This window comes from Pistacia vera, unplaced genomic scaffold (genome assembly GCF_008641045.1).
Source record: "Pistacia vera cultivar Batoury unplaced genomic scaffold, PisVer_v2 Contig459, whole genome shotgun sequence".
NCBI lineage: Eukaryota > Viridiplantae > Streptophyta > Magnoliopsida > Sapindales > Anacardiaceae > Pistacia > Pistacia vera.
Window position 1 is genome coordinate 1,414,373 of NW_022196289.1, and position 72,089 is coordinate 1,486,461.

At 34.8% G+C, this 72,089-nt stretch overlaps 4 protein-coding genes and 1 pseudogene across 4 annotated transcripts; 3 read left to right on the plus strand and 2 right to left on the minus strand.

The window, feature by feature from the left end:
- Nucleotides 1–15,809: 15,809 nt before the first annotated feature.
- On the plus strand, nt 15,810–21,857 carry LOC116144840 (copper methylamine oxidase-like). The gene is made up of 12 exons (XM_031430265.1): nt 15,810–16,127; nt 16,541–16,650; nt 16,742–17,047; nt 17,447–17,559; nt 17,667–17,997; nt 18,146–18,361; nt 18,463–18,699; nt 18,983–19,168; nt 19,955–20,095; nt 20,783–21,051; nt 21,364–21,445; nt 21,573–21,857. Exons 1-12 carry the CDS (start codon nt 15,911–15,913, stop codon nt 21,696–21,698), a joined length of 2,334 nt encoding a protein of 777 aa, XP_031286125.1. The 5' UTR covers nt 15,810–15,910; the 3' UTR covers nt 21,699–21,857.
- A 624-nt stretch (nt 21,858–22,481) lies between these two features.
- Nucleotides 22,482–24,617, plus strand: LOC116144902. Its single transcript, XM_031430321.1, has one exon. The coding sequence runs from the start codon at nt 22,700–22,702 to the stop codon at nt 24,530–24,532; it is 1,833 nt and encodes a 610-aa protein (XP_031286181.1). The 5' UTR covers nt 22,482–22,699; the 3' UTR covers nt 24,533–24,617.
- A 2,613-nt stretch (nt 24,618–27,230) lies between these two features.
- On the minus strand, nt 27,231–30,011 carry LOC116144888 (F-box protein At1g70590-like). The gene is made up of 4 exons (XM_031430304.1): nt 29,459–30,011; nt 29,007–29,128; nt 28,497–28,679; nt 27,231–27,737 (listed from the first exon to the last, which is right to left on the minus strand). Exons 1-4 carry the CDS (start codon nt 30,009–30,011, stop codon nt 27,570–27,572), a joined length of 1,026 nt encoding a protein of 341 aa, XP_031286164.1. The 3' UTR covers nt 27,231–27,569.
- Nucleotides 30,012–51,161: 21,150 nt separating this feature from the next.
- On the plus strand, nt 51,162–53,523 carry LOC116144913 (peptide deformylase 1A, chloroplastic-like). The gene is made up of 4 exons (XM_031430346.1): nt 51,162–51,572; nt 52,213–52,302; nt 52,391–52,458; nt 53,219–53,523. Exons 1-4 carry the CDS (start codon nt 51,180–51,182, stop codon nt 53,457–53,459), a joined length of 792 nt encoding a protein of 263 aa, XP_031286206.1. The 5' UTR covers nt 51,162–51,179; the 3' UTR covers nt 53,460–53,523.
- Nucleotides 53,524–55,338: 1,815 nt separating this feature from the next.
- LOC116144882 lies at nt 55,339–65,821 on the minus strand (annotated as a pseudogene).
- Nucleotides 65,822–72,089: the final 6,268 nt, after the last annotated feature.

Here is a 72,089-nt window from a genome sequence, read left to right on the forward strand (position 1 = left end):
TTGGACCCGTTAGGTGTGAAAGTTGGTATTCCTACAAAAATCACAATTTAAACAAAAACCAATAAAGAAGATTTAAGTAACAAAACTAAACATTGACAAACCTTAAAAAAACAAAAAAAAATCCCATATGTAATATTGTCAAAACTAAACTTAAACTAAATAATTTGCACAAGAAAATAAAACGAACAACAAACGAAGCAAAAGTATGAAGATATTCCAATTACAAGATGACCCAACCTAAGCATAAACCAAACAACTAAACCCACAAAATAGCAAAATATTTTATTAGAAAAAGAAAAACATAAAAATAAAAAACATAATGATACAACATAATGAAATAAATGAAAAGAAAGAAAGACTTGCCTTGAAGAGAAAAGCATAAAAAAAAGAGAGAAGTAATGATTGGCAAGAATTAAGAATGAAGAGAGAAGACAATTTTTAAAGGTGAATATGGCTGCAGTGGCGGGGATGCACTAGTGATGAAAAGAAAGAAAACAAAATTAGTTCACATGGCCCACCTTTTAACACCTTTTGTTTGGCTATAGTTGTTCCTTGTTCCGATGATAATAAAACAAAAACAAAAGCAAAATTAAAATGCATCAAAGAAATGAAAAATATGCAAAAATTTAAGCAAACAAAAATAAAATAGTTGTACAAGAGAGAAAAAAAAATATAGTTCTAATTTAAAGTCGTTAGCTTGACTTTCTCTGCTTTGTTCATTCAAGGAACTAGACAGACGCAGTGTTTGGATCGAACTGTCCTCCAACATAGTGTTTCAAATAGTGTCTATTAACTTTAAACGTCTCACCTGTCTTCCCATGATAGATCTCAATTGCTCCAAAAGGTGTTACTTGAATTACCTCATATGGACCCGTCCATCTTGACTTTAGCTTTCCCAGGAAAAGATGACGATGACTATTGTAAAAAAAACTTGTTGTCCTGGCTCGAACTCCTTTTTCACAATGTGTTTGTCATACCATTTCTTTGTCTTCTTATTGTACAAACTAGCACTCTCATATGCCCAATGACAAAATTCATCTAACTCACTCACCTGCAAAAGATGTTTAGCACCTGCACTTTGCACATCAAAATTCAAAATTTTAGTAGCTCAATAAGCTTTATGCACTAATTCTACCAACAGGTGACAAGCTTTTCCAAATACTAACCTATAGAGTGACATACCTATAGGTGTTTTAAAGGCTGTTTAATATACCCATAAAGCATCGTCTAATTTTGTCACCCAATCTTTTCTAGAGGCATTAACAGTCTTTTCTAAAATTTGTTTTAGATCTCTATTAGAAACCTCTACTTGACCACTGGTTTGGGCATGGTAAGGAGTGGCTATCTTATGTGTGAGTTCATATTTCTTTAAGAGTGGAAGAAATTGGTGGTTGCCAAAATGCTTCCCACCATCACTAGTGATAGCCCTAGGAGTTTCATATCTAGTGAAAATATTTCACCCAAGGAATTTGAGTACTATTCTAGAATCATTGGTTTTGGTGGTAATTGCCTCAACCTATTTAAAAACGTAATCTACTGTCACAAGTATAAAAGAATTCTCATACGAGGATGGAAACGGTCCCATGAAATCTATAAGTATTTTGGTTTTGTCAACTTATTCATTCAGATTGGTGCACAATCTATTTAGTTTCACTTTAAAGGTGTTCACAACTAAATCGCAGTGATCACAACACGTCTGGCAGAATTTATTTTAATATTCATGCATATCGCACCTGCCTTAATCAAATGTGATTATATTTCCAGTTGAGGAAAAAAATTTTGTGGACATTATATATTATGTGAGCTGAAAAAGATTTTATTTAATTATGATTTCAAGAATCCTTTTCCTAAAGGAAGATTATGATTTTAAGAATTCTTTTTTTTATAAGGAGATTATAGATTAAAGAATTCTTTCCATAAAGGAGTCTAGGATCTCAAGAATCCTTTCCAAAACAAGTTTGGTTTCTTGTTTATCCTTTCAAAGTCACTCAAGTATAAATAATCTTTTTATTATTGTCACTTTTTTGAAGGAAGCCATATTATTTACCTCCATTATTCTCTGAACATTTTCTTTGAGGTTGTTTAGTTTTTGTAGGTTTCCGATATGCTTTGGTAGGCTTTGAATTACCGTGTTTTATCTCTTACTGCATGAGTTGATTTTGGAACGTTGTTCCATGTTGAGATCTGGACGTGTTCGAGCTGCGACTGCCGAAGTAATTCGTCATTGTTGAAACTTGAGAGGAGCTCAAGTGCGACCTGGTGATCTCATGGAGAAGAAGCTAGACTGTGAAGATTTGAGGTTCAACCAAAGAGCGAAGATTGAAGTGTTGTCCAAATAGGAGTTTTTACAACTGATATTTATTCTTGTCTTTGTAATTGAACACATAATTATTTCATAGTGGATTAGCTTCTTCTGGACTTTGTGCCATGGATGTAGGCATGTTGCCGAACCATGTAAAATTGAGTTGCGTGCTTTACTTTTTGTCGTGGATGGTTTATATGTTTAATCATTAGTTTAGCAAGTCATTAAGCACAGCGTGAATAAGTAATCTTAATTCTGCATCAGTTTTAATCAACATGATAAGGGTTTAAAACTTTCAAAATCAATACCCCAAATATAAAAAATTTCACATACCAATATATTGTTTAAAGGCATCTTATATTTCCTAGAAATATGACCCGTTCTTTGGCAGTAATCACAAGAGTATGCATACCTTTGAGCATCCCTAAACAAGGTGGGCCAATAAAAACCTGATTCTAAAACCTTTGTTGTTGTGCGATTCGCCCCAAAATGCATTATGGCTTCTCTATCATGGATATGACTCAAGATAGCTTCAATCTCTTCTTTTGACACACATCTTCAGACAACTTGATCTGCACATAGTTTGTACAAGTAAGGGCCTTCCCACAAATAATACTTGACGTCAACCAAGAATTTCTTTCTTTGTTGGAATGTGAAATCTATTGGGATCCAGCCTCCTGCAAGAAAATTAGCCAAATCAGCAAACCATGGAGATTTAGAAGAAGAAGAGTTAAGAGATATAATCTGCTCATTAGGAAATTTTGCATAATATCTCCCTCTTCAAGGATTGAATTATCTAGTCAGAATAAATGATCAGCAACTTGATTTTCTGTCCCCTTTTGATCTCTTTAATCTCCAAATCAAACTCTTGAAGTATAAGGACCCATCTGATAAAGCGTGGTTTGGCGTCCTTCTTAGAAAAGAGACGTCATAGAGCTAAGTGATCTATGTAGACTATGGATTTCGTGCCTATGAGGTATGATCTAAACTTCTCGAATGTGAAAACCACTGCTAGTAATTCCTTCTCGATTGTTGTATAGTTCAGTTGCAGACCATTTAAGGTCTGACTGGTAAAGGATATGATCTGAAACATTTTGTCTTTCTTTGACCAAGAGCGTCACTGATGGCATAGTCACTCGCGTCACACATAATTTCAAATGAGATGTTCCAATCTGGTGCAACCATTATCAATGATGTCACTAGCTTCTCTTTAAGCAAATAAAAAGCCCACAAACATTCAAAATCAAAGTTAAATTTTACATCCTTGACAAGAAGATTAGATAAAGGTTTTGCAATTTTTGGGAAATCCTTAATAAATCTTCTATAAATCTAGCATGGCAAGGAAACTTCTGACTACTCTAATTGTCATTGGGGGAGGTAATTTTTGAATCACTTCCACTGCTTTATCAACCTCAATCCCTTGCTCAGAGATCTTGTGTCCAAGCACGATACCTTCTCGTACCATAAAATGACACTTCTCCCAATTCAGCACAAGATTTGATTCCTCACAACGCTACAAAACTAACGAAAGATTATGCAAACAAGATCCAAAGGTTAGTTCACACAAAGTAAAATCATCCACGAAAATTTCAAGAAATTTTTCAATCATGTCAGAGAAAATCGCCATCATGCAACGTTGAAACGTAGCCAGCACATTACATAAACCAAATGGCGACGTCGATAAGCGAACGTGCCATAAGGACAAGTAAAGGTTGTTTATTCTTGGTCCTCTGGAGCAATATGAATTTGATAATAACCATAATAACCATCAAGAAAACAATAGAATTTATTATCCATTAATCTCTCTAACATCTAATCAATAAATGGCAAGGGGAAGTAGTCTTTTTTTGTGGTAGAATTTAATTTTTTATAGTATATACACACACGCCATCTAGTTATCATCCTAGTGGGGATAAGCTCATTATTTTCATTCTCCACTACAGTCATTCCCCTTTTCTTAGGCACTACTTGCATAAGACTAACCCAATTACTATCAAAGATAGGATAAATAATACTTGCGTCGAGTAGTTTTACCACTTCCTTTCGTAACACTTCTTACATGGCAGGATTTAATCTCCTTTGTGGTTGTATCGTTGGCTTGAAATTATCTTCCATGAGGATCTTATACATGCAGATGGAAGGGCTTATTCCCTTGATATCAGCAATTGTCCATCCCATAGCCTTCTTGTGCTTTCTCAGAATGTTTAGCAGTGTCTTCTCCAAATATGTCAAAGATGTAGAAATAATCACTTGGTAAGCATCTTTATCTAGAAAATCATATTTTAAATGTAAAGGAAAAAGTTTAAGTTCAAGTTTAGGAGCCTCATCAGGAGTTTTATGCAAATCCTCCTTCAACTCCATATTACTCTCAATCAGAGATTCCTTCTCTAATGGTGTAGATTCTTCTCTCAAGCGCGGGTCTTCATCTTCTATTGTGCTTGACTCTATTAGACATCTCTCCAAAGAATCCTTCTGCAGAACTTCTTCTTTGTGATCACCTACAATCTTACCAAAACTGTCAGATTGAAAACAAGATTCAACATAAAACACAGTAGGATTTTTAATCACTTTATGGACATCAAACACTATTTGCTCGTCATTTAGTCTGAAGATTAATTTTCCTTGTTACACTTCTATTAGAGTACGAGCTGTTGCCAAAATTGGATGTCCTAAAATTAGAGGCACCTCCCGGCCCTCCTCCATATCAAGAACTACGAAGTCCATCGGAAAGATAAACTTGTCGGCCTTTAACAAAATATCTTCAACAAGGCCCTCAAGTCGCTTGATTGATCTATCAGTAAGCTAGAGTGACATGTTTGTCTTTTTCACTTCTCCAAGTCCTAGCTTCCTGAAAATTGATAAAGGCATTAAATTAATACTAGCACCTAAATCACACAATGCTTTATCAAATAATGAACCTCCTAATGCATAAAGTATAGTAAAACTCCTTGGATCTCTCAGTTTAGGAGGTAATTTGTTTTGCAATTCAGCACTGCATTCTTCAGTGAACATAATTGTCCCATCCTCCTCGATCTTCCGCTTGTTAGAAATGATGTATTTTAAGAACTTCACATAGCTAGGCATATGTGCTAAGGCTTTAGCAAATGGAATATTTATATGCAGTTTCTTAAATACCTCTAAAAACTTTGAAAATTGTTTACCAATTTATCTTTTTTATCTCTATCGGGATAAAGAAATTTAGATATATCATTTTCAACAACAACAGAATCAAAATTTGACGTATCTTTTCCTTTACCTCTTGCAATTTCCTTTACCTTAGTCTCTGTCTCTTTTTCTTAATTCACTTTCTTTTCTTCAATAGAAACCGGTAACTAGGCTTCACTTTTCACCTTCTTTTGTGATTCTTCTTCACCAATTACCTTTACATCCCTCAAGGTTATGGCCTTACATTGCTCCTTTGGGTTCTTCCTTGTGTCACTTGGTAAATGTCCTTGCTGTCTACCTAATGGACGATTTGGTTTGTGTTGCGTTGTTGATGGTTGATAAGTAGTTTGTCGGTGTGTTTCTTTAGTTTTGCGTAGAGGTGGAAAAGTAACCCGCTCGGCCCGCGGCGGGTTACGCATTTTGGCGGGTCAGTCCTGACCCGCCCGCCAACATTGGCAGGCCGGGTTAGGCAACCCGGCCTGCCAATTTTGGGGGATTGGTTGGCCCAACCCTGCCCGCCAACCCTAACCCGCCGGGTTAGGCTGCGGGTCGGGTCGGGCCGGGTTAACCCCCTTTTTGGTTTTTTTTTTTTTTTGTTTAAGTTTAAATGTTTAATTAACTTTTCAAATGAATAATTAACAATTTATAAATGACTAAATGTATTTGTTTTTAGTTAACTTCTTTTCAAATATCAATAATTCAATTAAATTAATTTTTTTTTGTTAACATTTCAAATATTAATTCAATTTTAATACAATAAAATTGTAATATAAGAAAAATTAAATTTATTCATTTATCAAAAAATAAAATAAGAAATTACAATAATTATTGCCTCGTTAAAAACCTCACCAAGAAAAACCTAATGGGACAAAAACTTGGTAAGGAAAAAAGAGTGCAATAGTTGACAATTAATTTACAAGTTACAATTTACAAAACAACTAATTTTGGGGTTGACTAGGACCTCCCTCATCCGTATCATCTATATTACAAAATTGAAATGATTCTATTAAAGTTTTGTCGAGAACCTCGTATTGATTTTGATGGCGCGATCGTTCCCAATCTAGAAGACATGTGAGGACTTCAATCATTTTTTGTGAAAGTTTAGTCCTCCTTTCATTTAAAATTCTTCCACTTGCACTAAATGTTTGTTCGGATGAGACAGTTGAGACTGGAACAGCAAAAACATCCAAGGCAAGTCTTCATAATACCGGAAAAATACATTTTCTAGTTTTCCAATATTCCAAGACATCAAAGTTGGCTCTTTGTTGTGGATCTGTTGGTAACATTTCAGGAGTTCCCAAATATTGTTGAAGCTCGTTACTCTGTGACTGCATGGCGGACAGTAGATTCATTGTTGCCGTTGGTGCTTCTAAAGAGGAGGTTGCGCCTGTGCTTCGGGTTTGGTTCCTCTTCGACCTATTAAATGCACTCCAGGTGTAGAAGTCTTCATTTGTTTCTTCTGATGAAACTTCCCTTTGTATTTCGTGTCTTTGTGGGTTCCCATACCACTTTTCACAATTAAATTAATAACATGACATGCACAACGTTGGTAAAAAAACTTCAAATTGTTATATAAAGGATAATTACTTTGAAAATAATCTATAGCTCTACTATTAGAACTTGCATTATCTAAAGTTAAACTTATCACTTTAGTAACAATATCATAATCTTCTAAATCTTCAATAATTTTATTATAAATTTGTTGACCACTATGATCAACATCCATTAATCTAAATCCTAATAAAGATTTATTTAATTTACATTCATTATCAAAATAATGACTAGCCACACAAATATAATCTTGTTTAGCTCTACCACTCCAAATATCGGTAGTTAGAGCCACACTAATATGACAAGTATGTATTTTATTTTTTAATTCTAATTTCATTTTCTTAAACAATTTTATTAAATCATTTCTAGTTGCAGTTTTAGAATAACTTTTAAATCCTGGAATAAATAAATTTTTAATAAATCTTTCAAAATATTTATCTTCAACCATATTAATAGGTTGATCAGTTGCAACAATATATAAAGCTAATTGTTCCCTATATACATCAGAATTATAACGTCAAGTAGTACCCATATTAGTTATTTGAGTTTGATTGGTTTCTCTATTTTCATGTTGAGTAATATGTTTATTAGCATGTCTTTTTCAAGTACTAATACCATTACCTGAATCAGCTTTATAAACATTTCCACAATACTTGCATCTTGCTTTCTTCACTTGAACTCAATTTTCTACTTCGTAAAACTTATCGAAATGCGTCTAAACGTCTGATGTGTGTCTATCGTCGCTTTCAACAACAGTTGATGAACCCGCTTCAGCTTGATATGAAGTTGGACGAGGACGACTTTTAGAACCACCAGGAGCTGTATGAGGAGGAATCGGGGGCATATTTTGAGGTGTACCGGATTCTGAGACTGGGAAAACTGCGGGACTATTTGAATCTCCTGCATTTATGTTAGTAAAATCAGCGGGACTAGGACTAAGATAGTAGTTTTCTTCATCATTGAAATTGATGGGAGAGAAATATCTATCCATTGTAGTTGAAAAAAAAATTGATATAGAAGAAATAAAAAATTAAAGAAAGAGAATTGGAATATGGAAATTGGAAATATGAATTGAAAACTGCAAAAACTAATAAAAATTAAAATAAGAGCAAATTGATAACAAAGAGATTAAGAGAATAAATGAATAATTGAGAGATTAGAGATTAGAGAAAATGAGAGAATTTGAGTTGTGAGAAAAGATGAGAGTTTAGGGCCAATTTATAGAAAAAAATGGGAAAAGAAAATGACAAAAAAGACCCCTCCAATGGCTATAAAACGGCTATATTTCAATGGTAAAAGGGTAATTGGAAAAAACAAATTAATTTTTTTTTTTATTTATTTTTCGACGGGTTGGCTGTTGCCAACCCACGGGTCAACCCAGCGGGTTGGCGGTCTTTTCTCTAGAAAGGACAAAACAGCAACCCGCTGGTCGCCAGGTTGCCATTTCTCAACCCGGCCCGCCTAGCGGTTGCTGGCAGGTTCGGTTCAACCCAGCCCGCCTTATTGGTGGTCTGGGTTGAACCCTCTTGAATGCTGGCCGGGTTAGGGTTGACCCGCCTAACCCGGCCCATTTGTTCCACCTCTAGTTTTGCGTGTTTGTTCTATGAAAATGTTTATATTATTTTCGTGTTTTTGGTTTTTTTTGTTTTTTTTGTTTTTTGCATGATGGTTATTATGCTTGTGCTTTTGATATGATCCCGAGCAAAACTTTGTGATATCCCTAATTTTTTTTTTTTTTTTGTGATTAACTTTGTAATCATTTGGTTGTATCAAGTCATTGAAAGGATTTGGACATGCTCATATCTTTTGCAATGCTAAAGAGTATGTGATTCTGGATAGTTGTGCGATTTCTGGTTTATTACATGACTTTGTTGTGTACTAGCTAAGACTTGTCTTCACTTCTTGGAAAAAAAAAAACTGAATATATAGTTTCTGAAATAAATTAATTATGTTTATTTGTTTGTGTTTGAATAAACTACTCCACTGTTTCAAGCTGCTCAATAACCAGGAGTATTCATGAGCCTCATGTTTACTTTTGCATCAAACCGTAATTATGAGTATTCAAAACACTTTAGGTGTTGTGACATTACTAAGTAATCGGGGGCACCCATCACACACGCGTAAAAAGGTGATGTGACAATCTAAAGAAGCCTATTAAAAAAAGGGGTTGGCCCCGCGAGGGGGGGGGGGGGGGGGGGGTTTTGTATGTTTGGATGCATGAATCTTATTCAAAGCATGTTTTAAAGGATTAAGTTTGGGGAGTTGATAAGTTGCATAATTTGAGTGTTTCTAGGGTTGTTTTTATAGTAGTTTAGTTAATTTTTTATTCGTTTTCTTTGTTTTTTATGGTAATTTTTTGTTAAGTTTGAGATGTGAATGGTCAGTTATTGACTTGGATAGTTTTCATGTTTTTCAAGCTTTGATTAAGTAGATTGGAGCATGGTTGTCAAATCGCTTATCGTATCGTGTATCGAAAACCTAATTTTTCAAATTGTGTATCGTGTATCGCGTATCGTATCGTATCATAGGATACTTTTTTTTTAAAATAAAAATATTTTTTTTCTAAAAACTAATATCATCCCGAAGATTAATCAACAAATTTTGTGATATTATTGGTTTTAAGTTATGATATTACATAATCAAAATTAATCACAGAATTAAGAATCAATATCATTTCCTCTCAACCATTCATATCATTTCCAAGATCAATGTTAATATCTATCTTTCTACTTGTATTATTATTATCATGTAAAATAGGCAACACATCTTCCTCTTCACTTTTTCCAAGCAAAACGGGTAAATTTGGCGGGTTTTAGTGAACCGGGTTGGGTGACGCGAATCCGACCCACAAATAAAGTCGTATCGATTTGTATTAATATTTTTAAGGATACAAACGGATACATATCGTATGTAGAATACATATCAATGTATCGAAAGGTTTAGGATACACTCTCTGATACGTCTCGTTGGCAACCCGTATTGAATCATATTCTAGGATACTAATAACCATGGATTGGAGTACTAGAATAAAATTAGACTTAAAGTTTGAAGAAATTAAGATTAGCTGATTAAAACTGGAAGTAATCGAATAGAGATTCTAGGATTAATTTGTGGTCCACCTAATTCATAATTGAATAGAGCGAATTAGTTGTAAGGGATTAATGAATTTATGATTCTTAATTTTAAAGTAACCGAATAGGGTTATGTATTAAGTTGAATATTATGCCTGAATAAGGATAATTAGCCTTAGAAGAATCCTACCAATTCATAGCATAAATGTGTGTTAAGAGTTGTTGTCGAGCATGATTAGTGGGAAATCTGTACCCTAGCTTCATTAATATTGCAAAGTTCTTCACATTGTTTTATTGTTTAATTTAATTATTTTTAATTCGTTAGTTTTACAATTTAAAATTTTGTTTTCTCAAATAACGTGTAGGTAGTTTTATGTAATTACGAATAATTGATTTGATCTCTGTGGGACAATACTCAAACTCATCATTTTATTACTTGAATATGACTAGTGCACTTGCTAGGGTTGATTTAGTCGCATCAGATGGACTTGCATAGTAGGTGAGGGGCCAACGGCAAACGAAAACGAGGGTTGGGATGATTTTACAAATTTTCTGGACGTGGTTGAGACTGTTGAGCCAAGTAAGTCCAAGTTGTACTGTAATTTGGGAGAGAGATGTCATAAGTGTGTGGGGAAACGTGATGCATTCGATGCTTTACAGTGGTGCAAGGCAAATTCAACGAAGTATCTTATGTTGTCTACAATGGCTCTTGAGATACTAGTCATCTCTATCACTAGAGTTGCTTCATAATCTGCTTTCAGTGCCGGGAGTAGGGTTATTGACATTTATCGATATTCGTTGTCTCCCGACATAGTGCAAATGCTTTTATGTGAATGTGATTAGTGTTGCTCTCTAAATGGGGTGAAGAAAGGGTGCAACGTAGGTTCTATTGATTATAGTTTTGGTTCAATTCAATAGTTACACTTACTTTATTCTAACCTAAACTTTTTTTTTGTTTTTCTCCTTTTTTCATTTCAAAAAGAGCAGGAACTGTTTGAGATTAAGCTTTCTATCTTATCAGTTGATGGGATTTAGTAGATTGTTTGATTTCCCCATCATTCATTGGCTGGGGCAACAGGCATGCACAGGTCCGTCTTAAAAAAAATTTTGTTTTGGTTTAAGTGGTGCTTGATTTATTTATGTTTTAGATTTATTTCCGTTAGCTTTTATCATTAATAAACTTTAGTATTTTCATCTTTATGTATTATATACAATACATTTGTACATCATAGCACTGCGGTATAGCAATTTGGTGCCTTCAACATCATACTTATGTGCTTGAATTGAATTTGTTTGCGGGAAAAGAGTGGTTTCGATAGAAAACAACCCAACATACAACTAGCTATATTTTGATGAATGAACAATTGAAACTTTCAGCCTCAAAATCAGAGCCTTTAACTATATTTTTATGTTTTGGGATGTAATTTGATGTATAGTTATTAGTTACTGCTAAGTCCACATTTTATTTTGCTTAAAGATTAATTAAGTCAAGTGAAAATTTTTAGGCCCATGGGACCGGTCCCTGGTCCTATGGGCCTATGATTGATCTTAGGGACCGGTTCGGGTCCTAAAAGTTTTCATGGGCCTAGGACCATTTGAAACTAGTCCCAACCGGGCCCATACGACAGTCCGTGCCCACCTCTAGCTTTGCCTAATATATATGCAGTCAACGCTGGTCAATCAGGCGGAACCAAGGCCAAGGCATGAATTTAGATGCGGGAAACCAAAGAGACAACGTATGGGCCGAACCCAAATGGAAGTTAAAAAGAAACAGCACAGTATCCATAAGTGTCGAATCTCGACAATCCGCGAATGAAAGTTGGAGGATAAAAAAGGCAATCAATTGCCTAGTTAACTCACCACATTTAGTGGGTGTTTTGGTTGGACGGAATTGATATGGGAATGGGTTTAGTTTTAATTTAAAGATTTTATAAAATATTTTTAAATTAAAGAGTAATTTTTGTCTAAATAATTTTATTGTTTGTTACAATAAACATAGAAAATAACTTAATTTAAAGGTATTTTTGTCCACACAATATCATTCCTTATTAAAAGCAATTTTATTCCACTCTCTTCATAATTCTCAATCCCGTCGATACTGTTTCACAAACCAAACAGAGCCAAAATTTAGATTGACACCAATTTTAAATATAACATATAGGAGGGGGAAAACAAAGTACATACAAAGTTATTATATATTTTATGAGTAGTTCAAATGCGTTGCATGATTTAGTGTGATAATATTCTTATATCTTGACAGTAAATATGATAATGACACCAACACATATAATAATAAAAATCAGGGTGATTTCTAGGGCATAAAAACATTAGATCATAAAGTAAATTTATATTTAATTTGAATACCTACCTACTTGATGCCCTTAATAAAACGAAATTGCTATGGGAATTTAGTTGTCACGGGGGTGGGTGGGACTGGGAAGCAAATTTAATTAGATTCATGCGGATGTCTACATGCATTCTCATCCTATTGTTTTTGTAGTTGGCTTGACAGTGACATTGGAGTATAATAATTTTACACATTTTACTTAAACAGGATTTGGTGAAATAACACAAAGCTCCCTATTTTGAAAAGTGACACTTGGTGGACATTCTTAATAAACAATCTCAATGTATAATGGCATTAAAATTGTGCATTAATTGGGCAGCTGTGAGATCTTCTGCTTTATTTTCAGTGGAGTTTCTAATATAACGGCATGTGGCTGAACAAAATCTTGTTATTTTCTTCAACTTTATAAGTACGTCAGGTTAACGGAGGAATTGACCTAGATGATCTTAAGTAGTCAATCAATCGTTGAAAATAATCTAGACTATATTTTATATAGTTTGATCCACATAAAATTAAATGACCACATTAAATAATTTCTTTATTGGGAGAGATTTTCACATATCACTTTACAGTTGTACTTGACAAGGATGCAACTAATATGTATTTTTAAGTTTTCTAATTGTTTATTAATATAATACTGCATCACTTACACCACTTAATTAATTTAATACACCATATATAATACCATTATCTTTTCCTCTAACTCTAGTATAACAACATCTTATGACACGATATTGATGATAAATAATTAAAAATATATTTATATTTCCAAAAAAAAAGAAAGTAATTCTTAATTTACAGGATCCAACCACAAATTTACTTTCGATTATCTTCAGATTAATTCTGTCTACTTTTGGAAATGCAATTAACAAATATAGTGATAAACTTGCATAGCTGTCAAACACAATGTAGCCAAATTAGATACGTATTTACTATGAGTTTTAAATATTTAAATGAGATTTCCCTTTTTTTAATTCAAAATTAACATATTAGTTTATTTTAAGGGTTTTTTTTGTAATGAACCCCATGTGTTTGAACTTTTTATAGTGACTACCCTCTTCTCCCAATTGAAAAGAGCAAAATAAAGAGGGCTGAAATGAGAAATCTTTTATTAACTCTTCTCCCAGTTGAATTGTTTATAATGAAAGAAAACATGCTGAACTCTTCACCGACAACCTGCCCACAACACCCAATAAAAATTCTCCATCAAGGCATAAGACGCCTTTATGCATGAAGCCTATGGATTACTCGGGGCTCTAGGGGAAAGCCCACCACTTATGACACTCCTCTGGACTTTTGCCATTTATGTGTAATTGAATTTAACATTTACGGATAATTGCATTTAGTCTGTTATTCAGGAAAAATTGAGCAAGACAAAAACCTAAATATTGATTTAATCCTTACTAGTTAAACTTCAGTGTTTAGAACTTCGTTATAAATCCATATATTGAAATCATAACTCAAGATTTCAGGTTTTAACATTTAAAATTTCGGGTTCCAACATAAAAATTAAAATTTTAAATTCAGAACTTCAGGTTCATGAGTGGAGACTAATTCTTAGATATAATAGTTAGTAGAGAGATGAGTGGCGAGTCACACCTTTTTTACTTTATATATATATATATATATATATACATACCTCCCCTTGAAGTATCAGCCTTTTACAGGCACATAGAAAATATCATGAGGTTAATACAAACACCCTAGTTCTTAACTTCCGTTCGGGTTATTTTTTGCACTCCCACTAACACAAAAAAACTAACAAGCTGCCCCCCATTACTAGCCACTTACACTATTTGTTGTCAATTTTTGGTGTAAAATATAACTTTTGTATTAAAATATTAAATATTTGAAAATAATAATAAAAATATTTAGAAAAGCTTAAAAAACATAAAATTTAATATTATTTTTGAAAGAATTTACATTTTTTTTCTTTTAAAAAATTTTCCTAGGACGATCAAAATTTCCAAAACCATAATTCTTAAACCGTCAGAATTTTCTTAACAAACAAATCTCATTGAATTTTGTACAAACAAATATACTTTTACAAGTGAATTTTAATTTTTAATTTTTAGTTTTTATATTTTTACTTTACTAAATTTTATAATTTCTAATTTTGCCCTGCTCTCAATTAATTTAACACCAAAACTTGATAGGAAGACGTGGAATTGGCTCATTAAAGGGAGTAATTTATCAATTTTTTTTGCGAGTTAACGACTGTTTTCCACCCAAATAATAGTTTAATGACAATTTCCCACCCATAGACTTTTGAAATACTATTTCACTACACAAATTTATATTTTGATAACAAACAAAGAACAAACTCGATCCAGAGGAGACTGATGAGTCTTTTACTAGTAAAAGATTAGATCTTGATGGTTGTGATTGATTGGAATTTGACTTGGAGAGACGGTTATGCAAACCCTAATCGTTTGATTGTTAGAGATTGGTGGGGTCGATGAGAGTGGAGTTTGATGGGTTTTAGTGAGTGATAATCAGGGAAGAAATGAGGATGGTATGAGATCACAACGATACCAGAATCAGAAACGGAATATAAATTTTAGTAATAAAATGATATTTTAAAAGTTTATGGGTTAGAAAGTATCGTTAAATCATTATTTGGGTAGAGAAAGACGTTTACTCTCTTTTATGTTAAAGGGGGTGTACCCTTGTCACCCTAATTGAGTCTTAACCAAAATTAAAAGAAGGTCGAACGACTTACACATACCTAAGGTTTGTTATAACGATAAAATGGTACTCAAAAGGTTTTAAAATGATAAATAGGTATCTTCTAGTCTTTTTACTATTACCAAACGAAAATCACTAATAACACATGATGGAAAGTATCTATTTATCATTTTAAAATCTTTTGGATATCAATTTATCGTTATGACAAGTCTTGGGTATATGTAAGTCGTTTGGCCTTAAAAGGATAGGATGTTTGGTTTGAATTAACCTAATAATCTTTTCTATATACGCTTGTCAATTTTTGAAATCTGAGGTGGGTTTGTATAATTAAATATATATAGAGAAAGGCATTCTTACAAAAATAGCGTTATAGCGATCACTTGTATGACGTTTCTGACAAGCGGATGCTCATATCACTAGACGCGGCCTTAACCTCCATCCCTTGTTTGTCTTTTACAACTTCACTCGATAAGCCTTTTCTCTGTCCTATTTAAACTACGAAAACCACTTTTTCATTTTCATTTTCTCTCTCTTTCACGCCAAATCCATTTATCTGACTTCTCCTTTTTATGTAAAGCCAACTCCTGATCTTGTTGTTTTTTCAATTTCTATTGCTGTCCTTCTCAACAAAGTCAAAAGAAATAACAAGATAGTGTGTGTGTTTGGTGGTGGTGGTGGTGGAGGAAGTGAAAGGTTTGGACACAGAGAGAATTTGCTCTGTATGTCAGTGGAATACTACTGTGATAAATACTACGGTGGATACGGTGAGCTTGCTAACCCTTTACAATGGCCACAACTCAGGAAAAGACGACGCCTAATTGTTGCATTGATACCACCAGAAGCATCAAGAACAAACCTACTGAAATCGTGCATGATTGGAAAGCTTCAGGATCCGATCCATCTCGGGATTCGATCCGTAAACAAGAGTCTATGGCGACCTTGATCCGACCTGTTGAATCTCTCCCTGATCGTCCTCCTACTAACACTACTTCCTCGACCAAAGGTTTAATAATGAATTCTTTTATATGTATTTAAGATTTTTATTTTTAATTATTGTTTTTGCAAATATTATATGGCTTCAATGATATTGATTCTTCATAAAGATTTTCTTTATTTTTTATAGATGTTGATTGTTTGGTTTTTGAGAAAATGAAAAGCTCAACGTTTTTGAGATAAATATTTGTGTCAAGAAAGTCAATTTGTAGAAGTCTTTATCCGCTTGGGCCCCAATGATTCTTACCGTCTCTCTCTTTGATTATTTTTTTTTGACACTTTCATTTTCTCTACAGCCAAACAGGAATTTTTTTTATTTCTTATCTTTGTCCGGTTATTGTTTTTTTATCAGTTGCTGACTGAAGGAAACTAGTATCATTTATGTCTATTACAAGTGTACGTTTTCTTGATTTTCTTGCGAAGGTATTCTAACCATGGTGAGAGCTCAAACCAGCCATCCTTTGGACCCTTTATCTGCTGCTGAGATCTCCGTGGCAGTTGCAACTGTTAGGGCAGCTGGAGCCACCCCTGAGGTGAATTTCACTAGTTATGATTTTTAGCTTGAATTGTTGTTTACGTCATTATTTGTCAATTGATTAAGTAAAAAGGGCAATCCATTTTCAGGTCAGAGATAGCATGCGCTTTGTGGAAGTAGTGCTGATGGAGCCAGATAAACATGTTGTGGCATTGGCAGATGCATATTTCTTCCCTCCTTTCCAGCCATCATTACTTCCCAGAACAAAAGGTGGGCCTGTAATTCCTACTAAACTTCCTCCAAGGCGTGCAAGACTTGTTGTTTACAATAAAAGCTCAAATGAGACAAGCATATGGATCGTTGAGCTATCAGAAGTTCATGCTGCAACTAGAGGTGGCCACCATAGGGGCAAAGTCATTTCATCAAAAGTTGTTCCAAACGTCCAACCTCCGATGGTAATTAATAAACACTTGTACTTCATGATGCTAATATTAATTTAGGCTCAATGAGAGTATATAGGTAGTCTTTGAAGTAACCTGATTATTTCACTTGGATTGTATGTGAGAGTTGTTGTCTGATATAAGTAACTTTTACTAGCTGGACTGAGGGTGTTTTATGTGCTTTTGACATGAGTGGGAATTTCAAATGAATAAGTTAAAAAAAGTTTAGACACAACACAAAATTTTCCTCTCCTATTAAATGCTTTTGATTGATTTTTATTTGGAGAGATGATTACTTGATTATTGATCTATTATCGTTTACTTTAATCTTTTAGTGATGTGTCCTGGTGAGTGCCTTCTAACATAGTTCTCTTATGTTTATCCAATGTTTGTGCCCTTGCTTTTGAATTATAGGATGCTGAGGAATATGCTGAATGTGAAGCTGTTGTCAAGGACTTTCCTCCGTTTCGGGAGGCAATGAAGAGGAGGGGTATTGAGGACATGGATCTTGTTATGGTGGATCCCTGGTTGGTTACTGTGTTGAGATTCTCTCATATTGATGTTCTGTAAGAATGTGCTTTCAGTGGTTGTCTTACTCTCTTTTTATTGTTGTGTGCGAACCCATTACTTACAGGTGTGCAGGATATCACAGTGGAGCTGATGCTCCAAGTCGCAGACTTGCTAAACCACTCATTTTCTGCAGAACTGAGAGTGATTGTCCCATGGAAAACGGTTATGCTCGTCCAGTTGAAGGAATCCATGTCCTTGTTGATATGCAAAATATGGTAGTAATTGAGTTTGAAGACCGTAAACTTGTTCATCTACCACCAGCCGATCCATTAAGAAACTACACTGCTGGTGAAACACGAGGAGGTGTTGATCGAAGTGATGTGAAACCCCTTCAGATTATTCAGTCTGAAGGTCCAAGCTTTCGTGTTAATGGACATTTTGTTGAATGGCAGAAGGTGCTTGCTTATTTGTAAAACTACACTGCTGATTCACTGATGTTCAATATAATTTTATAGCTTATAAATCCTTTTTTATTATTTTATTTTTATTATTTTATTATTATTATTATTTTTTTGTAAATTAAAACATAATTTTGGTTGGCAGTGGAACTTTCGTATTGGTTTTACTCCTAGGGAGGGTTTAGTAATCCATTCTGTTGCGTATGTTGATGGTAGTCGAGGCCGGAGGCCTGTCGCCCATAGGTTAAGCTTTGTTGAGATGGTGGTCCCTTACGGAGATCCAAATGATCCACATTATAGAAAAAATGCATTTGATGCAGGGGAAGATGGGCTGGGTAAAAACGCACATTCTCTTAAGAAGGTTAAGTATCTCTTGTTTTGCTTTTCTTTTTGGTTGAAATATTTAGCATATCACTGATTCGAATAAAAATTTCTCTACCTGACATGTTTTTGGTTCTTCAGGGGTGCGATTGTTTGGGTTACATCAAGTACTTTGATGCACACTTTACAAATTTCACTGGAGGTGTTGAAACAATTGAAAACTGTGTTTGTTTGCATGAAGAGGACCATGGTATCTTATGGAAGCATCAAGACTGGAGAACAGGTTTAGCAGAAGTTCGCAGGTCTAGAAGGCTAACAGTGTCATTTATATGTACTGTGGCGAACTACGAGTATGGATTTTTCTGGCATTTTTATCAGGCAAGTGAGTTTCTGCCTTTATTTTGTCTAGCTTCTCATGTTTGTTGCAAGTATTTTTTCCTATCTTAGGTGTACTAAATCCGCTGAGTGCAGTAATGAGGCTCAGCTGAATCCCATGTCTTCTTTGAGTATTAGGAACAATTTTGCTTCTTTTAAACAGTAGGTTGTTTCAAGTATGAGTATCTAAGTGCTCAGTATTTTTTTTAGTCTCTCAATATTAGTTTACTGCTATTTGTTTAAATGGTGCCACTTAAATCCTAATGATGCAATACTTATGTTGTAGGATGGGAAAATTGAAGCTGAGGTCAAACTCACAGGAATTCTCAGCTTAGGAGCACTTCAACCTGGGGAAGTACGGAAATATGGTACAACTATTGCACCCGGGTTATACGCACCCGTTCATCAACATTTTTTTGTGGCTCGCATGGACATGGCAGTTGACTGTAAGCCTGGGGAAGCATTTAATCAAGTAAGTTGATGTGAATACTGGGGATATTTTTTCTTCTTCATATATCTCCTTTGTTATACATGTATCAGTTTTAGGGTAATACATCCGATAAGATCTGATTATTTTTTCAGTGAGCTTTCAGGTCGTCAATAGGCTTGTTAGATGCATATTAGTTGTGTAGAGTTATTGTATAGTGACATTCTAAGATCATGAGAGCGTTGCATATTTCTTCATTTAATAAGACTGTGTTGGGTTCATTTCTCTGTGTGTGAATTTGATTTATATCAGAAGTTTGCTGTGCAACTTGCATTTGTGGTATTGTGGTTCTTTTAAGTATTTTATGTTACTTTAGCAGTACATTCCCAAGTTCTTGAGGTGGTCTAATATTTATCCAGAAACTGTCAATAAAGAGGTTGCTTTTCCATGGTTTAATCGAGGAGAAAATCTTCTTGGATTTTATAGGTGAACTAAAGTTGAATTACTTGGCCCGTAAGAGATAGGCTACAACTATATTGACATATTGTTCACATCTATTCTTGGGTCTGCTGAAAAGGTTGCATATTCTCTGACGGAACTTGGATGTACTCTGAGGAATTTATGTGATGATGTTTTTAGGAACTTAAATCTCTGATTGTTGATTTACTTATGAGTATATCATCCAATTAAGATTTCTTATTCCTTGAATGCATTTTATGGCATTGCACTCTTCTTTAGCTTTATAGAACCGTTTTTTAAACTAGAAAACAAGAATAATTGCCGTATGTATACTCATACTATTAAGATCTGTATGCTTTCTTGTTGGTGTAGGTTGCTGAGGTGAATGTTAAAGTTGAAGAGCCAGGAAAAAATAATGTTCATAATAATGCATTCTATGCTGAAGAGGAACTACTAAGATCAGAATTGCAAGCGATGCGTGATTGTAATCCTTTAACTGCCCGCCATTGGATTGTAAGATTTCTTACCCATGTAGTTCTTATTTTTAATATTTGCTCAGAAAAATTGTGGTGTCTGGTACAAGGATGATTATGATAATTTGGGCAGTGAAAACTCTTGTAGTTATTGGGGTAGATGATGGCTTGCTGTGGATGCAATTTTGATTGGTTTCTGATAATTTAGCCACTCAAATCATAAGTTGTATAAATAAACTGCATTGATACTACAATTGCAATCAACATGGGAATATGAAGACATCTTTTTGAGAGTGCTAATCATGAGGAAAAGTAAATGCTTCTATATTAATATGATATAAATATCTTAGATAGTTCATTAATTTGTAGTTCATTATAGTTTAGCATTTATAATTCAAGAATTAGACTATGGATGCCTTTATTTGTGCTTCCATCTATAAATTCAGCTTTTTTTCAAATGTCTTTGTATCATTGGTTGAGATATAAAAAGAGGTAAATATATCTTCCACATGTTCTCCATCTTTACCGGTGTTGGTATGTAATAATGTTATAACAAGTGCTTGATGCCTTGCTTGAAAATGTAATGGGTTTCCTATCATCTTTCTTTCCATATTCTTTAAAAAAAATATATATATCAGTTTTGGATTTATTGACATGATAGTTTTCTATACTGTCTAATAAAACAGTAAACTAATTGTGTAGCTGACAATTGACATATTCTCTTCAGATAAGAAATACAAGAAATGTTAATCGGACTGGGCAGTTAACTGGATATAAGCTGGTACCTGGTTCAAACTGTTTACCATTAGCTGGTTCTGAGGCCAAATTTTTGAGAAGAGCTGCTTTCTTGAAGCATAATCTTTGGGTCACTCCTTATGCACATGATGAAATGTATCCTGGGGGAGAGTTTCCCAATCAAAATCCACGAGTTGGGGAAGGATTGGCTACTTGGGTTAAGCAAAATCGATCTCTGGAAGAAAGTGATATAGTTCTATGGTTAGTTTACCTTCCGTTTCCCTAAGAACTACAATAAACATTTTTGTGTCCATGCCTGTGTGCCAAGAATGATTTTCCTTCATCAAAAAAGTAGGGACTCTGATACATGCTGGTTTTCTGTTACCACTCATAATTTATTACTGAACTAAAGTAAACTAGCTGCAAAAACAAGTTTTATTGGATCCACTTCCCATCTTCTGAATATGGATTATAAATAATCCTGCTTGTAAACGGGTGTGCTGATTTTGTTATTTAATATTGTGAATATACTTTTAGTTGTGTGTTTTGGGATAATGTCTTGGCACTGTACAGGTATGTATTTGGAGTGACTCACATTCCTCGACTGGAAGACTGGCCTGTAATGCCAGTGGATCGCATTGGTTTTATGCTCATGGTATTTCAATCATCCTAGTAGAGAAAGTTGTTTTATTATGCTGCATAGCATAGTGAGCCACATCTTTGAACAATGTTACAAGTAACCTTGTATGTTATTGAATGAAACGTCTTTGTCTGTGATGCAGCCACATGGGTTCTTCAATTGCTCACCAGCGGTGGATGTCCCTCCCAGTTCCAGCGATTTGGATATCAAAGACAGCAATGGAATAGCTGAGAAGCCTATTCAGAACGCTCTGCTTGCTAAGCTCTGAATGGATCATTGTTAAGTGGGGCCGGTTGTGTTCAGGTGCCCCTTTATTGGTGTGTGTTAAATAATTGAGCCAATGGCCAACTTCAGACACATAATATAATATTTCGCTTTTGTTTGTAACGATTTAAACGGAAGCATGGTTTAGCCGTTTGTTATAAAAGCACTGTAGTAATTCTTTGAATCAAAGTAAAATTTGTAGACAAGGGCACATGAAATTGAGTGTTTGGTTGGCTTCCAGAAAATCCCATAAATACCCGAATCCAGTCAGCATCATAATCTGTTTAGTGGTCCGTAACTAATTTTGATTGTCACTCTTCAAACGCTGCCTGTATGTTATGATATACGAAGAAAGACGTGCCCGCGACTCAGAGTTTATCAGAATCATACTTGGAAAAGGTTCAAACCAAATTTGCGTTTGTGGTGATCATGTTGTCTTCCTCGATGCGCATTTGTGACACGTCATTATAATTGAATTTGAATGGTCTAATTTAAACAACAATATAATTAATTGGGTGGGTTAAAATAAAATAAAATATTGATAGTACCCTGTGGACCTGTGGTCTTGTACTTGAAGCAAACAATTTCTTTCTTTCTATTTTATTAGCATTAGATGGAAATGACATCAATGACCGGATTCTTAATCTACGCTCTTTCTTAGCAAGTGCACAAGACTTTCCTCTTCTTTAGTCATCAAGTCTTCATCCCATAACGTAAACGACCGTTACGCACACAAAAGGCATTGACTCGTCACTTTGACGCTTTGCAGCCCACGCTCCACGCGCCGTTGAAAGTTCTTAAAACCCAAAAAAAAAAACACAAAACAATTTCCCAGAAAGAACGAAACACACGAACATGCGAGGAAGAATGAACAGCAGTTATACACTTCTATTACAAACCCTGCCCCTGCCCGCAATCTGACCCGCCGTAGACGTACACAAACTGAAAATTGAATATCGGAGACATCGGCAGAAATCGGACAAAGTGAGTGGCCGATACTACCTTATGGCTGCGTCAATAGAAGAGAAGAAAATCCAGGATGAGTTATCGGCTATAATAATTTGGGCGGAGCGAGTTCGCGTAGCGGTTGATGAGGCAGAGTACTTCAAAGCCGACTGTCAAGAAGTAGGTAAGCAAGTGGATCGGCTCTTACAAATGCTCCGGAACGTTGCTCGGTTCGCCGGCTCATCTCAGTCACTCTACGACCGGCCGATTCGCCGCGTAATTTCCGAGGTGTCAAGACACATAGAGCGTGCCCTAACCCTAGTCCGGAAGTGCAAGCGTCGGAGCGTGCTACGACGTGTCGTCACCATTGTAACTGCCGCCGACTTTCGGAAGCTGATAAACCTGCTGGAAGCCTCCGTCGGCGACATGAGATGGCTTTTGAGTATCTTCGACACTGAAAACGGCGGCGCTTCGGGCGGTATAGTTCTTTCTTTGCCACCTATAGCTAGTAATGACCCGATTTTATCTTGGGTTTGGTCTTATATTGCTGCTATACATATGGGCCAATTAAGTGATCGTATTGAAGCCGCTAACGAATTGGCTTCGCTGGCTAAAGATAACGATCGTAACAAGAAAATTATTGTTGAAGAGGGTGGAGTCCCTCCTTTACTTAGACTTTTAAAAGAAACCTCCTCGTGGGAGGCGCAAATAGCGGCTGCCACGGCTCTGTTTAATTTAGCAAATGAACAAGAAAGAGTGAGGGTTATAGTGAATGAGCTTGGGGTTCCAATTATAGTGAATGTTTTAAGTGAGTCTTTGATGAAAGTTCAGATTCAGGTGGCGAGTTTGGTGGCCAGAATGGCGGAGCATGATAATGTGGCACAGGATGATTTTGCGAGGGAGAATGTGATTAGGCCACTCGTGACGATTTTATCTTTCGAGACATTTGTTGATGATCAAAGGACTAATTTGGGTAAGCCGAGTATTCATTCACTTGTGCAGATTAATAAAGAATTGGAGAAGAACACAATGGTTGGTTCCAAGAGTTCTCGTCCTTACATGCATTTGTATAGTGAAGGTAGTAGTAGTAGATCAGGGCAGAATAGGAAAGAGAGGGAGAATGAGAAGCCTGAGGTGAAGATAAAGTTGAAAATTGCTTGTGCTGAGGCTTTGTGGATGCTTGCAAGAGGGAGTGTGCCGAATAGTAAGAGAATAACAGAAACAAAGGGGTTGCTTTGTTTGGCAAAATTGGTTGAAAAGGAACAAGGTGAATTGCAGTCGAATTGTTTGATGACAATAATGGAGATAACTGCTGCTGCTGAACGAAATGCTGATCTTAGACGTGCTGCTTTTAAGACTAATTCTCCTGCTGCTAAAGCTGTTGTGGATCAGCTTTTGAGGGTGATTAAAGATTTAGACCCAACATTGCAAATTCCTGCTATAAAATCAATTGGCTCATTGGCCAGGACTTTCCCAGCTAGAGAAACTAGAGTACTTGGTCCTTTAGTGGATCAACTTAGTAATAAGAACCCTGAAGTGGCAACTGAAGCTGCGATTGCGTTGCAGAAGTTTGCTAGTCTTGAGAATTTTCTCTGTATGGAGCATTCAAAGGCAATTATTGAGTTCAATGGTGTTCCACCTCTGATGAAACTGCTAAGGGGTAATGATCGGACGCAGTTGCATGGATTGGTTCTGCTCTGCTACCTTGCATTACATGCTGGCAATAGCGAGGCTTTGGAACAAGCTAGGGTGTTGACCACCCTTGAGGGGGCTGACCGCACTGTGGTTTCACAGCATCCTGAGTTGAAAGATCTGCTGTCGAAGGCGATAAACCACCTAAATCTGTATCATCCTGGAGTTCATTCTCAAAGGCTGGCATATGGGCCTTTATAATTCAAATATTTCGTTTTGGTAAATTATTGTGTTGATACATTTTTATCAGATGGAAATAGGGGTACAAAAAAAACACATTGTTGGCTTACTGAGGCATAAATACTAGTTTATCAAAGTAAAGAGTTCTGTGGTAAAGGGGTGATACATTAGTTTAAAGTGAATTCAAATGGATTAAAACATTGTAATAGCTCAAGTTTAGTGGATTTCTGGGTTATATAAACAGATTTTACTTGTGATTTGCCTGTCATCGAATTTACTCTGTGTGTGTTCAATTTAACTGTAATTTTTTTTTTTTTTATATATACATGCAACTGGTCACCACTGACTGAATTTGAGATTATGTTTCTATAGACCAAGATAAGTTATGTTTAATGGCATCATGGTTAAAAGAATAAAAATTCAAAATTTGCAGTTCCCCATCCCCTATTGGTCCAGGAGTCTTGTCAAAGCAAATTCTATTGAGAATGTTTTTAATCAGCAAAAACAGTAAGAACAGATTCAATCAGAAAGGATCTAAGGAATTAAGAGGTAAAAGTGGTGACTTTAAGGGCGTCTTTGGTTAGGGGCTATGAAAAGATAACTTTCGTGATCTCTATCTTTAATTTTGGACATTTATTTGTTTAATTGTTAAGTAATAAAAGATTTCACCCAATCTTCTAATAATAGTGATTACTATACCTTAAATAAAATGTATAGGTAAAATGGCTATAAATAGTAGTTCTTGCTTTTTGATATCTCTTGGTTTGATGCCCGCCAATAATAAAAGAAGAACAAAGATTGAAAGGACTTTTGCAATTTAATTCTTCTGACTAATGTTGTATCGTTGACGGGACATGATGGATAAGGAGAAACTTCTCTGATAGGTGTTGGAACTTTCTGGGGTAGTGGGGTTCATAACTTCATAAATAGGCAGTTGAATTCCACTAAAGCATAATAAAAAAGATTGCAAATATGATGAATTAGCTAAGGTAGGTTCATTATTCTATAATAACTTGACTAGGCTTCTGATTCTCAAATAAAACTTTGTTAACGGCCTCTTATTCAATCAATCATTCGATTTTCAACAATTACCTAAAAAATTTCGTTGTCCTTCTTCAGCTAATCAGCTTTATGCTCTTATTCATCAACTGCTTTTCTTCTTCTTCTTATTATTATTATTATTTTCATTTTTATGATAAAATGAAATAACCCACTTACTTATTGATAAAAAAATAAAAAAATAAATAAATTTCTTTATTGAACTTAAAAGGAAAACAGTTCTGCATAAATATTATATCAAATAAATTGACTAAATATCTAAAAAATTTACAGGTTAAAATCTGGAACTTTAAAAGGAAAATTATGTTGCTTTTCCAGAAAGCTTTTCAATTTTTAGCTTTCCTAATTATTCCTTGTGTCCAACTCTGTTGCATTTAAGATAGAACATTTGAGGCAATGCATAAATGACAAATCTCTCTAGTGCATGAATTTATGGAAGATTGAACATAGATGTAACAACTTCAATTTGCTGGGGAATTTTTCCACTTACACCAGAATAAAACATGATACATTACAACCAAGTAACAAACCATGACCATGTAATCAACTTTCTGGTGTGATATTAAAAACTCATGGTTCCCACAGTTTATCAAGATTGCATAAATTTCCAGAGTAGTGCAGCAAAATTTTGAATGCGTCAAAGGCTATCTCCACCACAGCACAAAAAAATCCAATTCATTCAATTATCTGCCATTTCTTGTGGTCATACAAGAGAATTTCAAAAACAAACAGGGAACTACAACTCTAACCTAAGAATGGTACAAAATCAGATATCTTCTGACAGTCATAATAACTACACCTACAAATGACCTATATCCATAACCTGGAGAAATTGCAGGCAGTTATTAACATCTACTATTAGAAGTCATGGTAAACATTAGCCGGCGGGGGGAGGGGGGGTGTGGTGTTAACATAGAACTGAATGGTCCGGTAAAGGAAAATAAAGCAACAAAGCAATTAATTCTCATTGCATGGCAACTATACAAAATTTCAAGTCTTATAAGAATTGTCCTGCAATTTGATTCCCACTTAAGCAAACAAAAAATTAATCAATTGCTGAGTTCCATGGTATGGACATGTCTAGAAGAAATTTCATTAACAATCAACTTCGTTGTTTGAGGTAGATTCTGTGCAGGAAAGATTGACACATATTTTACATACCTTTGGAGCTATTTAGTGGTAATGGGCTTCACCTATGTTTACTGCAAAGTATTTCCCTATCTTATGCATGCATTTTCGCATTGCACAAGCACTGAATCCATCAGATATCTCTCCTCAAATCTGTTGATATAACATATTTGACCATTAACAGATACATGCAGTTAAATATTCTCATGTTTTCTGAGACCTTGAAGCAAAATTTTATACTTATTTACACTTTATCTGATTTCTTTTTTTTTTTTTTTTTTTTTAATTTCTTTATGTTTTAAATATCTTCTGCATTGTCCCCACTACAAACATGTCATCAACAAAAACAATAGAATCTTTGCCTGTATTCATCATCTTAGTAAAAAGTGAACAGTCTAATGCATCATACTTGAAACCAGCTCCTTTGACAGCCTCACGAACTTTTGCGGAAAAATGAAAGCCCTAAAAAACCAAATAACATAATAGGAAAACAAAACATCTTCATTTCAGCTAGTTAAGGCTAAAATCAACAAAGCACGTCATATTTGAAGGTCCTCTCAACATGTGCCCCAAGCCATAAACAAACAAATTTTTTTATAATATTTATACACATTATTTACAAAAAGAAATGCTTTGAGACAATCAAAATTTTGTTTGCTTCTATTCTTTATCATGTGCACTCAAGACAAATGTTAATATTTCCCTATTTATAATTCATCAAGACATGAGCATAAACCACAAAAGCAGCCAAGGTATCTATGCGATTTGTATTATCACCCCCACAATATATAGATTACAACCAAAGAAAATACATCCCAAAGGATTTTAGACTAGTCAGTGTCAAGATCTACAAACCCTTGTTAGGTATAACTCAGCAGGATGAAGGCAAAGCTCGCCAATTATCAGCAAGTAACATGACGTGATTACGTGAAGTTACTGAAAGTTGTTCGAGAATAACATTCTTGATATGAGCTGCTGCCATTTCACCAGCACGTGTAGCAAGTTCAAGGTAAACTACAGCTTTCATCATCTCCCCTTCCTGCCCAAGTATTGTCAAAAAGATGTCAATAAGACTTGAAAGTAAACAGTAACAAATCAAAATAAAATTAGAAAGCTCCAGCCTTATCAAATTAGATTTTTTGAAGCTCTTTGGAGGCCTATTACAAAATATATCCAAGATACGTCATTTTTTCTTCATTTACCATAACTGGATAGGGGTTTTGAGTTGATGTGTTCTGATCTTTATGGATTTGCGGGCTGTTGTAATCTCTCTCTTTTTGGTGTTCCTATTGCTCAGTTTACAAAAGATTTTTGTGATTTTTGTAAAGATCTGACTCTCTTTACAGTGGACACCGGGTCCAACTTTGTATCTTTCCTCTCTTTCAATGTCTTGGTGTTTCCTATTATTTAGAGAGAAAAAAAAAGGGACAAATCCACCCCACATCTATAGATGCATTAGATCTTTCAGTGTCAGCATTCTATTAGCATGCATGTAACTGCAAGAAAAAGGTGAACGTAGAGACATATCATGCCTGTCCAATAGGCTCCCCTAATCTCATTCACTGTGTCCAATAATCATGAATTTCCCACATTGATTTTAGGGTTGATAGTATCTCCCACGTTCACTATGCTTCAAGAAAAAAACCGTATTACTCTGCTTAACTAAAATAATTACTTTGGGTTGTCTAAGTGTACTAACAAGTAACAATCTCAAATCAAGTTACAGTGACGCATTTGTTCCTATACAAGGAAAAGAGCCACAAGTAATTTGTCAAGGTTAGTTGACAGAGTTGTTTACCGAAAATAGGGCAAGTCCATGCTCAAATTGAGCTTTTCTGTGACCACGATCAGCTGCCCTTTTCATCCATTTTCTTGCTTGTCTATGGCTTAAGGGCAACCCTTTCCCAGCCGAGTAGCAAAGTGAAGTGTTGTACATAGCACGTAGATACCCACCTTCAGCAGCTTTTAAGTACCATCTAGCCTGATTCAAGATAAATTTATCAAAATAGAAGATCTACATATCCTATGATGTACCACTCTTCAGGCACAAAAGGCCTAATCATCTCAAATCTCTGCGAACTTTAGGAATATAAATTAAGGGAAAGGTCGAAAGGACATAAATAAACAATGGCCAAGAAAACAAATAAAATAAAAATTAGGTAGGTTATGTGTTTTATCATTAAAAATCTACTAACACAACTACTCATAATTCACCAACAAAAATCAGCATAAAACTCTCATGAAAGTTTGATCCAACTAAAATTCTATCCATCCAGCACTAAAAAAGGAAAAGGAGAAAGTTGCTTACCGCCTGTTGTAGTCCACAACCTTTATGCAGGCAAAGGGCAAGTTGATACTGTGCCCGTGCATGACCCGCCAAGGCAGCTTGATACAACCACTTTTCAGCTTCCTCTGGCTTTGGAGGTTGTGCTGCACGTGATAATAATCAAAGAGGTTTGACATTGTCAACTGCCATCAAGAAACCTAAATTCTAGCGTTCAATACAGGTATAAAAAAAAAAAATTAAAGCAAATCAATTGACCAAAATAACATTACAATGCACACGGTTTAGCAAACTACTAATGCTCCTCCAAGGTATTTTAACTATCTATCACTATCAGCAAACGCTAGGATTCCATTGCTGTTTCTGGTGATGTAAATTTCGACATCATATGAATTCAAACTATTTGAGAATTTTCCCTGTTCCTTAAACACTAACAATCAAAAGCTGTAAAAAATTGAGAGAAATGATGAATTTACCTTGTAAGTAAGAAATTGCCAAATTGCACTGGCCAGCAGGATCACCAAGCTCAGCCGCTTTCTTATAAAAGCCAATAGCCGTCTCCTTCTTGCCTAATTCCCAATATATTAGACCGGCATCGACCATAGCCAAAGTGGAGCCCCGTTCCGCGCCTTTTAGGAAGGAGTCGAGAGCCTTATCCAAGTTTTTGCGAACACCGCCGCGCCCGTGCTTGAACCGCTTTCCCCACATCAGTAACACCATCGCCTCTCTCAAAGGCCGAAGCGCGTCACTCCATGATTTACACACCAGTGAAGCCGCCCGAAGTTGAGGATGCGTGAAAGAGGCCGCGATTTTTGTCAAGATATCGAACGGTAAGGTTGCAAAATCATGACCGTCCGTTGATTGTGATGATCTTGAGTAGAAGTGGTGGCTATGCCGCTTGATTTTACTCTTGTGCGTGCAGGAACTCGAATAGAATTCTCGTCGGCGGTTGTCACCGTTGCTTTTTGTTAACGGAAGCGCTGTGAAACGTGAGCGCTCCGATCGATCCGGCCATGTTCTTTGCTTCATCGTGTCATTTCGTAACAGTTATGTAAGTGAGAAGCATTTACAAATAATAATTACAATTTTCTTTAACTAATTAATTGGCCTCTGAAAAATATATAATAATAATAAAAATAAAAAAATTGGTTTTATTATGTCGGCGTAGTTCAAGATTCGAACATACATTTAAGGATCTGATAAACATAGCATGTTATATAATTTTTTTTTGCCGAAAATTATGTTAAATAGCACTATTTCTACGAATGAGTTGAAAAAAAACTCGTTAGCCCCAATATAGTATTCTGATTCGGACAAAAGTTGTTTAATTATGTGGGCGTAGCTCAAGATTTTTTTTTTTTTTTATTGAAATATTTGGACAACTTGTTTCCACTTCAACTAATCTTCGAAACCCTAAAATTAACAGCCAAATAAATTTCAAGTGACCATCCATATTAATAATCGAGGTGAATCAAATTTAAGACCTCTTAGATAATATCTCAAGAGTCCTTATTTAACCATTAGTGTTTCAAGATTCAAACATATATTTTATAATATTTTTTATTTTATAGTACTTTTATCTAAATTTAAACTTGTCAAAAAAATAAAAAATGGGGGTTATAGATAAAAAATGTGGGAACTAAAGATCACCGCCCTAAAATGAGCCTAGCTCAAACAATAAAGCCTATCACCGAAATCCATGATAAATAGGCTGGAAAAACCTCATCAACTTGTCTTTCACTCCACAAGTTAACTTTCACTACCTACAAAATAAGAGATTTACTTCTTGAAGAATCAAAATGGACCATTAAGGACCATAGTACATAACCAAATTGCAGAAGAATATCTTGTAGTATCCATATGACGCTCATAAGGTATTGATACAAAAATCTGTACCAACCAGAGAATTTTGATTGACCCTTTCGAAACCATAATGGATGTGCGTGTGATTTAATAAAAATTGAATAAAAAAGAAAGTCATAAATCAGAACATAAGACAATTTTTAAAGTGGTTCGACAAGTTAGAACTTGAGCCTACATCCACTGTTATCTTATTGCTTTTGAGAGCTTACAAAGAACAATATAATTCTTAGGAAAATTTGCTTAGAACAATTGTCCAACCCCCTGAAAATAAGTTGTGATGGGTTTATATAGCACCCATTTACATGATAGAGTTGAGATAAGATTCAAATACGTAAAATTAGGAAGTTACATGATCTTTGGCTACCTTAGTTGGAGTCTAAGTCAATTTGAATATCTTCCTTTCAAATTGAGCAAATCTAAATATCTTCCTTCCAAATTGAGCAAATCTAAATATCTTCTCTCCTAATAGGGAATTATCCTCTCTAGATTGACCACACAACAGTAGCCCCCCAGTTTTTGGAGTGCGTAATCGCTCTTAAAAAACTCATGCCTTTGTTCTGGATGGTTGTCGCACTATAGGCTGTAGTCTCGAACTAAAGAACTTGAATTATGCTTGCCACGATCTAAGAGATCTGAAAGATCTTGAACACGTGATCTCAAGCGAATAAGCGAGCTTATGAGATTAATTAGAAAGTATAAAGAGCTTGATATAAGAGAATAGGGAGCTCGATCAGAGAGCATAAGGAGCTTGATCTGAGAGTACGAGGAGTTCGATTAGAAAGCACGGGGAGCTTGATCTGAGAGCATAGCTCGATCAGAAAGCACGGAGAGCTTGATCTGCGAGCATAGTTTGATCAGAAAGCATGAAGAGCTTGATCTGAGAGCATAGTTCGATCAGAAAGCATGGAGAGCTTGATCTGAGAGCATTGCTCGATCAGAAAGCATGGAGAGCTTGATCTGAGAGCATTGCTCGATCAGAAAGCATGGAGACCTTGATTTGAGAGCATAGCTCGATCAGAAAGCATGGAGACCTTGATCTAAGAGCATAGCTCGATCAGAAAGCATGGAGAGCTTGATCTGAAAGCATAGCTCCATCAGAAAACATGGAAAGCTTGATCTGAGAGCATTATTCGATCAGAAAGCATGGAAAGCTTGATCTGAAAGCATAGCTTGATTAGAAAGTATGGAGAGCTTGATCTGAGAGCATAGCTCAATCATAAAGCATGGAGAGCTTGATCTGAGAGCATAGCTCGATTAGAAAGCATTGAGAGTTTGATTTGAGAGCATTGCTCGATCAGAAAACATTGAGAGCTTGATCTGAGAGCATAGCTCGATCAAAAAGCATGGAGAGCTTGATATGAGAGCATTGCTCGATCAGAAAGCTTGGAGAGCTAGATTTGAGAGTATTGCTAGATCAGAAAGCATTAAGAATTTGATTTGAGAGCATAGCTCGATCAGAAAGCTTAGAGAGCTTGATCTGAGAGCATAAATTGTTCAAAAAGCATGGAGAGCTTGAGAGCTAGATAGCTTGATAGCTTGGGAGCTCGAGAGCTTGAGAGTTAGAGAACTTGGGAGCTCGAGAGCTTGAGAGCTAGAGAGCTAGCTTGAGAGCTCGATAGCTTGGGAGATTGAGAGCTTGAGAGCTAAAGAACTAGCTTGAGAGCTCAACAGCTTAGGAGCTTGAGAGCTAAAGAGCTACCTTGAGAGCTCGATAGCTTAGGAGCTAGAGAGCTAGCTTGAGAATTCTATATCTTGGGAGCTAGCTTGAGAGCTTGATAGCTTGGGAGCTAGAGAGCTCGATAGCTTGGGAGCTTGAGAGCTAGCTTGAGAGTTCGATAAGCTTGGGAGCTCGATATGTTGGGAGCTTGAGAGCTAGAGAGCTAGCGAGCTCTTTCTAACCTGAGAGATTTGAGCAAGCGATCTGAGCGATCTGGCCACGCTATCTGAAACTGAAGATCAGAGTGATCTAAGCGCACAATCTGAGCGATCTGGACATGTGATTTGAGAACTCTGCTTTGAAATAGGCTTTAGTATTTTGATGATAAGTTGAGTTGCAGACCTCATATTTGGATGATTCTTGGACTGTTAGAAAGCTAACTCAAAGGGCTCCAATTCTTTTGTTTACTGCTTAGCCAGATTTAGACTTTATCCTTCTCAGATTTTCATATTTGATAACGTGATTCTAGAAAAAAAAGTTGGGATTTGCTGAAGAAGTTGAGACTTGCTGGAAAAACATGGAAAGCTGATGTGAATTAGGCCCTCATTCTAACGCCAAAATGTTGATATATAAATCTACACCAACCAGAGAATTTCGATTGACCCTATCAGAATAGGAATGGATGTGCGCGTTATTTAATGAAAATCAGCGATATATAAAAAGGAAAGTCATAAATAAAAACACAAGACAATTTTTAAAGTCGTTCGACAAGTAAGAACTTGACCCTACATCCACTGTTATCTTATTGTTTTTGAGAGCTTACAAAGAACAATATAATTCCTAGGAAAATTTGCTTAGAACAATTGCCCAGCTCCTCGAAAACAAGTTGTGATGGGTTTATATAGCACCCATTTACATGGCAGAGTTGAGATAAGATTCAAATATGTAGAATTAGGAAGTTGCATGATCTTCGGCTAACTTAGTTGGAGTCTAAGTCAATCTGAATATCTTCCTTCCAAATTGAGCCAATCTAAATATCTTCTTTCCTAATAGGGAATTATCCTTTCTAGATTGACCGCACAACACAAGGTATATGTGTCCTTCTCTCCATGGAATGATCTCAAGAGGGGAGCAATCTCAAGAGGGGAGCAATCATAGCACACCTCACAAGGACATGTGGAGTAATCACGACATTAACCTTAATTCTATATGGGACGTTTGGGTTATATAATATTTTTTTATCTTAGTAATAAGATTACTGGAAAGAAAGATCACATTGTAGATTACCGGGTTTAAATTATTATTGTATTTGGTTCAATTGGGATGTATTAATAATTAATGTGTTTGGTTGACAGTAATAACAGATGTCCTGAAATACCTTTTTACTAGAATGCCCTTAGGATGATTAGTTGAATTACTAATTAATCTGTTTGGTTGGCTATAAGAGCAGATGCCTTGATTACATTTACTAAATGCCCTTTAGATGATTACTAGATATAAATAATTAACGTGTTTGGTTAATAAAAGAAATAATCAATTAACAAAATTCTTTTTCTTATATTTTAGCCAATTATTTTATTGTTAAGTCATTGTCGGGAGCAAACAGATGGAGACGAAGACCCGAGGTTGCTGCGATGGAGATGGTCGACCAACGGTAGAGGGAAAAGGGAGAAGTTAGGCTAACGAACGCAAACAAAATAGAAAACGAAAAATACAATGGAAAGAGGATGAGGGACTTATAGAAAATGGCAAATGGAGTGCTGTCCGGATCAAACAAATGGAGATGAAGACTCAAGGCACTGCGGCAAAGATGGTGAACCAACAACAAAGGCAAGAGCAAGATCTTAGACTAACGAACGCAAAACAACCCTAGAATGAAAAATACAATGGAAATAGGGTATTTGACTTATCGAAAAATGGTGATCGGAGTGATGAAGTCGCGAACGAGATCAAGAAGAAGAAGATCAGCGGCGTGATGGAGGTTTAGGGCTGAGTCTCAGTCGAAATGTGTATTAGGGCATATTGGTCACAATATGCAAATATGTGAGGATAATATGGGCACACCAATATTTCATGGCATTTATGAAAATATTGATAATAAGCAGGGCAATTTTGTCCGAAAAATAAAAAAACTAAGGACAAATCCGTCTTCTTGTGCAAATTGAGTGTTTTGTAATTATTAACAAAGCCAAGGATATTTTCGTCCACATTGTCCACTGTTTTGGGGCAAATTGGACAGAAATTTGGATTACTGAAGTAATATTTTAATAACACCCTCCCCCTAGGTAATATTGTTCCCAGTGATTTACCCCTAATTTGGCACTGTTTGACATTTTTTTTTCTGAGAATGTTTTTTTACAAAACAACCAAATATGGTTATCTACCCAATTTAAAATATATTGCCCTCGTTATATAATATCAACCTGATCCAAACGGCCCCTATAAGGTATACTACAACTCATTTGGAGGTAATTTCATCTGTTTTATCTTCTTTGCCAAGGAAGTGACCAAGTTTCTTACAATAATGATAGGTCAACTGTTTAGGTCATAAAGTGCTGTAATTAACTGCGTGAAATGAAGTAGATGAGATAGCCATAACAACATCGGTCTAAGGTGTCTTTAGGGTGTTGAACTGGGATTCCTCTGAAATCATATAAGCAAAAGTTGTACCAAAGGTAGGTGGTGCTGACAGATGCAATAAATTAGCACGAGTACTCTCATGGTCAGGATGGAGACCCATGAGGAACTAAATCAGGCCATTTTTTCATGTGTGTAAGTACAAGCTGAGCATCGTTTTGATTCAAAAGTACATGTTCAGATTGAGCCAACTGATCCCAATAGCTAGACATTTTAACATAATAGTCACGAACCAATTGTGTAGATTCTTGCTTCATACTAACAAGCGCGTTCCAAACCTAATGCTGGTGAACAAGTACACTGATAACATAACGACTGTATAACAAGTCCAAAACATCTTTAGCTAAGTCATAGTTACCAAATTCCTAATAAAGACTTGGAACAGAGGTATTACGGAACCAAGTAATTATATGATGAATTTTGTTGTCCCAGTCCTCAAGGCGATCCTAAAAATTTGAAAATTTATGTTAGTTTCATGCTCCTTTTGTTTGAGTTCTTTGATATCACCGGTAATATAATGCCACAATTTGTTTCAAGAAACTCCTCATGTCCAAAGACAACATCAATCGGTCTAACAACCTCAAAAAGAGGCACATCAGAACCTATTAACATAGGTGAATGAAACCAACACCACCAGCAAATAACACCCAATAAACACAAATACAAATACTTCCAAAATGCAAATAACTGCACTAGCCAAATAGCAACGAAACAGCAAATAACAACACCAACAAGCCACTCAAATTTTTAAAAAGCCCTGAAAGTTTATAATCCTACAAAAACACCCCCAATAAAACCTTGTAGGTTTGAAAATTTTCAAACAAGCCCCTAAAATCTAAATTGATTTAAGAAAATCAAAAAGATCGGTGGCAGATCTGAGGAGATCGACGGCAAAAAGTGATCGAAACTGGCAATCTAACAGCATAAGAGATGACTCTAATACCAAGTTATTTTTTGGTGAAAAAAGTATACTTTATATCTCTGAAATAGTATACATAGATACCGTTCAATAGGAAAGATGATCCTATTAACTTGGTGATGTGGAACAGAAAAACGACTAGGAAACCGTGAACTATATTATGCGCTTAAACCCAAATATAATAATATAATTAACATGGCTGAAGCTTAAATAGAATAATACAATTAATATGTGACTTTCGGANCGAGAAAAAGAGAAGAAAATGTAAATGAAAGGGAGGAGAAAGTAACCTAGAAAGAGAAGAAGAGGAGAAGTGATGGGACTTGGGAGAAAACGAAAAAAAAAAATTAGGATTTTCTTCATATTTTATATTATTTTATTTGAAGATTTTTTAATCAATATTAAATTATTAAGTTATCCCTTACTCTAACTTTAATAGATACTTAAATGATGCAAATGGTAAAAGGAATGTTGTATCACTTAGAAGATGGATTATCTTGAATTACTGTAATATTTAGAAAAATATGTTTAGTTAGGTAGGAATAAATTGGTAGATATGTTATATTGATATATTTAATTAAAAAAATAAATTGATAAATATGTTATATAAATTACTAAATTATCTTTATTTTTAAATATTAATATAGTATTATTTTTTGTATCATTTTTTTAACCTCTACATTTAAGATTTAGCTAAAATACCCAAACCCCATAAAAGTTTATTTTTTAACAAAAACACTCTCACTCACACAAGCCATTGCTGGTCGCCTAAACCATCGTCAACCGTTGATCGGGAAGTGCAACAAAGATGTTCTTTGAGGGGTTTTGAAGAGGAGGTGAAGGGGAGTCGATCGATGCAAGTGGAGGTGATTGTCGATGGAAAACGTGACTGAAAAAACATTGAAAAAAAGGAAAATAATGCAGAAAAGCAATGGGCTTCACCTGCAATTGGGGGGCAGCTCTAGTGATGAGGTTTGGTGAGATTTGAAGAGGAAAACGAGAAGAGTAAGATGGTGGTGGTTGGGACCAACGTTGATGTCGGAATCAACCTAGATTGGGCTTAATACTGACGGTTGTGTAGAGGAAAAAGTCCAAATCCACAACCACCTGGCTGGAAATGGCCAGATTGACACACGGCCGGCCAGATCTGGCCGACCATATGTCGTTCCAGTAACGTTGGCCAACGGTGGTGGCCGACTACTAGCAGTCCTCTTGGGTGACTTGTAAACAGTGTTTTAAAACTCGACCCGCCCTAGTCGGTTAAACCGGGACCCAAAGGCTTCAACGAGCCAGGTTTAACTTTTTCGATTCACCCCAAAACCCTAAGATTTGGGAGGATGATCAGCAAACAATCGATGGCCGAAAGGTTGGAGCTTTTGAAGAGCATGTGCAGGTGAATGCAATGGTGGTGACGGCGTTGATTTCTGGTGAGTAAATCGATTGGAAATCGAACAAATCTGGCAGCGGCAACAATGGGATTTTGCCGGCGATTGGCAAGGCTAACGGGGGTGTGGTGAGGTGGGTTTTGGTCGGGAGGAAGAGGAGAGTGATTCCTGGATGATAGGGAGGGTTTTCGACGCCGGTGTCGATGAGATCTGGCCTAGAATGCTAACGCCGGCGTCGGTGAGATCTGGTCGAAATCGAACCTATTTCGGCCAGATCTTGAGTAGATTTTAATGGAAATGGGCTTAAGGGATGATTGGGGTTCCATCCAGGGTGTTGCCGCCTCCAATCAGTGGCTGGTCGATTTGCATTTGGGGTGTGTTTGATAAAGTTCAAACCTATAGGGACCTACACGTGATTTTTAGGGGTGTATTTGCTAAGTTTTAAAAGTTTTTGTCGACCGGTCCACCCGGGACCCGGAAACTTTGCCAGGTTTCACCCTGGGTTGGGTTTTAAAACATTGCTTGTAAATTGTTTCAAAACTAAAGGCATTACTGTCCAAAAATTTAATTATTTAGGAGTATAATTGTAATAGCAAAGTTCATGTAAATTAATTTCAAAATAAGGCAATTATTGTCCAAAAATTTTAATATTTAAAGGTAAAATTGTAACAAAATTAAAATTACCAAGTAATTTTAAAATTCCTAAGAAAATAAAGGTAATCAAATTATCATCTATGTAACCAATAGTATCTACTATCTACTATTGGTTTTTTATTTGCAATGTTTTAAAAACCAACCTGAGACAAAACTCAGCAAGCTAACCGAGTCTCGGGTTGACCGGTTTAACCGGTTGAACCAACTGGTTCAATTGGTGACATCATCATGCTGAATTGAAGAACAAAATTTTTTGTTGCTTTCAGGCTTTGTTTATGGGTTTGTCTTAACTCTTACGACCTCCCTGTTCAGTCTTCAGGTCATATATTAATAAGTCTAATATCTTCATTCTTCAATGCTTAAATCAAGTGTTCATACATCATTCACCAAAATAAAATTAAAGGTTTGCCGCTGGAATAGTGGAATGTACATCAGTAAGGTGACACCGTGACAGTTACCTAGTGCTGGTGAAGATGAGCTGCCGTTGACAGTTGAGTTGACCGTCGGAGAGGTGGAGCTTGGCTGTGAATAGTGCAAATATGAAGAGCTGAGATTCAAGCAATGTGAGGGGAAGAGGCGACAGTTCCTAGGCAAGAAGAAGACGAGATTGACTGTGTAGCTCCGAGAAGATTGACGACGACGGATGAACAGCGTAGATCGACGGTGAAGAAGAGTGTGAGAGGACAGAGAAGATCACGAAATGGGAGGAGATTCGCGGTACCCCAGCTGACGACAAAGTAAGCAATTGACCGTGAAGGTTGAAGCAACGAGATTTGACGGTGAAGGGACTCCGGTGGAAGATTTCAGTTTCAGACTTTCAAACCAAAAGTGTGAATTTCATGAAAATAGGGAATGTTGATATTTGCTTGGGATAGGGGGGTTTTACTGTTCAATTTATTAATATAATGTATGGGTTTTACTGTTTTAGAGTTTAATTTAAATTTTAATTTTATAAATTAGTGACCTGGTTTTTTTTAAAATAACAGTTGGACCAACGGTACTACATGCACCGGTCCACCCACGGGTGTAAGTGGGCAGACTGATATAGCGGTTTTGAGCCTCACCTAGCCTGACTCACCAGCTAGGTCCCAGTTCAACCGGTCAAGCCGAGCCGAGTTTTAAAACAATGTTTACAACTACACCCCTAAAGTTTAAGAAAAGCATTATAATTTTCGATTTTCATTACTTATTCATTTGTGTCCTATCACAGTCACATATCCTTGGAAATAAATATATTAAATTTACATCAAAGTAGTTGTGGAATTAATGGGGAATAATTAGGAACTTATTCCAAAAAAAAATTAATATATATAATTAGAGAGTGAAAATGAAGTTTGAAGCCCAAGTTAATAAATATAATCATAATAAGTAATGTACTAATGTTCATCAATATCAATACAATTACAATTACTATAGATAGGCTAGATTTGTCAGGAGTAAATATCAATCAAAATACTATTTTTCAAAAAAAAAAAATAATAACATAAAACATTTAAAGACCATAATCCAAAACTTAATTAAAATAATATCTAATATATTTGAGTTCTCTTAAACACCACAAGCCCTCAAAACCACGTTAAATATTTTTTTTTAAATAGAGAAATAAAAATTACATAAACTAATATTTTAGGAAATATTTCATACACAATTAGTAGGTGGTTCTGATTTTTGTATTATAATAATTAACAACTAATCACTTCTTTAATACTCTTGACTTGGATTCATACAATCATACTTATGAGTTAATTAAAATAATTTATATAATATAATTGTTAGAGTGAAAATGAAGTTTTTGAATTTACCCATAAATAAATTAACATAAATGGTGACAAAGAATCAAATTAAATATTAATATTAATTGATTTATGAATTTTTAATTAAATAATTAGTATGATTCAAATTTGTTTTATGTCATTAATTTAAGTTTGATTACAAACATTTACCTTTCTTAATATCAGATGAGTTGTCATACTATAATGTTTAATTAATTAAATATCTAATCATTTGATTAAGTAATGTACTCATTTTCATCTTTTATCATATATAATACTTTCTAATATATTAATTTTATCATGTACTAATGTCACTTTTTAGTTTGATTACAAAACACTTACCTTTCTAATATACCATGAGTTGTCATACTTAATGTTATAATTAATTAAATTTTAATCATTAATTAAGTAATGTATTAATGTTTCATCAATTTATCTTATATAATTACTAATTTACTATAGATATATTTAGAACTTGATATTTGAAGTAAATATTATTCAATCAAATCATTATTTTTATTCAAAAATAATTATTTTAATAAAGTTAAAACTCTTTACTTGGATCCTAATTCTAATTATGCACTTAATTAATCAAATTTTAAGTTTGACATTATATTATATAATATTATTTCTCATTAATACTACCCTTCCCCTCCCAATTTAATCATAAAGAATTTTATTCAAAATTTATTAATGACATATTAATAAATTAGTGATTTTATTTTATTGGCATTCCAAAGTTTATCCCTCCACATTCAACTCTTAGATACAAACGTTTCATGATATGTGAAATATACATGTAGGATTTCAGTTGCAGTTTCTGAATTGTTATTTATTAGTATTAATACACATATTGGGCATCCAAATGTCTAATTAAAAATATATAGTTCATGTTAGTCCATTCACATTAACCTAAAATAAAACAATTAAATAATGGTATCTCAAAGGTCTCAAGAAAACTTTGTATGTATGTATAATATATATATATATATCATGTTTTGTCCCCTCGCATTCACTTAAATTCAAACGATTGATATTGTCATTATATGTTGTTATTCAAGATTTAATATATTATTGGAATTTGTTTGTCTTTTTATTTGTTGATATGTTCCTTTCTAGTGCTTTCTCTCTATCTTAATTTATAGACTATGCATAGCTCTATATAGCAAAGCAAATATCTTGGTTTCAGGTAACATAGCCTCATCTAAAAGGGTTTTATATGTTATATTGGCTGAATCAATATGCAGTTTTATGAGTCTCAAAGTTCACTATGATACTTCATAAATTCAAGAACTTAAGATTTTTACTGAAAGTATTTTTTTCTTTTTTTTTTCAGTTAAGTAATGAGGAAGTAGCTTTATGGTACAAGGGGTTCAATTGTTTTCTCCAGTCGGGTTAAATGCTCTCAAAGTTGGTTGATTTCGAAATGCTACAACAAGGTGAGTGGGAGAAAGCGAAGCAATCAATTGAAAACACTTCTAGCACTGAAGACATAAGGCAAAGGTATAATAATAATTAGCCAAGAATGTAGATACAACAGACGAACTTAGAATCTGGCCATGTTTTTGGAAGAACCGAAACCGGAACTAGAACCGGAATCGGAATCAGAACCGGAACTGATCGGTTCTGATTCTTAGGTTCCTTACTCGGGTACCCTATAAAATTTAATTATCCCCTATTAATTTAAAAAATATCAAATAAACCTTAAAAAATTTACAACCAATGTTTTAAAAACCGACCCGAGACAAAAACCGACCCGGGACAAAACCCGACAAGCTGACCGAGTCCTGGGTCGATCGGTTGAACCAGCTGGTTCAACTGGTGACATCATCATGTTGACGTCAGCAATGTTACTGTTCACAGAATGCAAAATTGTAGAATTTGAATCCAAATCATAAACTCCTGCACAAAAAGACCTTAGCAAAGCATCATCAAACATCATTACATCAATAATACAACAAATTACAAATCAAAATAACCAAATAAAGGAAGAAATCACATAAACAAAATTAACAACTCAAATCAAGTGTTCATTCATCATTCACCAAAACAAAATTAAAGGTTTGCTGCTAGAATAGTGGAATGTACAACAGTAAGGTGACAACGTGACAGTTACCTGGTACTGGTGAAGATGAGTTGTCGTTGACCGTTGGAGAGGTGGAGCTCGGCTGTGAACAATGCAACTATGAAAAGCTGAGATTCAAGCAATGTGAGGGGAAGAGGCGACAATTCCTAGGCAAGAAGAAGACGAGATTGATTATGTAGCTCTGAGAAGATTGACGACGACGGGTGATTGAAGCTTCCCCACCCTAGGGTTTTTCGAGGTTTGATTGATTAATTGGGTTTGATTCGTTCAGTTTTTGTGTTTGCTGGGTTGAAAGACGATTGAAGAAAGTTTATTTGCAAAATTTGTGATTTATTTGTTGATTTTCTGGTTGGCGGCATTCCCCAACGTCGAGGGCAATTGCCAACAATGGAAGAGGCTAAGAAAAGAAGAAAAAAGAGGGGTTTTTTTTTTTTTTTTCATAAATCACTATATTTCCCACCTAGATCAGAGGAAAACATAATATTTGAGTAGTAAAATGATATTTTAGGAAAAGTGTCAATGGGCAATTTTTTGAGTGGGAAAAAGTCTTAACTCATTGATGAAACACCATCTTTATTCCTGAACTTGTTACATTAGCAACAAGATGAGTACATGAGGGTGAAATGACACTATTTCTTGAATGTCCTTTTCTTTTTTTAATTAATTCGTTAACTGTAGTCTACTCGTATCATCAATTCCCTGGTGGGTTATACTCCAACTTCAATACAGGCATCAATCTAACCAATTCAAGTCACTCAACCCATAATTTAGCCTCAAGAAAAACCAATAAACTCATAAAATAGCAATTCTGCACATGTCGTTCTTCAACGGAATTTCCTCGAAAACTTTCTAGGTGTCACTAATGAATGTTAATTAACCATACAGACATATCAAAGCACTACCAATAAAAACCCCTAGACTACCGATTTTAACAAAACAACTTCATACATTCAACAATGGAAATAATCAATAGATGAGTTGCATAGAAGATATCAATAGAAACTTTCTCCGATCGACACTAAGTCGTTGCAGTAAAAAACGACTATGTTGTAGTCGTTATCAGTTCTAAGTCTTGCTACCGTTGGTTTGCCCCACCATCATTAAACAACCACGATGTCTATAAACCTTGCACTAAAAGAATGAAAAAATAAAAATAAATCAGATTCTATATAAAAAATAAATAAAACAAAAAATTAAAAATTTATTACTCTAGGTTAATAAGTCATAGGTCCATTTGGCATATATTGCATCCTCAAAGGAAGATGATTAGGCATTGCATGTTGGCAATTATTATTGGCACACCACACCCGCACCGATCGAGTATGTAACCCCTATGAATGTAGGAGTGGGTTCAATGTCAACCAGGTTGAATTCTATACTAACAAGAAGGGTATAGGCTCTACTCACCATAGTTTAAACTTGAAGTATAATAAATTGAGACAAAATGAAATGAAAGTTTCTTGAACACACATATATATCTATATAATCTATTTATTTAATCATGATATATAAATAATTCACACAATTGTGATTTCACTCAACCATTCTTTTCTAACAAAAATGTATCTCTCATGATTTCACTTCCTTAATTTTAATGGATCATGACCCTTTGTCCCGACCACTGTAGCAGGTGTGTAGCACGTGTGTTGCCCAGGACATTTAGTTGGAAACAAAAAATTAATGATGGTGCCATACCCTCTACAATATCCTCTTGAACCTCTTGAAATACAACTGAAAGTTCTGGAGCGATATACGTCTAGGGTTATCCTCTGCCAAATTATTAGTGTAATTCACAATAGGTATGTCCGTTATGACATGACGATGGAACAAATCATTTGGATTCTGGTGTTGGACCCTTGCTTTCCATGTAGTGTCGAACCTACATCGAACCTACATCTGATGGGCACCAGGTCATTGCAGTAAAAAACGACTATTCTATAGTGGTTACCGATCCTAAGCCTTGTTGTATTTGGGTTGCATTTGGTTGGTCCACTATCATTAAACAACCACGATGTCCACAAGCATTGCACTAAAAGAATGAAAAAACTAAATAAATCAAATTTTATATAAAATAAATAAATAAATAAAACGATATATATATAGTAAAACTTCTCTATAGTGATACTCTACATAAGAATAAACTCTACATAATCATAAAAAATTCTAGTCCTAGTTTGAGATAGTTATAAATAAGAATAAACTTCATATTGTAATAAGTTATCATTTTTCTAATTCCCGTCTTAAGGAAAGTTGTCTCCACATAGTAATAATTATATGTATATTGCAAAAAAGTATATGCTACGTTACATTAAAGGTTTAAAATGAAATAAAATATTTATTTAAAGTTGTTTGGGACAATAATTTATGTTTTAGAGTTGTTACGACACTTTTTAACTTGCAGGTATGTAATAATTCGCTAGCTTGGACATCTTCTTGTTGAAACCAAAATATTTCTAGCTTTTCAAGCATGTTTAGAGCTTCATGACACGAAACTTTTTGTATTTCTATACTATCATCCTTAGGACTATTTCCTTTCTCTTCTTGTCTAATTGCAGCAATGATTTCTTCTTCAATTAAAGCATATACGACTTGTTACTCATTTGGCTGATCGAGGAAGACATTAATATGCATTCGATTAGTGTAGTAAAGTTGTCGAATCTGATCACTCAATTCTGCAATGAGTCTTTTATTCCCCATATCCACTTCATTTGTAACTTGCAATTCATCGACACCGAGAGTCCTAATTTTGCAGTGCTTAAACAATTGACAGTTGTCTGTGGGTCATATCAATTGACCATGCAGCAATGCATTTACTATTTTATTAAGGATGCTTTTCTTTTCTAGTTCCAATACATGATCTTCTATCCGTTTCAAAAATAGGCGATTAAAACGTTGACTATATAACCTTTGGAATTTCTAATGATGCCTGCATCACACAGCTGGATTTGGAAGTGCTAGCTGGTGGTAGGAACGGAACAGTTGTGTGATACTGATACATACTAATACCAATACTACTAAAACAATTAATAAATTCTAATACACACTATTAAAACATGAATTATAAAATAAGAAATCAAATATTAATTTTGTAACTATACTTCTATTAAGTTATAACCTCTTTATAGTAATAAATTAGTTTGATCCCATCATTATGACTAGGAAAGGTTTTCCTTATATAATATACTTTACAGAAAAAATTAATTAGGAAAAGCAACCTTCTTGGATTTGCTCAGCCTTCTATGTTCAAAAAAATGCTAAACTTGAAAAGGAGTCCAAGACTGTCATGAATTATAAACCTCTAAATACAACCTAAGATGGACAAGATACCCAATCCTAAACAAAAAAGATTTATTACAAAAACTATCAAAACCTCTAAATACAACTTAAGATGGACAAGATACCCAATCCTAAACAAAAAAGATTTATTACAAAAACTATCAAATTCAAGAATCTTATATATATATATATATATATATATATAATATATAATTATATATATATTAAGAAGGGACCGGTCCCTTGCGGGCAGGCCTAGGCCCGTTTGGGACTGGTTCCAAATGGGACCAGTCACTCATGGGCCTGGGTGGTCCCAGGCCCAGAGAAAAACAGGACCGGACCAGGCCTTAGGCCTGGTCGGGGTCCCATGGGGCTTGGATAATTTATTTCCCCCCTCAATTTTTTTTATATTGGGGGCAAAATAAATTATAGGGGGTTTTTAGTATTTTTTTTTAGGGGTTGATTAGTAAGTTTCTAAAAATTTAATTAATTTTAAAAATAATAAATTAATAGTTAATTTTAATTTTAAATAATGTAATATTCACATTTCACACATTCACGCTTCACAAATAAACAATTAAATAATTATTTTTTATTAAATTATCATCTTCAATTTCATCGTCAACACTAGTTACATTATTCAAATCTGTATTCCTAAGAGTTCGAGTAGTTCGAGATCTTCAAGGTGCTGTTGTAGTCTTCTTTCTGCATGAGTCCAACTCGTAAACACGTTATCACTTCAATCATCTCATTGGTTAAAGAACATCTTCTGTCTAACAATCCGACCACTCGTTGAAAATGTTTCGGATGCAATTGTAGAAACCGACACAGATAAAATGTCACGTGCCATTTGGGAATAGGAGAATAGACTTTCATGTTGGTTCCACCATTGAAGAATATCCATGTCAAGTTGCTCCTTCATCGTCATAAAGGTCAGGTCCATCTGTGGGTAGCGAGTCATCTCATTTGGTCCATGTATGTACGAGCTGGAGCTTCCGCCACGTTCCACATACGCCCACTGCTCGATCCTTGAGGGGGAGCTGCATCAAGGCCCTGATCGCCTCTCTAGACGTTCCACTTCCACTTCCACTTCCACTTTCGTTGTACCTGTTCTCATATAAAGAAAAAAGTCTATCCTTTGTGTTTAAAGTCAGTCAAATAAGACGTATAATCATGTCCTAAATATGGCCTAACTCAGTAATTACACCATTAAGTACGAATATTTAAACCTAGGATCTAGAAAAAGGCCTAATCCATATAAGAATGGAATATCTAACAATATCTCTTATATTTTCTTCCATACTTGAAACAATTTCACTTAAATGTTATCATATCTATATTGAGCAAAAGTTTTAGCAATTTGAACTAAAATATCTAACACTAAATTAGTAGTTGGATAATAAATACCACTTAATGTATTAGTAGCATCTTAAAAAATTAAGAAATGAATAAAAAGTTCACAAACCGCCCAATCATCACAGTTAACAACTTCCTCTGGATAGTTCTTCCGGTTGACGAAATCTGTATTTGTTTCGTGGTTGGCAAAGCTTTTTCCAACATCAAGTAGGTAGAGTTCCAACGGATAGGCAGTATGTACATAACTTCAAAGGTCGAACCGGTGGCTCCTCTTGCTTACAATATTTGACGTACTCCTGTCATCTTTTATTGCTACCGTCGACGATAAATCCGATAGCTCTACGCACCCTCTCCATCTTTGAATGTATAGCATCTAAACCTGCTTTAACTATCAAATTGATGATATGACAAGCACATCCTGGTGATAAAATTTGCCTTCACCAAGCGGATCCAATTTTTTTCAATAAAGAGATTGTCGCGGTGTTAGCAGCTGCATTATCAAGCGTTAACGCTACAATCTATCAGTTAATAAATATTCTTGCAAAACTTCAAGATTGTAAAATAAATAGTTTCAGCACATGTTTTTCATATAATGGTTTAAAACCTATTAATTTTATGTAAACCCCAATTATGATCTAAGAAATGTACTGTGACAGTTAAAAAATCGGCTTTTGATCTACAAGCCCATATGTCTGATGTAAGTGCAATAGATATATTCCTAAAATTTTGAAACTCGCTTTTAAGTTTATTATTTATTTTGTTATAAAGTTTTAGTATATCTTTCTACTTGTACTTTTACTAACAGGGGGATATGTTGGACAAAATGCAGTTTTAACCATATTAACAAAAAAAGGATTTTCAGATAAACAAATGGGAGAGTCCGTAGCAACTATATATCTTGCTATTTCCTCTCGTGAACATGTGATTGTATTGCCATGTTGAGAGAGTTGAGGATTGTGGATTAAAATTAGTTGAGTTTGAATTTGTCTACCTGATCCGCTTGAAGATGCATTTTATTGGGGATGCTTCTTCTCTACGTGTCGTCGCATCGTCGAAGTCCCCTTCTCAACGCCAATAATGGTTCCAATAAATTACATATCCCACACGATTCTTCCCCCTCCCCATTTTTCTTTGGCCATTTTGATTTGGTGAAGTATCGCCAGACATCGAACACGACCCTCTTTGACGGTCGGGGGGGTTGGGCTATGTCCGTGCCTATTGACTCGCAGCTCGCATGTGTTGGCTACACCTCGTCCCGCACGAATGGGTTGTGGAATTACAGCTGCTTCCTCTGGAGGAAATGGTGAAAATGGATTGAAGGCTTCAATTTCTTCGGTGGATGGACGTAAAACTCATTTGGGGAAGACTTATAAATTTATGATAAAATAATACATAATTAAAATGAAAAGAAATAAATATAATATGAATTAGATGATATTGAAAAATAGAAAAAAATTGAAATATAAATAAATAATATGAATAATTATAAATATAAATTGAATGAGAAATTGATTGGAGATTTGAAGTAGAGAGATTGAGAGATTGATTGGTGTGAAAAAATGAAGGTTTTAGGGTTATTATAGTGTAGTTGTGGGGGGGAAAATGAAAAAAAAAAAAAAACTTATAATTAATAAATAATTATAAGTTTATAACCGTTGGCTGCTCTTGTGACCGTTGGCAGCCAACGTTATAAAAGTTAAATTTTTTTTTTTTTTTTAACAAATTTTATAAAATTTCATTTAACCTTAAATTTATACTTATTGAGGGGTTTAATGTAATTTTATAAAAGACTAAAATGATAAAATGCAAAAAAGAAATTGGGCCCAGGCCCGGGCCTTGGAGGAGGGCCCTCCTCCAGGCTCCTAGGACCGGTCCTAGGACTAGGTTTTGATGCTGGGCTTTTGGGCTCGGTCCCAAATGCCCAGCTCTATATATATATATATATATATATATATATATATAATATATATATATATAATATATATAAGGAAATCAATGATCTTCCACAGAAAAAATTAATAGGAAAAGCAACTCTCCTGGAGTTGCTCGACCTTCTATGTTCAAAAAAAAGTGAACTTGAAAGAGGAGTTCCAAGACTTATCATAAATTATAAACTCTAAATACAGCCTTAAGATGGATAAGATATCCAATCCCAAACAAAAAAAAAATATTACAAAAACTATCCAATTAAAGAATCTTTTCATATATATATATATTTGTTTGTTTACCATATTTTTATTTTGTTTTGGTTTTTTTTTTATTATTTTTTTTTAAGACTTTTCAATGCTTGTAAATGTTATTTGATTCAATTATCCTTTTAAAAGGTGAACATTTCTAAGTGCATATCATATTTACGTGCATGAATTTAAGAGAGGACACCAATTGAAAAATTATGCATAACATTATTTTTTTTCTTCAATTCATGAACATATCCCCTTATTAATCTATTCAAAGTAAAAAATAAAATAAAATAACTCAACCCAGAAAATAATCTTAAGATATCTAAATCAAACATTTTACTTTGAATAGTTGACCAAGTGCTTCAAGAGGACTAAGACTGAAAATCTTGCCTCCCTTTGTTGATTAGGGTCTTGAGGTTGTTTTAATTGGTTTCAAATTTCAATGAAAGGTGGACGAGACCCACTTTGCTTTTCTGATTGAATTTGTATAGAATTCTTACACATATATATATATACACTTGGTTAAAAATGTTTTGCTTTGCCTCTGATCACTATTGTACTTGCTCTAACGCATTATATGTTATACGGTATATTTGTTAGGCATAAAATCTCGACACATGTCTTATGACTAAGCAATGGGTATCTAAACTCTTGCCACGACCATGCAAGTGTTTAAGCCATGTGTTATGTCAAGAAAGGATGGCTTTCTCTGTAAGACTGCCAAGGTTTACTTCAACAATAAGATTCACAATTGAGTGACAACTTATGAGAGGATTATTTCACTATTAAGCTTTCAACGGGGCAATTTGTTAGGTCACGTGTCATGCGATAAGATGGTTGCTTCATAAACAAGACCACCCATATAACACCATAAATAGGGGTCTCCCATCCCAATGAAAGATCTAGAATTTCATTTTCTCATAACTATAAAGCAGTTGTTTCTTGAGAGCAAATATCCTTTATAAACACATCAATAAGATAATAATGGATGTAAAAATTTTGCCTTATATCCGAATCACTTTAAAAATTACTCTTGTCTATTCTTCATTTACTTTCACGCATTATTTTCGTCATCACCTATGGGTTTAATATCATATTTTACGGTTCAGACAGCACAAACCCTTTGTGCGAACTCTCCAGGAAGGCTCTTGCATTTACATTACACATCAGAAATACTTTAATGGTAATAGCGTATTTATCTATATCTTGAAATGACATGTCGGCAGGTACTAAAAATATTACTACAAATAAAACAAAGAAATTGAAAGAGAAAAAACTACGGTGGCTGATTATGCATGTAAAAAAAAGAAGAAAAAGATGGGTGTGCCAGAGTAGATTAGTTTTCAGGACTTAGGGTGGAAATTTGTTGTTATAAGATAGTTAGGGTAGGTACAGAAAATTGGTTGTCATAATATTGTACAGGTTTCACATGGATAAACATACATATTAATTGAATGAAAAGTACTAAAAATATCTCAAATATATATTATGAATTTCTAAATGCATATTATATTTATATGTGAATAATGTAAAAGCAACTTTTTATAATGTAAAATCCCCCACCTAATATCTAAGGGTGTGTAGAAATTTAGGGTAGAATCAGAATCGGGTGAGAATCCAAGGTTGCGGTTTCAATTTTAGTTCCTACTCGAAACTGACCCTCTCAAGGTCGGTTCTTGTTCTCAAAAATTGGAACCAACACCGAGATCCGGATACATGGGTAGAAACCCAGTGTATTTGTTGTTTTTGTAAACCACTAGGGGTGTATTTGTTATTTTTACAGGATATGTTTTCATTTTTGTGAATAGTAAGGGTTACTTGTTCTTTTCCCAGGTACCCGGAACCAAAACCGGAAATAAAATATATGTTTCAGGTTCTGATTCTAGGCATTTTGGAGCCGAAACCGATCGATTCCAATTTTGGTTCCATGCGATTTGGACAAGTACCCGAACTAGTCCACCCCTACTATTATTATTCATTTATTTTATTATTACAAATTTTCAATTTCACCATTGCGTGAAATTTAAGAGATAGAATGTTTAGGTTAGATCTCACTAAAGACTCTTCTAGTCTTTATTTACACAGCCCAAACAATAGGAGAAAGTGTTTTTAACTCTTTTAATATATTTATTCTCATCTTATTTCCATATTAAATTCCTATTATTGCTTTGAATTTGACGTATCAAAAACTAAGTACAATCTAGAAATTTGGGTAATTACGTAATTTACTTTTGAGGTTTAAATAATATTCGAATTTTAAGGAAATTTCAACTATAATTTTAGACGTATGGGTGCAAAGAATAAAATAAAATATTAACTAAGCCCAATATAGAAATTAGGGTAATTACGTAATTTTGCCTTCTCCCCTTCAAATAAAAAAAACTCTCGATAGAAAACCGAACCACAGCCACCATGGAGACCATCCATCGTTTCTCAGGCCGTCTACTTCCGTTAACTCTGGCCCAGAAACATATAAAGTCCACCCCAATTTTTATCCCGACCCGAATACCCATCTCAAGACGCGAATTCCAAACCCCTGCCCCATTCTCCACCACCCGAAAATCCCGGACGTCCTCTACGGTTAGAAGGGCGGGTTGGCTTCTGGGTCCGGGAGGAAAGAAGAAAGTTAGCTTACCTGAGATAGTAAAAGCGGGTGACCCTGTTCTGCATGAGGCAGCCCGCGAAGTTGACCCGGAAGAAATCGGGTCGGAGAGGATCCAGAAGATTATTGACGATATGGTTAAGGCTATGAGGTCGGCTCCTGGTGTTGGGCTTGCTGCTCCTCAGATTGGAATCCCATTAAGAGTAAGTTTTTTAATTATATCTTGCATTTTTAAGTTTTTGAGTAGGATTAAACTGTGTTAGAGAAAGCTTAAGCTGATAGTTAATGCATAATTTATTTGGTAGTTTGTTTTAATGTTTCGGTTTTTTTCAGCTATGTCAAGTAAAGGATGATGTTCTTTTGAGACAAAAATAAAATAAAAATTTCAACTCTTTTATGTGTATTTTTTCCCTATATTGATGATAAATCCTGAAATGTTGAGTATAATTTTGGAGAAATCTGATGGCTATAATGTGACGTGTGGATGGTCATTGATGCGAATGTGCTCAAAGAAAATCTTTTGTACTGTAAAACTAGTGCTTTATGAGTAATGGTTTAGACCTTGAACGTCTAAGAGACAAATTTTGTTTTGAGTTCTTGCTTTCTATGAGTGTACTTGATGTATGGTGTTTGAAATTTTTGCCTAATTATCTGGTTCTCTAAGATAAGTGTATAAAGTGAAAAAAGAAATGTATACGATACAAGAACCTCTTTTAGTTAGTAAGTATTAACATATGTGCAAACTGGGACACTGGCCGCGAGTTTGGTACTTCCAAACCAATCTACATACTGATATTGCAAACCATATTTATGTAAAAACTGTGTCATGTTTCATCTGTGCAGATTATAGTTTTAGAAGATACAAGAGAATATATCAGTTATCAACCCAAGGAAGAAATTAAAGCACAAGATAGACGCCCTTTCGATCTTCTGGTATGTTAATTTATCCAAGGGCAACTGTATCCTTATCATCCAAGAATTTTCACTTTACAGTTACGCTCTATTAGTTCTTTTGAGGCAGGTGATTCTGAACCCGAAGCTTAAAAAGAAGAGCAACAAGACTGCACTATTTTTTGAGGGCTGTTTGAGGTAAGATTAAACAGTTAATTTCAACTATAAAATGGTTTTCTCCCGAGTAGATATTATTCTCTTTCAGATCTCTGTTGCCTTGTCCATTCTTATTTTATGTCAAATGTGATGACACAAAAAACTTTAGAGTCCAAGTTCTACCTTCTGTTGTGCAGTTCATTATCACAACTTTTAATTCTATAAACTCAGTATTACAGTGGATGAATTAGTTTTGCTCCTACCCGAGCATGCAATATCTCTCCTTTTTTTTTTCCTTAAAACTTCCTACAAGCTGTAGAAATGTATTAAAATTGAAAACATACTAGCCGCAAATATGGTTTAGATGTTTTAAGATAACTTAAGAGAAATTTAATCATTCCATTCTCTTTTCCAAAGTTTTAAATCCTTCGTTTAGGATGAATTCCTTAAAATAATGGAGTTATTTGATAGACAATAAGCATTATGAATGGTACTCGTGTCATTGATAGGAGGAATTAGTTGTTGATAATCAAATATTACGGTGTTCAGTCAGTTTCCATCCTCCAAATAATTGATCTGTGTGAAATTATTCTCTTTCATCTGGATATTGTAAATTTAGAATTATATTATAGATTCTCTTGTTAGTTGATGAATACTGACAAATATCTGCAAGTTGCGAGACATGAAAAGGAGGATTTCAACAGTACTGAAATTTCAGTTAGAACCTTGACTTTGATGCTACGAAAGATTTTATTTTATTTTTCGTAATCCTTTTTCTTTCTTTTTTTGCCGTGTCATTCAGTGTTGATGGATATAGAGCAGTCGTGGAGAGATATCTAGATGTTGAGGTTACAGGTTTGGATCGCAATGGCAAGCCCATCAAAGTAGATGCTACAGGTTGGCAGGCACGGATTTTACAGCATGAGTGTGATCATCTAGAGGGAACCCTCTATGTTGATAAGATGGTACCGAAAACATTTAGAATTACAGAAAATTTGGACTTGCCTCTTGCCGAGGGATGCCCCAAGCTTGGGGCTCGCTAGCTCATCGTATAGAGCTGAATTGTTAGTCTAAAGAACAAGGATGAAGGTTTGTATTTTAGTGTCATGAGGCTCTATCGCAACTTTTGGTGATGCTCCAGGAGTAGTTGACCGTTCTTTTATCTTTGTTTTTTAGGGAATGCGGGGAAATATTTTTCTTCATTTCACTGTATTTCCTATCGTGTATCAAATTGTTTGTTTATTGCAGAAAGATTTGAAGCAGTTGTAACTGTTATTGTGATTCAATTGAAATCGGCATTGATTGAACATCTTTTTTAATATAAAGAATTTTATGTTTGTTTACTAGGAGCTGATATTTTAAATTGTATTGCTTCAGAGCTTAACTATTATTATTTCTCCAGCTACAACAACCCCAAATTTCACTGTGGTCTCCGACTGGTATTCTGGAGAGACTCAATTCTAAATGAGTTATAAAGTAACAGGAAGCAAAAGAATTAGATGTTATGAACAAGTTTTATGTTGATTTAAGATATTAGCTTCAGGATGCTCACAGATTTTAGTTTATTGTTTGTAATCCAATGAACTCATATGATAGATTTATCGGATTAACTATGGTAGAATCGGAATCGGCCCCATTAAGGTCAGGTTCCGGTTCTGGAAAATTGGAATTGGGAATTTTTGGATCCAGTTCCGATTCTAGCACTATAGGAACCGGGAATCGAAATCAAGGTCTAGGTATTTGGATAGGAATCAAGACTGGATTATAATTTTTTAAACTATTGGGGGTGTACCGTAATTTTTGGGGGTCTATTTGTCATTTTTTTTAAAACATGGGGGTAAAAATAACCCAGGTACGGAGAATCGGAAATAAAACCTATGTTTGAGGTTCTGGTTCCAAGTTTCTAGGAAGTAGAACCAGTCGGTTCCGGTTTCGATTCCGATTCTGATTCCAAATCTTAGGAACCGGCCGGTTTCGGTTCCGATTCCTTAAAAAAGTGCAAGGTATCAAAAACTATTACCAATTGTTTTAATCATTACAAAATTATGCAACAAATTGATGTGAAGCCAAATACTATTGTCAATTGTTTTAATCATTACCAAATTATGTAGCAAATTGATGTGAAGCCACATACTATTGCCAATTGTTTTAATCATTACTAAATTAGGATCTCCAATGTCGATGAATTGCAAGTTACAAATGAAGTGGATGAGGAGAATCAAAGAGTCATTGTAGAATTTAGTGATCAGATTCGAGAACTTCATTACACTAATCGAATAGATATTAATGTCTTTCTCAATCATCCAAATGAACAATAAGTCATGTATGCTTTAACTAAAGAAGAAATCATTACTATATTTAGACAAAAAGATAAAGGAAATAATTATGAGGATGATAGTACGGAAATACAAAAAGTTTTGTGCTAAAAAGCTCTAAACATACTTGAGAAACTAGAAATATTTGGCTTCAACAAGAAAATGTTCATACTAACGAGTAATCTACCCGCAAGTTAAATGATGTAGTAACAACTCTAAAGCATAAATTATTATCTCAAACAACTTTAGATAAATATTTTATTTCATCTTAAACCTTTAATGTAATATATCATATATTTTTTTGTAATATACAGATAATTATTACTATGTGGAGGTAACTTTTCTTAAGACGGTAATTAGAAAAATTATAACTTATTACAATGTAGAGTTTATTCTTACTTATAACTATCTCAAATTGGAAATTAAATTTTTTATGACTATGTAGAGTTTATTATTATATAGGATATCACTGTAGAGATGTTTTATTGTACAACCATAATCAACCCTACTTAATATACTCATTGGTGAGCTGTATAGAAAAATGCAGAACAATATGTATTGCTCAAATTAAAATTGATTCCCTCAGAGCCCTGTAGTTAGATGAGACTTACTGTCGAATTAAGCCTTCGGTGAAGCAAGCAGGCGGGTTTACTAAACCCATACTTGACCCGTAAGCGTTCCAACAGAATGAACTTGTGATCCCCCCAGAGTGTGACACAAGTTGAATGTCTTCCAGATATAAGCCTTCACATGGTGTATAATCGCTGCATGCAAATACTATTGCTTCCTCTGTGGCTGAAGTTCCTTTAATGTGCTCAAAGGATATGTTCTCTATTTTAACAGCCGAAGTCTGCATTTCATCAGGATAATAGATACACATAAAAACCAAACAGTTCCTTTCACAAACTGTAAATACGTCAAGCGAAATTCATAGACAATAAATAGGTATACGAGACTGTTTAAATTCAAAACGAAAAACCATGAAGAGCAGTGTTTCGATTTTCTAAACAAGAAATATCTAATTATAGCGTTGTCCCCCCCCCACGTGACTGGAGGATCATTAGAACCAAGTTTCTTTTGACATTGCTGAAAAGATTTGATTTCCCAAACCTTGAACTTGAACAAAAGTAAGAATTTTCTACTGGTTTGCACAGGTTTCGAAGAATCACAATAGTATGGTCTATATAATTGGATTCGATACGTTTTCCATCAACAAATTCCGGAACAAAATGTTAGTGGCAAAACCACTACCTCCCTGGTGAATATATAAGAAGACAAGAATCAATTTATTATATATTCAATTGTTTGAGTTTCTATAACACAAAATTGACAGTTCATGTATATGTATATAGGTGGGGCAAGAGAGACTACGATCTTGGGAAAACTACCTGCCATGTTTTAATTCGCACCCCATTCTCGGTGTTGGAAAAAACGCTCCATCAACCGTTACATCTTGAATTTGTGAACATGAGTTGAATTTTCCCAAGCTTCCAATGCTGATGGACAATGATCTAAATGAGTGAAGGTCAATAACTCTACCCATGGTCTAATTTGGATGAAAGTTGTTCTTACCTTATACCATGGCCTGGTCCACAGACAATATTTCTATTTGGACTCGTGAAGAATTGCCGACTATAGAGATACAGTCATCTCCTGGATGAAGATTTAAGAATAAAACAGATAAGGATCTCAAAGAAAAACAACTGTTTTTTCATGAAATAGTACATACAACCTTTACCTTTGTTAGGTCACAAGAAGGGAAAACTAGATGTGACCTCATACAACTTAACTGTACGGAGTTTGAAGATGCGATATAATTGTTTTCTCAAAATCCATAAACTATCCACTCTAACTCATGTCTTTAGTAAATCTGAACCAGGAGTAGGACTAGTTTCCCTCAAAGTACTACTGATCAAGTTTTTCTAAATAGAATGGAAACAAGTTAAAGATATAACCAGGGTAGCCAAATCCATTGCACATTACAATTAGAGGCGGGCATAAATTACAATGAGAATACTGATCTTTCATTCTCAAAACAAACTTTCAACTTATTAATCATGATGACAATCACTTTTCCGAAACAGACATGCAATCACAACCAAAATCCTAATCCACAATCTTGCTGTCTTACAATGAAGCAGACTATCATCCACATTTTCTACAAAAAGGAAACTTACTGCATTTAAATGAGTATGAGAAGAATTTTAGCCGTGGTATGAAATTGTACAACCCTCGGATATGCAGCAGTTTCTGAGAATAACCAACCTGTTCTTACAGTGCAATTTTTTACTTCAACACCATGTGATGCCGTAATTGGATTCCATCTGTGTTAGGCTCACGGCGGGTGCTATCACTTTCAGTTGGGAAGTCACAACCCGAAGACAGCTACTAAATGAAATGTGCATTGTTGGCTGTTGACAATCATAGGTTCTTGACTACAAATTCTTGCACTTGTGGAAGTAACAGCCTGCAAGCGTGGTTTATAAGATAAAGCTACAAAACCATATGGGAAAAACATTTTGGAGCCATAATTAGGGGTGTTTAAGGTGCACAGAGGAGCAGAACTAAATGCATTGATCAAAGAATAAACCAGCACTAACCCTTGGAGCAGGTTGACATGGCTGCAATATATTAAATAAATCAGATTCAGAAAAATGCGGGTAAGTAACTGTAAAGTAGACAAAATCTAAAAGTGCAATACAGCTATACATTTGCAGGTTGATCTTGCATGATCTAGCCCACCATTCCCATCCCATCCCATTGATTGTCCCTCCTCCTTCTACAGTAAGGTGGTTCACCCCATGAAAGTAGAGCCATTTTCGATGATTTAAACCCTTCCACGCATCAGGATCTTCGGGGCAACATTGTACCAGATATCTATAGAAATACGATCCCATTGAAATAAATTGAACAAAATTGATCTCAGGCACTAACATAGATAGGAAGATATTATATATGAAAAATCAGTTTATAAACTTTTTGCTCTTACCACCAAAGTGACTTTCGATTTGCATGGCCAAAAAGTCAATAGGAGGATCAGAGAAGTATACCAGCTGAATTTCAATTATAACTCCTATTCGCGACGAAAAAGAACAAGCTAGCTTCCAAGCATTTTCAAAAGCCTGAAAGCATAAAATGCACCGTAACATATGAAATGCTTTATCTTTCCTTTTATTAGTAAACAGAGTGAAACAGCAAAAATTAGTACTGCATCAAATTTCCAACGAAGAAGATAAAAGAATATTTGCATCCCACAGTAATACCCTAATGGTCTCTTCATGATTCTCCATATCAAGCTTTCCTCGGACTACAAAAGATTTGGCTAAACCAACTCGATTTACATTGTATTCCCAAAAATGAAACTGATAATCAGGCCATTACAAGCTCAAATTTCCCAGAAAGAAATTCCTAATCAATAACTCTAGTCTTTATTGTGTGGAATATTAGTATGTAATATAATGCGGAATTTAATCACTTACCTCAGCCATATTGTTCAAGTGTTGTAGAAAGCTAAAACGTGAATGATTGTGAGTGAGTGTTTTAGAGATGTCTTCTAGCTTATGCCTCCAGAACCTTTTGTAATTTTTTTTTTTTTTTTTTTTTTTATATATATCTCTTTGATGGAGAAGATGATATCTTTACATATGGATAGGCTAGGGACCAAGTAATTCTCATCTACCTTTAACCTCCCATCAAGGATCAAAAGAGGCAGTTAATAACTACTTTAAAGTTTAAACCACCTTGAATTGCATAATTGTGGCATGTGGTCACGTCAAGTCTTACATTCTCCCACTTGGCTTTATGCCGCAATTTGAAAAAAAATACTATATAGGTGATTAATCTGAGTATGACCATAATATGAGTTATAGCAAGCATTACTTACATAAAATCTCAATAAATAAATGATGGCGGTCATATCCTTTAAATCGAACAATCTCTTCCATCTATTACAATGCATGATATTTTATATAAATACTTTATGAGTTTCTTAAATTTATGAATGAACTTCCTATAAGTCATTCGTGGTCCACTTTATTTTTGACATTTAAAAAATGTAATAGATAAACTGTATATGTCTAAATATCTGAATAAGGTCATAGATACAAATATAAAAGTTAACTTAGACATCAAATGAACTAACTAGCCCCATACAATCCACATGATCCTTAAATACTTTAACCGACAATCCTTTGGTCATGGGATTGGTGACCATTAATTATGTATCGATGTGTTGGATATCCACCTTTTGTCTTTAACATGACCTCTAACTGAAAGATATTTTATATCTATATGTTTGCTGCGACTACTACTTTTGTTATTCTTTGAGAAGAAAATGGCAGCTGAGATATCACTATAAATCTTTAATGGCCTTGCAATACAGTCAATAACTCTTAAACCAGATATAAAGTTTCTCAACCATAAAGCTTGTGATGTAGCCTCATAACACGCAATGAATTCTGCTTCCATTGTGGATGTTGCAATTATATTTTGCTTAGTTCTTTTCCAAGATATAGCACTGTTAGCAAGCATAAATATATATCCAAAAGTAGACTTCTTAGAATCTTTACATCCACCAAAATCAGAGTCTGTATACCCAATCACCTCCAAATGATCAGAGTTCTGTATTTAAGCATATAATCCTTGGTTCCTTACAGATAATGCATAACTTTCTTGGCAGCTTTCCAGTGTTCAAGGCCTGGGTTACTTTGATATCTACCCAACATTTCTACTACATACCATATGTCAGGCCTGGTACAAATCTAAGCATACATGAGTTTCCCCACGGCTGAAGCATAAGGTATTTTATTCATCTCCTTGAACTCCAGTGAGTTATTTGGACATTGTTCCAATCTGAATTTATCTCCTTTAACAACAGCAGCTGGTGATGGTGAACAATTTTGCATTCAAAAACTTTCCAAAATCTTTTCGATGTAGGTCTTTTGAGATAAACCTAAAAACCTTCTAGATCTGTCTCTGTGAATCTTTATGCCAATGACATAAGAGGCTTCACCCATATCCTTTATCTCAAAATTTTGAGAAAAAAATCCTTTGGTGTCATGAGTAGACCCAAATCATTGCTTGCAAGTAAAATATTATCCACATATAGAATTAAGAAGATAAACTTGCTCCCACTAGTTTTAAGATAAACACATTGGTCCACAATATTCTCAATGAAACCAAATGAGATAATAACATTATGAAACTTTGTGTACCACTGACGGGATGCTTGTTTAAGTCCATTTATGGATCTATTCAACTTGCATACTAGCTTATCCTTATTACAAAAACCTTCTGGCTGTTTCATGTATACCTCCTTGTCAAGATCTCCATTTAAGAAAGTTATTTTCACATCCATTTGATGTAACTCCATATCAAAATGAGTTACTAATGCCATGACGATTCTTAATGAATCTTTCTTTGGAACTAGAGAGAAAGTTTCATTGTAATCAATGTCTTCCTTTTGTGTGAAACTCTTGGCCACCAATCTTGCTTTATATCGTTCGATATTACCATAACCATCTCTTTTGGTCTTATAGACCCATTTACAACCAACGGTTGTTGCTCCTGGTGGTAATTCGACGAGTGCCTAAACTTGGTTTTTGGCCATTGATTCGATTTCTTCTTTCATGGCATCATACCAAAGAAGGGATTTTTCTCCATTCATGGCTTGTGAAAATGAAGTGGGATCTTCATTTAATTGACCATCAAAATCAGTATCTTGAAGGTATACCATATAATCATTAGAAATCGCTGGTTTCCTTACTCTTGAAGATTTTCTTAATTCAAATGTTTCATCCATAGTATCTTGATTTTGGACAACAGTTTCATTATTAGTTGAATCTTTATGGTGCAACTGATTAGGAATTTGTTCATCTTGAGTCAATTGATCTTCTAAATTAATTGAATGATCATTTTGAACAATAATCAATTGATTATCTTGAAAAGATGAACTTGGTTCCTTAATTTCCTCAAACTGTACTTTACGAGGAATGTCACTCCCACTTAATTCAAGATCTTCAAGGAATTTTGCATTTCTAGCTTCGACAATCGTAGGTGTGTGAGAAGGACAAAAGAATCTGAACCCTTTAGAATTCATCAGATAACCAATGAAATATTCACTAATAGTTTTCGAGTCCAATTTCTTAACATTTGGATTATAAACCTTTACTTTTGCGGGACAACCCCAAATGTGTAAATGTCTTAAACTAGGTTTCCAACCAACCCATAATTCAAAATGAGTTTTTGGAACTACCTTTGATGGAACCCAATTTAAGACATATACTGATGTCTTTAACGCTTTACTCCAAAACTTTAATGGAAGATTGGAGGTACTAAGCATACTTCTTACCATGTCCATAAGAGTACGATTTCTTTTTTCCACCACAACATTTTGTTGCGGTGTTCCTGGCATGGTGTATTATGCAACAATACCCTCTTCTCGAAGAAAATTTGCAAATGAATCTAGTATTTGACCCTTTTCTGTATATCGTCCATAATATTCTCCACCCCTATTTGACCTTACAACCTTTATTTTCTTTTCACTTTGTTTCTCTACCACTGCTTTGAATATCTTAATGGCATCTATAACCTCTGATTTATCAAACAAAAAGTAAAGATACATGTATCTAGCATGGTCATCTATAAAAGAGATAAAATATCTCTGTCCATTTAGACTAGGTATAGGAGAGGATCCCCATACATCTGTATATATGATCTCTAATTTATTAGTACTTCTTCTAGCTCCTTTTGTAGCTCTATTAGTTGTCTTTCTCTTTATACAATCAATACAAGTATCAAAATCAGTGAAGTCAAGAGTTTGTAAAACTCCATCATCCACCAACCTCTTAACTCTCTGTATAGAGATATGTCCCAATCTCTTATTCCACAACTTAGAGGAGTCCTCTTTAATGATATAACGTTTGCTGCCATTCTCGTCATGCACAGTCATAAGACTATGCTCAAATGCAGGATCTAGATCAAACTTATACAAACCATCAAGTAATTTTCCATATCCAACAGTAACATGGTCTTTTAGAATTTCAAAGACTGAATTACTAAAAGTAAATACATAACCAAGTTTCACAAGTCTAGATACATAAACTAAATTTCTAGAAAACAATGGAATATAAAAGGTATTATCAAGATCCAATACATAATTAGAATTTAGAACAAGTCTAAAAGTCCCCACAACTTCCACTTCAAAACGCATCTGATTGCTTGAATAGATGCTTTATTCATTCCCCACTGGTTTCCTCAGGTTTAGGAAGCCCTGCATGGTGGTGGAACTGTGAATTGTACAACCCGAATCAATCCACCATGTATCATTAGGAGCATTAACAAAATAAGATTCATGACATACATATGAAATTCTTCTCAAGCCAGTTTTTGTATTTCAAGCATTCTTTCTTCATGTGTCCCTTTTTCTTGCAGAAAAAACACGAAACTTTGTAACCACTAGGATTACCATGTGCTTTACCCTTCTTGTTGAATTTTGAGACACCTTTGCCTTTCTTTCCCTTTCCTTTGAAATGTGCTACTAAATGAGCACTTCCCAAATTCTCATTCTTCAACCTTTCTTCCTCTTGTACACACATTACCAAGAGTTCATTAATAGACCAATCTTCTTTATGTGTGTTATATAAGATTTTGAAAGGTTCATACTCATTAGGAAGAGAGTTGAAAATGAAAGTGACAAGAAATGCCTTAGAAAATTCAATCTTAAGGGACATAAGTTGAGAAGCTATATCCCGCATTTCCATAATATGTTCACGCACACCCTTAGAACTATCAAACTTCATGCTAGAAAGTTTCTTCATTAAGGTGCTAGCTAATGCCTTATCAGATTTCACAAATTGTGCTTCAAGTGCTTTCATGAAATATGTCACCTTAGTGCACTCAGGAATGGAAACTCTAATAAGTTTACTTATGTGGGTCTTTATCTGCATTAAGCTTAAGCGATTTGATTGCTCCCACTTTTCATAGAGGACCTTTTCAGAAGGTGTACTTTCATTCATAGGGACTGGTGGTTCATCCATACTAAACGCCAAATCAATATCCATACAACCAAGTACTGACATTATCTTTTCTTAAGTACTAACATTATCTTTTCTTTCCAATCAAAAAAGTTCTCACCATTTAACATTGGAACATGAGATGAATTATTAGCAAAAACAGTAGAAACAGCTGCAATAACCAAGAATTAAAATCATGTCATCCTATTGTAAACATACTTTATATTTGAATCAACCAATGTCAAATTCAAAATTATAAATTCAAACCTTCCTTTGGGCAGAGGTTGCTAACTTGTATTGAATTTACACTTATTAATAAGACTAATGAACATACATCACTCATAAAGTAATCCATACCTTTGGGTCTAGGATTAATCTAATCATAATGCTAATTCAATGTCATACTCTAATTATTGTACTAAGGTAATTACCTCTCTTTGGGGCCGAGCAATTATCTCTAAAATTTACATGCCATAAAACCTTACGAATTTTAAACAAAAAATAAGTTTATGTGATTACTAACATGCCTTAGGATGCTTTGGCTAATCCTAAAACATTACGGGTGCGTTCGGGTTACTATTTCTATCAGTATTTGGGATACAATTTTTGAAATATGTGTTTGTTTTATTACTTAAAACGTTGTATTCACTAAATACTACTCCTGCCATATTTGACCGTTATGTTGGTGGGATCTACATCTGCAATTTTTTTTTTTTTTTTTTTTACTTCTTTCTTCCTTTATTCCCTTCTTCTTCTTCCTCTTTATTTCTTCAGTCTCCCTCCCTTAACCACCGTGACAAGTCTCTCTTCCACTTGCCATCTGCCCTTCTTTCTTCTTTATTTCTTTCATCTTCTTCTTTATTTCTTCAATCCCTCTTCTTCCAAACACCAACCACTGCTGCAATGAGCAAGTATATTTTGATGGCCAAAATGGGGCAAAAGATGGCGAAAATGGAGAGGGATTGAGTCAACCGCAGCAAGGTATTATAGACGGCATGACGACTGCACGAGATAACATAACGACTGAACTGTGAGCAGCACATATGACCATGTCGTAATTGTTAATGGAGTATATGTGTACAAATAATTCTAAGGGTTGATAATTAGTAGTTTTGTCATATATGTATTAATGCAGTGTTTTTAAACAGTTGGATTCGTATTTGAAATTAATATGGTTTTTTTTTTTAATATTTAGTGGTTACGAAATTACCAATCAAATGTTTAATATTATTAAAATGTAAATTGATAAGTTGTTAGATTATAATAATAAATTATTTTAACAAAATGCACCAAAATATTATATTAATAAATCATTTATAAAACATATAGTAAACAAATATTCAACAATTTATTCAACACAAATAACAAGGTCAAAATACTCTACCAAACACATTTTATTCAAGTCTTATTCTTATAATAATAACTCAACTCAACTTTCCAATACTAGTCAAAAAATCCTATCCAAAATAACCAAACAAATTCGCCCTACAATATTCACTTCTTCAATGTGGCAATAATAATAATATCAACTTAAACTCATATCGATCATATCAAATATGCACAAAAAACAAATTAATTCAACATATATATATAGTAATATTAGAAACAGTTTTAATATAACTAACTTAAAATTTCAAAATAGACTACGAAAAACTTAAATTCTAGAACACGCCACAAGAAATAATGTAGCCCATTGGTCAAGAGATTCAGCTCTTACCCAGGAGACTTGGGTCAATTCTCGTCAACTAGTTTTAGCTTTTAACAATTAGCATGGCTGAATTAAAAGGATTCTTTGGAGAATACAATAAATTTAATTTAATTAAACAAAATGACAGGCATGTCAATCGGCCTGTCTGGCTCAGGGAGTCAAGCAAAATATTCTCAACCACCTAATTCCATGTTCGAGTCCTAGGCCAATGAATCGCGTAAATTTTTTTTTACTTTTTTTAATTATTTAAATATAGTAAACCACATGTCGTTTTTAAAAATTAAAGAAAAACGACTTGTCATGTATCACGGCCCAGTCGTCTTCAACCCTCAGCAGGGTCTGAACCGGATACCCGACCCGAAAACAACCCACTTCGAACCCGAAACTCCAAAATACTATAACTCGGTCAATTTAACTCCGTTTTAGACGATTCAAAAGCCCTTTTTCTCAAAATTTCACAAGGAATTTAATTTTCTAACTAGTTTAACCAAACATGAATACGAGAGAACCAGAATGGAATAAAAACATAAATATAATTACAACATACTTCATCACATCTTAATACTAAACAATAAGCAAGAAGCATGGCTCTGATACCAAAATGCGAAATATTACGTATGTAATATAATGCGAAATTTAATCATTTACTTCTAGTCATATTGTTCAAGTGTTGTAGAAAGCTAAAACGTGAATGATTTGTGAGTGAGTGTTTGAGAGATGTCTTCTAGCCTATGCCTCCAGAACCTTTTGTATTATTATTATTTTTTTTTTTTTTTATATATCTTTGATGGAAAAGATAATATCTTTATATATCACTAGGTTAGAGACCAAATAACTCTTATCAACTGCCTTTAATCTCCCATCAAAGATCAAAATAGGCAGTTAATAACTCTTCTAAACCACTTTGAATTGCATAATTGTGGCATGTGCCACATCAAATCTTACATATTGCACATAACTTGACATCATAATCATGAAATTCCTCAACTAACTGTAGTTTTCTTAAAACTAGACAAAATTCGACTCTCCAAGATAACTCACAGTTCACAGACATTACAAAATTACTCTCTCTAACCGAAGCGCCAACTCCTCAGCTTAAATTAAAAATACAATTAAAAGCTTTGATCACCATGTATTATAAGTTGTAGATAACTTACCTCACTATCATCATGGAGACCATCTCCTTTGGCGCCAAAATCACCAACAAAAAGGACCCTTTTGGATCTGGGTCGGGTTCTATTTAACCCAGAACGTGGGAGCTCCAACAGAGAGTCAAAACCTTCCGCACACACAACACTCAGAGACAAACAGACAAATGCAAGAATTAGAACTGTAACACATGAAGAAAACGTTGGACGTCGTAGCTCCATGTTCTGTTAAAAGAACATGAACTTAACTACTTGAAGAGTTGGTTAAAGATTTGGAGAGTATATAGATTTCTTGTTAGATTTAAGAGAGACTTTGTTGGGAATGTAAAGATGCTCGTGAAGTCAAAAAGTAACCATGCCAAAGCATGACACGTTTGAAAAGCAACAAGGTGTCGGCACCTTTTGCAACATATTTTACTTTAAATGGAGATTGAAATGACTTGTATATTGTTTGTGCATGAATTATTACCATGTAAGCACTATTTTAAATGCATTTTGAATTGGAAAAATATCACAAATTATATGAGGGGTAACTTCTACATTTTTGAATCAAACAACGCTCTTCAAGTTTTAGAGATTGATGAATGAGTTCACGTGTTCCCAACCAAAACATGGCCCACTCACAAATCCATACTCACCCACTTTTTAAATACCCTTTCAGTACTTAAACCATAATTTTGTTAGTAATTTTCATTGCAAAAAAGGCAAAATGGTCAAAAGTCTGTTATCAATAAGGGCAGAATGGTCAACAAATATTTGGTTACCGAAAAAGAAGAAAAGAAAAAGGGATGGCGCATGTTAGCAAGAGATGACGCATGTTAGCAGTGTCACAACTGACAGTTTTCATCATTTCTCGACCCATCCTAGCATTCAAAATCACTTTCGAGACCACACATAGAATCCTCATCACCTCCTCTACAAAGCCCAAGCCTCCATTTTCTGTCATCACTCACCATTTCCCACCACCACCTCCATTCGCACAATCGACTCTTCAAGCCGGATTTCCGATCGATTTTTTTGCCATAAATTCCCCCAAATAGCAAACACCACCATCACACTCCCCACAACCTACTCTACAAAACCCTTACCTCTATCACTGTCCCTTGCTCACTGATCGTCGGCTGTGCACCATGCGACCTTTCAACTTTCAAGCCGATTTTGGTTGTTTCCAGTGTCATAAATCATCCTACCACCACCAATCGACTCCCTGGATTTTCCTCTCCAAAAGTCCCAACACTCCCAATCTCATTTGCTCACCAATTGTTGGCGATTGAAGCTTCCCCACCCTAGGGTTTTTCGATTTGATTGATTAATTGGGTTTGATTTGTTCGGTTTTTATGTTTGCTGGGTTGAAAGACGATTGAAGAATGTTTATTTGCAATATTTGTGATTTATTTGTTGATTTTTTGGTTGGCAACACTCCCCAACGTCAAGGGCAATTGCCGGCAATGGAAGAGGCTAAGAAGAGAAGAAAAAAGAGGGGGGTTTTTTTTCGTAAATCACTATATTTCCCACATAGATCAGAGGAAAACATAATATTTGAATAGTAAAATGATATTTTAAAAGCCTGAATGTGGAAAAGTGTCAACGGGCCATTTTTTTAGTGGGAAAAAGTCTTTACTCATTGATGAAACACCATCTTTATTCCTGAACTTGTTACATTAGCAACAGAATGAGTACATGAGGGTGAAATGACACTATTTCTTGAATGTCCTTTTTTTTTTAATTAATTTGTTAACTATAGTCTACTCGTATCATCAATTCCCTAGTGGGTCATACTCAACTTCAATACAGGTGTCAATCTAACCAATTCAAGTGACTCAACCCATAATTTAGCCTCAAGAAAAACCAATAAACTCATAAAATTGCAATTCTACACATGTTGTTCTTCAACGGAATTTCCTCGAACACTTTTTAGGCTTCACTAATGAATGTTAATTAACCATACAGACATATCAAAGCACTACCAATAAAAACCCTAGACTACCGATTTTAACAAAACAACTTCATACATTCAACAATGGAAATAATCCATAGATGAGTTGCATAGAAGATATCAATAGAAACTTTCTCCGATCGACACTAAGTCGTTGCAGTAAAAAACGACTATGTTGTAGTCGTTATCTGTCCTAAGTCTTGCTGCCGTTGGTTTGCCCACCATCATTAAACAACCACGATGTCTACAAACCTTGCACTAAAAGAACGAAAAAAACAAATAAATCAAATTCTATATAAAAAATAAATAAAACGAAAAATTAAAAATTTATTACTCTAGGTTAATAAGTCATAGGTCCATTTGGCATATATTGCACCCTCAAAGGAAGATGATTAGGCATTGCATGTTGGCAATTATTATTGGCACACCGCACCCGCACCGAGTATGTAACCCCTATGAATGTGGGAGCGGGTTCAATGTCAACCAGGTTGAATTCTATGCTAAATAGAAGGGTATAGACTTTACGCACCATAGTTTAAACTTGAAGTATAATAAATTGAGACAAAATGAAATGAAAGTTTCTTGAACACACATATATATCTATATAATCTATTTATTTAATCATGATATATAAATAATTCACACAATTGTGATTTCACTCAACCATTCTTTTCTAACAAAAATGTATCTCTCATGATTTCACTTCCTTAATTTTAATGGATCATGACCCTTTGTCCCGACCATTGTAGCACGTGTGTAGCAGGTGGGTAGCACGTGTGTTGCCCAGGACATTTAGTTGGAAACAAAAATCTTTATCTTATCTAGTATTAATGATGGTGCCATATCCTCTACAACATCCTCTTGAACCTCTTGAAATACAACTGAAAGTTCTGGAGCGATATACGTCTAGGGTTATCCTCTGCCAAATTATTGGTGTAATTCACAATAGGTATGTCCTTTATGACGTGACGATGGAACGAATCATTTGGATTATGGCATTGGACCCTTGCTTTCCATGTAGTGTTGAACCTACATCTGATGGGCACTAGGTCGTCGCAATAAAAACTATTCTGTAGTGGTTACCGATCCTAAGCCTTGCTGCATTTGGTTGGCCCATCGTCATTAAACAACCACGTTGTCCACAAGCATGGCACTGAAAGAATGAAAAAACTAAATAAATCAGATTTTATATAAAATAAATAAAACAATATATATTTAGTAAAATTTCTCTATAGTAATACTCTACATAAGAATAAACTCTACATAGTCATAAAAAATTCTAGTCCTAATTTGGGATAGTTATAAATAAGAATAAACTCCATATTGTAATAAATTATAATTTTTCTAATTCCCGTCTTAAAGAAAGTTGATTCCACATAGTAATAATTATTTGTATATTTCAAAAAAAAAATATGCTACGTTACACTAAAGGTTTAAAATAAAATAAAATATTTATCTAAAGTTGTTTGGGACAATGATTTATGTTTTAGAGTTGTTACGACACTTTTTAACTTGCGGGTATGTAATAATTCGCTAGGATGGACATCTTCTTATTGAAACCAAAATATTTATAGCTTTTCAAGCATGTTTAGAGTTTCATGGCACGAAACTTTTTGTATTTCTATACTATCATCCTTAGGACTATTTCCTTTCTCTTCTTGTCTAATTGCAGCAATGATTTCTTCTTCAATTAAAGCATATACGACTTGTTACTCATTTGGATGATCGAGGAAGACATTAATATGCATTCGATTAGTGTAGTAAAGTTGTCGAATCTGATCACTCAATTCTGCAATGAGTCTTTTATTCCCCACATCCACTTCATTTGTAACTTGCAATTCATTGACACCGGGAGTCCTAATTTTGCAGTGCTTAAAACAATTGACAGTTGTCTGTGGCTTCACATCAATTGACCATGCAGCAACTGCATTTACTATTTTATTAAGGATGCTTTTCTTTTCTAGTTCCAATACATGATCTTCTATCCGTTTCAAAAATAGGCGATTAAAACGTTGACTATAATAACCTTTGAAATTTCTAATGATGTCTGCATCACACAACTGGATTTTGGAAGTGCTAGCTGGTGGTAGGAACAAAACACTTTTGTGATACTGATACTAATACTAATACCAATACTACTAAAACAATTAATTGAAATTCTAATACACACTATTAAAACATGAATTATAAAATAAGAAATCAAAATATTAATTTTTGTAACTATACTTTTATTAAGTTATAACCTCATTAGTTTGATCACATCATTATGACTATGAAAAGGTTTTACTTGTATACATATATATATATGAAATCAATGATCTTCTACAGAAAAAATTAATTAGGAAAAGCAACTCTCCTTAGANAGATGTCAATGCATAGGATTAAATTGGTGTGAAATCTATGCCCTAGGTTTAGTCATATTGATTTTTACTTCAAAGTGTTTACAAATTCTGCCTTTATTTAGTGCTTAGTTTTTAGTTTATTATTTTATTTCATTAAAGTCATTCTTAAAGTTCTGTTTCATCAAATAACAATAGAATAGACTAGTTCGGTACTTGGTAGGTAGTTCCCTTGGGATTCGACACTCGTTTACTCGAGTTTTACTACTTGCATGATTTCGTACACTTGCGAATAGCATGTCACATACTTGAGCGAAGAATGAAGGGAAAGACACAGGAAGTTCTAGTCCATTGGGCTAGGTGTTCACCTTCAGAGGCAACATGGGAAGTCCTTGAGATCCTTCAGCAGTAATATCTATGTCTCGCTCTTGAGGACAAAAGCGCTTTTTAAACGGGACGGAATGATACGATGGCACATGGGTATACGTTTGTGAGAGAGATAAGATTTATTTGTTTGTTTGTTTCATTTCTGTTAATAATTGTAGAGCTCAGTCTTGGTCTTCAAGTGGCTCCTTTTTATTTGCTTTCAATTAGTATTGTTGCTATTTTCATGCCACGAATCTACAACGTCGGTGTTTAAACATTCGTAAATTCTTGCTTATTTAAAGGGCAAAGAGCAATGAATAAGTGGAGAAAAAAATAACACAATTTTAAGCAATTGCTTAGGTGGTCGTGGTCTCCTCTATCAGACCAAAGAAACTTAACTTCCCTTGTTCTTTAGCCATTTGATTACTCTGATTTTCCAGCCACTAACCATAATAGGTAAATCCAAGGAGTACGTACCGAAATACAACAGTGAAGTTCTATAGGGATTACATCTAGCGTTATTCTTTGCCAAATTATTGGCGTAATTGACAGAGGTTATGGCTGCTATGAAGTGACCATGGAACGAATCGTTTTGATTCGAGTGCTGGACCCTTGCTTTAGATGTAGTGTTGAAACTACATCCGATCGACATTAAGTCGTTGCAGTAAAAAATGACTATGTTGTAGTCGTTATAGGTTCTAAGTCTTGCTGCCGTTGGTTTGTCCACCATCATTAAACAACCACGATGTCTACAAACCTTGCACTAAAAGAATGAAAAAAATAAATAAGTCAGATTCTATATAAAAAATAAATAAAACGAAAAATTATAAATTTATTACTCTAGGTTAATAAGTCATAGGTCCATTTGGCATATATTGCACCCTCAAAGGAAGATGATTAGGCATTGCATGTTGGCAATTATTATTGGCACACCGCATCCGCACCGATCAAGTATGTAACCCCTATGAATGTGGGAGTGGGTTCAATGTCAACCAGGTTGAATTCTATACTAACAAGAAGGTTATAAGCTCTACGCACCATAGTTTAAATTTGAAGTATAATAAATTGAGACAAAATGAAATAAAAGTTTCTTGGACACACATATATATCTATATAATCTATTTATTTAATCATGATATATAAATAATTCACACAATTGTGATTTCACTCAACCATTCTTTTCTAACAAAAATGTATCTCTCATGATTNTTAAAAAATCGGATATCCGTATCCGATCCGGATTTTGCTAAACTACGTCGTTTTGGGTTTTCAAAATTAAATTCACCCCCTAACACTGCTTTTCAAAATTAAATTCACCCCCTATTCTAACACTGCCAACACCCAACAGCCTAACACAGACACAGTAACGCACTAAGACACTAACACTGCTTTTCAAAATTAAATTCACCCCCTCTCTGTCTCTGTGTCTCAGACTCGACTCGAACAACACGAAGTCACGAACCCTAAAGGCCTAAACAGTAAACACCCAGCAATCCAGCATCTCTCTCGCTCGATTGGAACACGATTCGTTACACGAACACGTTGTCTCGCACTCTCGCTCATGCACAGTCGTCAATCGTCATCGTCAATCGCAGTATCGCACAGCCTCTCAGTCTCTCACAAGTCACAGCCGTCATCGTCAGTCGCACACGGCACAGCCTCTCAGTCTCACACGGCACAGCCTCTCAGTCTCTCAGACCAGATCGCGTCTGTACTCTGTCGTCTCAATCTCTCACACTTTCACCAGATCTCATCTCAATCGATTGAAGCCCCAAATCGATTGTTGTCACACCGTAATAGCTTGGTGAGATTTTATTCAGTACTTGACTACTTTCTAGTTGCAAATTTG

What these genes read in the sequence shown, in the direction of transcription:
- LOC116144902 (XM_031430321.1), top strand. Translation starts at nt 22,700, where the DNA reads ATGGCTGCGTCAATAGAAGAGAAGAAAATCCAGGATGAGTTATCGGCT.
- LOC116144913 (XM_031430346.1), top strand. Translation starts at nt 51,180, where the DNA reads ATGGAGACCATCCATCGTTTCTCAGGCCGTCTACTTCCGTTAACTCTG. An exon ending in GACGCCCTTTCGATCTTCTG is followed by an intron (nt 52,303 to 52,390) that starts GTATGTTAATTT and finishes CTTTTGAGGCAG; the next exon opens with GTGATTCTGAACCCGAAGCT. An exon ending in TTTTTTGAGGGCTGTTTGAG is followed by an intron (nt 52,459 to 53,218) that starts GTAAGATTAAAC and finishes CGTGTCATTCAG; the next exon opens with TGTTGATGGATATAGAGCAG.
- LOC116144888 (XM_031430304.1), bottom strand. Translation starts at nt 30,011, where the DNA reads ATGAAGCAAAGAACATGGCCGGATCGATCGGAGCGCTCACGTTTCACA. An exon ending in GGCAATTTCTTACTTACAAG is followed by an intron (nt 29,129 to 29,458) that starts GTAAATTCATCA and finishes TATCACGTGCAG; the next exon opens with CACAACCTCCAAAGCCAGAG. An exon ending in ATGGACTTGCCCTATTTTCG is followed by an intron (nt 27,738 to 28,496) that starts GTAAACAACTCT and finishes ATACTTGGGCAG; the next exon opens with GAAGGGGAGATGATGAAAGC.
- LOC116144840 (XM_031430265.1), top strand. Translation starts at nt 15,911, where the DNA reads ATGGCCACAACTCAGGAAAAGACGACGCCTAATTGTTGCATTGATACC. An exon ending in CAAACGTCCAACCTCCGATG is followed by an intron (nt 17,048 to 17,446) that starts GTAATTAATAAA and finishes TTTGAATTATAG; the next exon opens with GATGCTGAGGAATATGCTGA. An exon ending in CTTGTTATGGTGGATCCCTG is followed by an intron (nt 17,560 to 17,666) that starts GTTGGTTACTGT and finishes CATTACTTACAG; the next exon opens with GTGTGCAGGATATCACAGTG.